This window comes from Equus asinus, chromosome 3, assembly GCF_041296235.1.
Source record: "Equus asinus isolate D_3611 breed Donkey chromosome 3, EquAss-T2T_v2, whole genome shotgun sequence".
Classification (NCBI taxonomy): domain Eukaryota; kingdom Metazoa; phylum Chordata; class Mammalia; order Perissodactyla; family Equidae; genus Equus; species Equus asinus.
The window spans coordinates 23,826,722-23,898,810 of NC_091792.1; the positions used below are offsets into that span (position 1 = coordinate 23,826,722).

The 72,089-nt window shown below is 35.6% G+C and overlaps 1 protein-coding gene across 3 annotated transcripts; it reads left to right on the top strand.

The window, feature by feature from the left end:
* The first annotated feature begins 635 nt into the window (after window positions 1–635).
* PCDH10 (protocadherin 10) lies at window positions 636–57,798 on the top strand. 3 transcript variants are annotated; one of them, XM_014847017.3, is made up of 5 exons: window positions 636–3,418; window positions 5,019–5,077; window positions 5,636–5,742; window positions 13,415–13,720; window positions 57,253–57,798. In XM_014847017.3, exons 1-5 carry the CDS (start codon window positions 788–790, stop codon window positions 57,321–57,323), a joined length of 3,174 nt encoding a protein of 1,057 aa, XP_014702503.1. In that variant the 5' UTR covers window positions 636–787; the 3' UTR covers window positions 57,324–57,798. The 3 variants fall into 3 exon arrangements, with proteins under 3 accessions (XP_014702503.1, XP_014702507.1, XP_014702504.1); XM_014847021.3 differs by lacking the exon at window positions 57,253–57,798 and adding an exon at window positions 39,889–40,485 and having other exon boundaries at window positions 655–3,418; XM_014847018.3 differs by lacking the exon at window positions 57,253–57,798 and adding an exon at window positions 20,400–20,675 and having other exon boundaries at window positions 655–3,418.
* The last annotated feature ends 14,291 nt before the right edge of the window (window positions 57,799–72,089 follow it).

Here is a 72,089-nt window from a genome sequence, read left to right on the forward strand (position 1 = left end):
GGAAGAGAGCTTAGAGGGAAAGAGGCTTGGGAAGAAAACAGCAGCAAAGAAACTGCTCATCACACTTACAGAGAGGCAAATGACCGCGGGGATGAGGACAGAGAGAGACAAGACTATGAAAGGCAAAAAATACAAATAGAGCGAAAGAGGAAAAAATGCCAAGAAGAACATCCATCCAGAGAAATGAAGAGAATGAAAGTTTTATGCTGCAGAGCCGTTCTATGCTTTTCCGGCACAAAATTTTCTCGCTGTTTTTAAGCCCTTTTGCATTTGCCAGCCGTTGACATTAAGAGGCATGTTCAGCGGTGCCAGCAGCATCTCCTCTTCCTTCTCCTCTTCCTCCTCATCTTCCTCCTCCTCCTCCTTCTTCTTTTCCTCCTCCTCCTTCTCCTCCCATCAGCAAGAAGACAAACCGAGGACAGTCTTGAAATATCGAAATTTCCTCCTTGGGATTTGCCAGCGCCGCGTTGCGCCAAGATTGTCGGAATAAAGGACGCTGACTATTGTATTATTATTTTATTAATTGGTCAGTGGGAAGATTACAGATGAGGAAAGGGGACGCCTGTCACCCTTCCTGTGCTAAGATTGAAAAATGAGGCTGAATTGGGGGAAGCCCTAAAATGAAGCAAAAGGAATAAGATTTTTAAGGACAGAAAGCCACAGGAGCCCCCCACACAGCGCACTTTTATTTGTATTTTTTTTTTTGAGATTTTTTTTTTTCGTGGTGGTGGGGGAGGTGATTGGGTGGCTGACTGGCTGCGGGAAGCTGCTTCCTTTCCCTTTGGAGATGATTGTGCTATTATTCTTTGCCTTGCTCTGGATGGTGGAAGGAGTCTTTTCCCAGCTTCACTACACGGTGCAGGAGGAGCAGGAACATGGCACTTTCGTGGGGAATATCGCTGAAGATCTGGGCTTGGACATTACAAAACTTTCAGCTCGCAGGTTTCAAACGGTGCCCAACTCGCGGACCCCTTACTTGGACCTCAACCTGGAAACCGGGGTGCTGTACGTGAACGAGAAGATCGACCGTGAGCAAATCTGCAAGCAGAGCCCCTCCTGCGTCCTGCACCTGGAGGTCTTCCTGGAGAACCCCCTGGAGCTGTTCCGGGTGGAGATCGAGGTGTTGGACATCAATGACAACCCCCCCTCCTTTCCGGAGCCGGACCTGACAGTGGAGATCTCTGAGAGCGCCACGCCAGGCACCCGCTTCCCCTTGGAGAGCGCATTCGACCCAGACGTGGGCACCAACTCCTTGCGCGACTACGAGATCACCCCCAACAGCTACTTCTCCCTGGACGTGCAGACCCAAGGGGATGGCAACCGATTCGCCGAGCTGGTGCTGGAGAAACCGCTGGACCGAGAGCAGCAAGCGGTGCACCGCTACGTGCTGACCGCGGTGGACGGGGGAGGAGGGGGAGGAGGAGGAGAAGGAGGGGGAGACGGCGCGGGAGGGGGCCTGCCCCCCCAGCAGCAGCGCACCGGCACGGCCCTACTCACCATCCGAGTGCTGGACTCTAACGACAATGTGCCCGCCTTCGACCAACCCGTCTACACTGTGTCCCTTCCAGAGAACTCACCGCCGGGCACGCTCGTGATCCAGCTCAACGCCACAGACCCAGATGAAGGCCAGAATGGCGAGGTAGTGTACTCCTTCAGCAGCCACATTTCGCCCCGAGCGCGGGAGCTCTTCGGACTCTCCCCGCGCACCGGCCGGCTGGAGGTGAGCGGCGAGCTGGACTATGAAGAGAGCCCGGTGTACCAAGTGTACGTACAAGCCAAGGACCTGGGCCCCAATGCCGTGCCCGCTCACTGCAAGGTGCTAGTGCGAGTGCTGGATGCTAACGACAACGCGCCGGAGATCAGCTTCAGCACCGTGAAGGAGGCGGTGAGCGAGGGCGCGGCGCCCGGCACAGTGGTGGCCCTGTTCAGCGTGACCGACCGAGACTCAGAGGAGAATGGGCAGGTGCAGTGTGAGCTGCTGGGGGATGTGCCATTCCGCCTCAAGTCTTCCTTCAAGAACTACTATACCATCGTGACCGAGGCCCCCCTGGACCGAGAGGCGGGGGACTCCTACACCTTGACCGTGGTGGCTCGGGACCGGGGCGAGCCGGCGCTCTCCACCAGTAAGTCGATCCAGGTGCAAGTGTCAGATGTGAACGACAACGCACCGCGGTTCAGCCAGCCGGTCTACGACGTGTATGTGACCGAGAACAACGTGCCCGGCGCCTACATCTACGCGGTGAGCGCCACGGACCGCGATGAGGGCGCCAACGCCCAGCTAGCCTACTCGATCCTCGAGTGCCAGATCCAGGGCATGAGCGTCTTCACTTACGTCTCCATCAACTCCGAAAACGGCTACTTGTACGCCCTGCGCTCCTTCGACTACGAGCAGCTCAAGGACTTCAGCTTTCAGGTGGAAGCCCGGGACGCCGGCAGCCCCCAGGCGCTGGCTGGCAACGCCACTGTCAACATCCTCATCGTGGATCAGAACGACAACGCCCCTGCCATCGTGGCGCCCCTCCCGGGGCGCAACGGGACTCCGGCTCGAGAGGTGCTGCCCCGCTCGGCGGAGCCGGGTTACCTGCTGACCCGCGTGGCCGCAGTGGACGCGGACGACGGCGAGAACGCCCGGCTCACCTACAGCATTGTACGGGGCAACGAAATGAACCTTTTCCGCATGGACTGGCGCACCGGGGAGCTCCGCACAGCGCGCCGGGTGCCAGCCAAGCGCGACCCCCAGCGGCCTTACGAGCTGGTGATCGAGGTGCGCGACCACGGGCAGCCGCCCCTGTCCTCCACCGCCACCCTGGTGGTGCAGCTGGTGGATGGCGCTGTCGAACCCCAGGGCGGGGGCGGGGGCGGGGGTGGGGGGTCAGGGGAGCACCAACGCCCCAGCCGCTCCGGCGGCGGGGAGACTTCGCTGGACCTCACCCTCATCCTCATCATCGCGCTGGGCTCCGTGTCCTTCATCTTCCTGCTGGCTATGATCGTGCTTGCCGTGCGTTGCCAAAAAGAGAAGAAGCTCAACATCTACACGTGTCTGGCCAGTGATTGCTGCCTCTGCTGCTGCTGCTGTGGCGGTGGAGGCTCGACCTGCTGCGGCCGCCAAGCCCGGGCACGCAAGAAGAAACTCAGCAAATCGGACATCATGCTGGTGCAAAGCTCCAACGTACCCAGTAACCCGGCCCAAGTGCCCGTGGAGGAGTCTGGGGGCTTTGGCTCCCACCACCACAACCAGAATTACTGCTACCAGGTCTGCCTGACCCCTGAGTCCGCCAAGACCGACCTGATGTTCCTTAAGCCCTGCAGCCCTTCGCGGAGTACGGACACTGAGCACAACCCCTGCGGGGCCATCGTCACCGGCTACACAGACCAGCAGCCCGACATTATCTCCAACGGAAGCATTTTGTCCAACGAGGTAAGGCTGAAGCGAAAGGACCACCATCTCTCATCTCCTCCATCCGAAAGCCTCCTCTAGCCCGGCCCTTGTATCTCTGGTGCACTGTGTATTTATTTTTAGGATATTAGCTTATTTGTATCTTTGTGGGGTCAGGAACGGGCGGTCACCCTATCCCACCCCTTCGTGTGTAACCTAAACTTCGTGTTGTCCCTGATTTTCCGAGCTCCACCCCTCCACGTCTATTTTCATTCCCTCCTCTTGGTGCTTTACCACCTTAGGCCTTCCTTCTTCCCTCTAGCATCTTTCCTTGAAAATTCTAATCCCCTCTCAGTCTTTTCCCTTCTCAGAAATCTCGGGGCAAAGGGGAATGTGCGCGGGCGGGGGTGGGGGGAGAGGGAAACGCGGTGGAGGGACTTTCTGGCACTGGCAAAGGTCTTTTTCTCTTTGCGTTTGTCCCAGGCGTTAATAAAGTTAATTCTGTTTGGCTTTGTTTATCGATGCTTTCAGTCGTGTGTAAAAGTAAGCTAATAGAGTGTTTAACTTTGCACAGTTGTCTAAACTCGAATGCATGTTTTAGTGAATGAGTTATCAGATCCTTGTCCTCTGAACTCGGGTTGAGAAAAGCCTTCAGTTCTGCTCTGGACAGCATTTACAGACGCTCTTGAAGCCGAACGCCCACACAATGTGAATTTGAATGAAGTTGCTTTGGCACAAACCCCTGTAAGAGTAAACTAACGAAAAGCTTAAACAATTGTTGTCTTAAATATATCTCTTAGCTATACTCACCTTCTTGCCACTGTTCTTGATAAATCACTGCTGTTGCCTTTCTTCAAAGAATTTGGCTTGTCAATTCCGATTTCTTTTTAAAAGATGGAGAAGTGGCAAAGTTGAAAGAAGGGAGGGAGGGGGAGAACAGAGTGGATTGATGTAAAAGAAAGTTTGGACCAGAAAAGGTGTGTGGATGGCGGAGGCTGGGAGGAGAATGCAGAGGGCTTTTGGAAGGGGAAAAGAACTGGGGAGGGAGGGAGGACTATGAACTCCTTTCTTGGCAGGTTATTTTATTTATTTGAGACTTAGATATTATTAATTGACTTTCATGAATATTTGTACAGCTCATTTGTATCTTAAGCACATTTTGAAAATAAACAACAAAATAATTCCATAAAATATACAAACTTTTTGCTTATTGAGCGTGCTCTTTTTCTTGTGTCAACCAGTATGCACCTAAACACTTTTTTAGGCCACTGAACAAAAGCCTGCAGAGGATAAACAGGTTGACTCTATTCGAGACAATAGTTTATGAGCCCTAACTATGAGGTCATTTGCATTCTCGCCTTTAGAAAAAAACCCACACATTTAAAATTGGCCTTTTATTTCTGCTGCTGCTGCTTCTTTTTTTTTTTTTTTTTTTACCTTTCCTGGAAGTCTAGATGGAAATGTCTCTGCATATCTCCCTGCCTTTGGCCAGCAATCACTAGGTAGAGGTCTTAGGACAGCTTCGAAATTCATAAAAATGTACACAATTACTTACGATAGAATTAGCTGCTAACATCAAAAGCAGAGTGTTAGTTAAACCCTTAGCGTTCAAATGCTCTTGATTTATTTATTTTTTTTCTAGACTAAACACCAACGAGCAGAGCTCAGCTATCTAGTTGACAGACCTCGCCGTGTTAACAGGTATGGACTGTTTTTTTTTCCCCCTAGCTTGGTGTATGAACAATTTACTACCTACTAAAAGTAGGAATTAGGTATATTATTCACTATTAAAATATGAAATGTATCAAGTATTTCCAATTAGGGCAGGACATAAAAACTGATTATGTTGGGTTTCCTAGACAACACATTAAAAAATATGAGTATATTTCATTTATATACAGCTTACTAAATGCATTTGAATATTTTATCAGTGTACACTCCTACACTGCTTCTCATAGCCTTTCTAACTATTCCAGGTGTATGTATACACCTGTTTTAGGAAAATGATATAAACATGTACTTAGGTCCAATAATAGAATAATGCCTAAACTTTACGTGCCTTAAGGGCTCAAACTGACTGCTAATGTTCAATTTTAAAGAGTTAGGCTTAAGTTTGTGAGAGCTAGCTGTATGCAGAAATAAAGCCAACGGAGACGTCTATGAATCTGCAGCACCATCGGTGACCATGTGGTGGCAGAAGAATGTTTTCTGTGTTTCCTTGCCTTTTTTATTCTAATATTCACATTTTTGTACTTCTAGTTCTGCATTCCAGGAAGCCGACATAGTAAGCTCTAAGGACAGTGGTCATGGGGACAGTGAACAGGGGGATAGTGATCATGATGCCACCAACCGCGGCCAGTCAGCTGGTAAGTATGAACAAAGGACAATCTAAGTGCTAGCTTTTATAGTGTTTTCTTTTTTTAAAAAATAAATCTAGAAAGGATGATTTGTAAGTTTAATGTTCGTAACTCTACAGAAAGATGGAGTCGTCCTATGCTGAACAATTGTATACTCAAAGAGGATTGTAAAAAGTAATGTTCCTTTGGAGAGTTAGAGTTAGAAATTCATTGTTGAATGTGTTAGAATGTGAAATATTTCTTCCTCATGTAATGTTCTTTAATGGGATTATATTGCATACAAAAAGCCGTAGATCTCTCACCTGGTCTAGTCTGCAATCTTCAGTCAATTAATGTATTATTAGACTTGTTTGTGGATGAGGTAACTGAAGATGAATGAAATTGATTGACCTGCACAAGGTCACAAGAGGTTAAGTGGAGGATTGGGTACTAGAATCCAAATTGCTTACTTTCCAGAGCAATGCATTTTGCACACCACTGAATATTGAATGAGAGAAGGAATAGTGATGAAAAGTCATGAATAGGTTGAAAGCAGGATTTCCAACACTAGGTTCTTAGGCTTCAGGACATTGATAAACATTTGAGAATGTATATTTTCTGAAGTGTAGTAGGTTTTCTCATATTTTCAACAAAGTCCATGACCTGTCAGAAGTTGAACTCTGTGTATATTTGTATGTGGGCTTAATGGTAATCAGTGATGGAGTTGCAATGCGATACATATTTTTTACTTTATTTTACTTTACTTGTTTCTACATAAATTTAAACTACATTTTATCGGATCTTGGTAACTCCAATTACTAATACTCAAAGAAAACACTTAAAAGAAATACGTGTTCCTTAAAATAATGAAAATAATTTCATAAAGTTTGGATTTCTTTCCACTTCATTTGCACTTTAACTATGAAGGATGCCTGTTGAAATTTTTTTTTTTTTTTACTTTTTCTTTTTCCATTCAGTTTTGTGTTTATCTGATACATAAGGAAATGGAAAGGCAAGTCCACTTTTGTGACTACTAAAAATGTCCATCAATGGACTGTCTCTGGGTTCAACTCTGTTCGCTTGAGATTTGAGCTTTATTTTGGTTAATGAGATAACCATAGAATGATAGGGTCCTCATTTCCAAAGTTATCTTGGTCCTGGAGAGCACCCAATCCTGAAGTCACTTAGTGGACCTTGGACAGTGCTGCGGCAGTGTGTCAAAGGGCAGGATACGCCCCATGGTCGCCTGGCAGCAGTGGCTGCTGCAAGCCACTCCCTTGGCTAATGTGTGCTGTGTCTGAGGCTGCCTTAGCCTTGGGAAACGCAGGCAGGAGGAGGGGAAAAAAGGCTGCTCAAGGGTCTCTTTATACTGCTGCAAGTCATTAATATGCAGACCTAATGAGACTTGAGAACTGCCAAGAATCCCCGGAGGTCCCTGCCCCTTGCGGGCCTTCACGCTAAGTGAACAGAGCATCTATTTAGTGTCTGGGAACCTGACAACAAACCAGATCTTGCCAGAAGTTTATATTTGAGTACAAAGTCCCTTTCATTTTTGGCCTATATATGGCATATGATTTATTGTTATCTTTAGAAAGCTGTACCTTTAGAATTGCTCATTCCTATTCTTTTCTCAGAGTTTCTAATTTAACAGTCAGCCTTTTAAAACTTTTAAAACAAAATGTTTAATATTTAAAAAGGAGTATCCACTGCGTGTTTCCTTGAATGCGTTTTATCCCTTTCCCACTCTCCCACTTCGTTTTCTTCTGTAGCACTCCAACCTCAATGAACATTTCAATTAGTTTAGTCCCTCAGACATAATGAGCCATAATAACCTAACAGAAGAAAGAGAAACGAATAAACATCTACAAAAAGTGCTAAATTTGGAAGATGGATGGGAATATATTCTCATCCATGCCCCTTCCCAGTAGCTATTTTATTTCACAGGCACTCAGTGTTGCCATTTTGGTAATGTTTCTTCCAAATTATTTGAGATGCCAATGCATTAAAAGGAAATTTAAAATGCTAAATTGTGTTTTGGAAAATACTTTTAAAAAGCAAGGCAATTTATACTTTTCTTTATCAAAATGGCAACTTTTTTTTCCCTCTAAGTTCTTAAACATGTAAAAGGATTACAGAGTTAACAATCTATTTGTGTAGTTCATTAGCAGTTATGGAGCAGCCACAACTACTGGGCACAATAATAGCTGTTTTAGAATTGCAGTAACACACTCATATTAAGAAGTGATCGCACCTTTGTGTGCTGAGTTGCGATCAGATTTAATGTGTCTAATTTTATTGCAAGAATTATTTTGAAGTGTTTCCTTTTTAAGTATAAAACCTTAAATGAAGAGAATTAAAATGCATTTACTTAATCACTTTTCCGGTCCATACTGATGTTGTGTACGGTAAACCTCACCCCAAGTAGCTAGAATATTTCCCCAAAGTTAAGTCCATTCCAGGTAAATGAGTACATCTGTTTTATTTCCGTGTATAGCCGGATCTTAATGATCTTCCAATTTTGCAATATTTAGGAACTATTATTCATAGCACATCTATTTCCAAGTTTAGGATATGAAAAAAATTTCACACTAATAAGCAAATCTTGCTCAGCTCAATTTTAGGGGGAAATTAGATTACGAAGGAAAAATAGCCCTGGAAAGATACAGGTTCTGAGTTCTCTTCTTTAGTTTGAACCTCATTCCCTCTTAGATGATATACACTGTTTCCTTTAGTGCCTCACCTGTTTAAAACTCCTAACTTTTTCTGTATTCCCACTTTCTTCTTCTATGTTAGCATTACTTTGTATGTATTTATTTAGATATGCCTTCTATTTATTCTTCTATGAATAGTTTTCTTTTTTGTTCTCCCCCCAACACACCCCCCCACTTGTTTTTCTCCCTTCTAAGCCATTTGCAGTCACCAATCTTGTTCATAGAAGGGCTTTAAACAGAGGCAGCTGCACAGAGCATCACATAAGCTTGTTCAGTTTTCCACTGCACCTGGCTCCATGTGTGAAATTCTTCGGCTTGACCACTGCTCCCGGGCACTTTCTTTCTATAGCCTTGTCAAGGTGCTTTCCGTTTTTTTCAGTGCACTATTGATGTATTGCTTAGATATGGCAGAAGTCCAAGGAGATGTGGTAAAGGCCTGCAAAAGCCATCACAAGAGGAAAAACTGATTAATCACAGCTTAAATAGCCAAAATAAAGTCAAAGTGGACTTAAAGGAAATATATTTTCAATTTTGTTTATTATACCCTTTGACTAAAAGATAAACTTTTGTTCTAATTTAGAATACTGGATACAACATTTTTCCTTGTATATTCTTAAACATTTTAATATTATTAGAGGTAGATCTAAGGGGATCTGTTTATTAGTAAGAAGTTTTTTTTCCATTTATTAAAGACATACAATGTACATACTAGCATTAACTATGAATCTATTTTTAATAATTGTAGCTTCTTAAAATATATATTGAAGAGCACCCTAATAAGCCATGATTCAGTTAATGTTACTTGTTATAGTTTACCTCAAAATTGTCAAATTTCTCTTCTTGTAAATTTTTCTTTCAGTTATAAAGGAACTTAGCTTCTCTAAATGTGTTTATTTCTTAATTAATTATTATGAGGTTTATACATGATGCATGGTCAAAGATTGGCTATAAATTAAAAAATAAAGTGATTTGCATTATCAGTATTTTCAAACAAGTAGATAAGGTATGTCATGAAATGTATTAAACCATTACACTACTACTGCAATATCAACAAGAGAATTCTTGTTTTATCATAAAATACAGATTTCCCTTTCCCAAGTCCAGCAAGAATTTAGATACTGGCAATTAGCTCTGGCTTTATGAATAAAGTGAATTTACACCATTGTTTGCAAAGGTTATTCAGGTTTCTGGTGAAAATCTGAGCTACAATTTGATAATGCAAAGAGATTTATAATTGGAAAAATGTGTAAGAAAATATTGGAGAAAAATGTATACATTTTGAAAAATGATAGATAGGGAGAAAATTTTGATGTGCATGTTTGATTTTTCTAAAAATCTTCCTGCAAAACATATTTTTCTAAAAGTTATAGCAATTTTTGTGGTTAGAGTTACTATCTCTTAGTTTTCCAGTGCTAAATGGTTAAAGGAAGACTGAAAATTTCCTCAAAAAACTGAGTGCTGATTTTCTTTAAAAGTAATTTATTATATTTTGAATAAAATAAACATTTTTTTGTGAAGGCTTGATGCATGAGAAATAAATGTACATGTAATTTTATATTATTACATTAGTCAGAAAAGAGCACAAATTGAATACAATTATATTTTTGAAATCACAATTTGTTCTCAGTGGTAATATCACTGCCTCTGACTATAAGGGACAAGTTACTTGCCAGTTAAAGAAGATGTATTTTAAAATTTGTGTAAATATATCTTTGCATAACAGCCAGTCTATCACGTCAGCTGTCATGCCTTGTGGAACAGATTATTTCTAAGAAGTGAAAAAAAATAAATAACTAGGAGAAGAAATTGCAAGTAAAATATATATGTTGAAATGTTTCTTAGAAATTTTACCAAAACTTCAAGACTGAAGTTTGGTCTGTATTTTCCTGCTATACAAATTTCGCAGGTTCTAAAGTAAGAGCATTTGAATTAGAAAAAAAAAGTCAGGTTAAACTTATTTTCTCTTGGGGCTTCAATTTGAGCCATTAAAAAATTCTAAGAGCAATGTAAAGGTATGCATTTTAATATGTCACATGTCCTATAATACCTGGCATTCCTATGCACCATGTAGTCATTTATCACAATAAAACCTAAATACACCTCTGCTTATTTGTTCATTAAAATAATATATTTTATGGGACTTGTGATAAGAGAAAATGATAAGATAATGTTAGTCTTTCAATGGCTTCCTAGGGTGAGGACCGATAACAAGAAAAATTTATTTGGTTCTCAAACTATATATCTAAAACACAAATTAAAAGTTCCATTTTCAACAAATGTTTCTGTTACTTATTTGAAATTTATTGAACTACTATTTATGTTATTTTTAAAAAATTTTGTTTCAATATCTGATATTTTCCTGATGAGAAATAGATACACTTGTTTTATCAGTAAAACTGGTGAAACATTCACATGCAATTTGTCCCACCTTGCCTGTCATTCTGGTTATATAAAACCATGTATTATTACTGTGGGAATTCCATTTTAAAAGAATTAGTTAATAAATTTATTAGGAACATTATTTACAACTTTTTTCCCATTAGGCAAGTAACATTGTTCTTCTAACAAAAAATTTTACCTTATTCCTCATTTTTCTTGTTAGGCCCATGATATATTTCTTGTACAGGTTCTCAACTCATGAGAACTTTATTACACTATCTAAATGAATTTTAAGTAGCTTCTAATGGTTAAAAGAAGCAGAAAACCATACACGTTGAAAGAAGAGAATGTGCACAATTGTGTATAAGTTACCCATAAAAACAAGTTCTACTAATAATACCTTCTAACATAATCAAACAACATCTCAATAATAATGTTGAGAGACTAGTTTAATAACATTTTTCTGTGTGAAATTACCATATTCAAAATTATAAGAGCACTTGGTACAGGTGCTCAAAAATGCGAAAGATTGTTAATGGTCTCATGTGGTATACTTAAAATGATATTTATCAGTCATGTGAAGAAAAATTGTATGAATTCCAATTTTTGCATTTGTACCCATCGTTCTCAGGATCCAATAATACAATTCTCTCTTAATATTTAAATAATTCCATCAACTTCACATTTAATATAACTTGAATTTATTTTTAAACTAAATAATTACTTATAATAATTTTGCTCTGAACAGTAGTTTCGTTTATCAAAAAAGCCTCTTTATCTCCACCACACTATAAACAGGGAGCATTTATAGTACAGTGTGTCAAAATACAAATCTCTCTGGTTCTATGGCTTTTACCTACCTGGTACAGCACGGTATCAGGGGCATTCTCCTTTCCTTCCTCTTCTCCTTTCTACATATCTCCTTGCAGAAATAAAATAAAGAATGGAGCTTCTCTGGTGTCTAGAGAAACACTGACATGTTTCACACGCCGTTCTTATTCTGGTTCCTTATCCGAGCTTCAGCTCACGTTTACGTTCCTCAACAGTTCACTCATCAGTAATTTATTTCCAGGCTTATGCATGACAATTATCAATGGAATGTTATAATCGAAGTCAGACTTGGCATTATACGTAGTTTAATTTAAAATAAAAAAGTTATTATAAAGTGAGATTAAGATATGATAAAAAGCTTGGTGTTATGTCTTTAAACACAATTTACAGAACTGACACTTAATTCTAAAATACATGTGGATAATCTAGAGAGTTAATAATTTTGAAAAATTATTTTCTTTATTTTATATAAACAGATGTTAAGATTTACACACAACAAGTAAATTAGGATGTGACAGAATACCGTCAGCAATTTAAAAACTAAAACTTGTTCAAGAGCTCCAATCACTCACGATATTTATGGAAGAAACAAATGGGTTCATTAAATACATATTACTCTGTTAGTTAAAAAAAATCCCTAGGCTTTCCAGACGAGGCAAGCATTGCAGTTTGTGTACAGATTAATTGTACTTTGGTTATTTCAAATTGATCCTATTTTAAAACATATTCAACAAATATGTTACTATGTTTAGAAAAACATTAAATGCGATTTTTGTTTATGTACTTATTTTTCTGCATAGTGCTATTTATCAAAATGAATATCAGATAGTATTCTGTAGTGCTCAGAAATTGTTATGCTTTCCCTAAGAAACTGAATAAGCTTTCTGGAGTAATAAATAGATAATATTTAATAGTCTTGTCAAACTATAGGAGACAATGAAACTTGAGATGTCATTTGAAATTTTGGCATTCTAGGATTAGGAAGCAACACTACTCTGTTGATTAGGACAAGTGTTTTCTGATATAGAACAAGTAATAAGGTATTTGTCAATAGTATCTACAGCTGATTCACATGTACTTGGTTACCTTGGTTTCACTAATTACAATCATTTGCTTTTGATTTGTCTAAGGTGGTAAATGATAAGTGATTTATAGTAAAATGGGCTACCAGAGTGTCATTGAGAAATACCTTTTAGAAAGCCGTTTTTAGGAACCTAAGAAAGCATACTCTTGGCCGCTCATGAAATCTTGTTTCATTCTTATTATACATTGGCTTATCAATATGTATGCCATATTTCTGTTGAATTTAACTTTCTGTCTCATGTCCAGATTTCATAATCTAAATATCATCATTAGTGCGTCACATATTTCTTCCATTTTTGTCCCTAAGAAAAAATTGTCAGGTGACATCATCTTTAGAGATTATGGATTATGAACGCTTTCTACTTGGGTTTTTTCTCTGTTAAGAACTTCACTAGAGATTTTTTAAAATATTCATTCTTTTTCTACTCACCATTTCCTAGTTATTTAAATAATTTAGAGCCAACATTTTTTTCCCAATACTTTGAGTAGTTAAGAAACATCTATCTCAGAGGCCTCTGCTGAAAGTCTTACCCTTTACAAAAGAATACAGACAGATTTTTGGTTCCTGTCAGGTTAAGACAAGAAAGATATGATACCTTCACCCATTATTCTTTATACTGCCTGTAATCCTTCACTTCTAAGCAGCTGGTGATGTTGGTGAAGCCTACATCGGTAGTTTCTCTTTTTTCTGCTTACAGGTATGGATCTCTTCTCCAACTGCACCGAGGAATGTAAAGCACTGGGCCACTCAGATCGGTGCTGGATGCCTTCTTTTGTCCCTTCTGATGGACGCCAGGCTGCCGATTATCGCAGCAATCTGCATGTTCCTGGCATGGACTCGGTTCCAGACACTGAGGTGTTTGAAACTCCAGAAGCCCAGCCTGGGGCGGAGCGGTCCTTCTCCACCTTCGGCAAAGAGAAGGCCCTTCACAGCACCCTGGAGAGGAAGGAGCTGGATGGACTGCTGTCTAATACACGAGCGCCTTACAAACCACCATATTTGAGTAAGTATTACATAAAAGCCTGTATCAAAGTGTTATCTTTGAGGGAATAAAGTTCAACACGCCATTCTTCTTAGTGAAAACAGAGTTCAGATTGTTTTCAAAAACAAGGGTAAAAGTGACTCTTGGGTACAGACAGCACTTTACTATGGAAAAATAAATATGCTTAACAGGAGGACGGGTTGTTAGGATGTGGTTGTTGACAACAATCAAACATAACTTTTGATGTTGTTGAAAACATTTTTCAAATGCTCTTCGTATTTCCTTTGATTATTGCTTTCTGGCTTATTTGATTTCCATGTGTTTTGAAGGGCTTAATAAGGTGGGAAAACATCTTTACACACTTGAGTCACTGAGAGATCTCATTTTCTTATCAATACCAACATTGTCACCTAATCATCCTTTTACCACAGTGACATTAAACACATTAGGCTAAATTTAGAAATCAATGCAGCCATCACTTTGGCCATTCAGCATGATTTAGTGATATGTTGGTATGGAGTCAAGTCTTTGATCAGAATTGGAGGAACTACCTGATGGAAACGTATCAATACAGCAATATCCTTCATTTACTTAAAATGATAGTTCTTCTAATATTGAGACATTGATCATTACACTCAGCTCTTGCAATATTAGGACCATATTCTCTAAATGGATTATTTTATACAACCACTGTGAAAAATAAAAATGCTTTGAGATCCTGCAGAATACTTCCTTTGAGGATCTTGGTAATGAAATTATCCCATTTATTATCTGCTACATAGGAACCTTTTCCTTTTAGTTAATGGATAAATACCACTGACAATTCAATATTTTAGTCAAACCACATAAACTAATATTTAATAAGGATAAAAATTATAACAACTCAATCAAAAGATGACTTTTATCTTATATAGCAAATCCAGTGTACATGATGTTTTCTTACTTTCATCTTCTAGTGCAAAAAAAATTGTGGAACCACAAGATAGAAACAAAAATGAGACAGATTGCAAATGTATCATTTCTTTTATGATTTATGAAATGGGAACAAAAGAGAAAAATAAAGAGAGGAAAAAACTAGAAGAACATATATTTTAGTCCTTTTGAATGTAAATGTGAAGGCATGGGTTGAATGCATTGAGGCCATAACTTCTACTCTAGGCATTGATAATAAGAGTAGACAAGTGTCATAAGATTAAAGGAGTGGATGAACCGTTGCTTACATACATTGTGATGGCAATAATGATCATAATGTTTTATAAAGGATTGTGTTCAGCTTTTCAAATTATTTAGAAATACCATTACCCCAGCATGATATAGTATTGTAGCATTTCAGAACCAAATAATTGTGCTTCTCTATAAATTATTGATATTTGTTTTGCTTTATTTTTTAAAGTTTTATAACATACAAGAAGAGTACACATGCTTAAGGAAAGGAAAGTATTGAAATGTCTAACATAATAACTAAGATGTAATTTGGATGCTAAATCCTAAAGGTTAACTTACACCTCTACACACACTAGTGATTTAAAGTAGCCTAAACTCAAATTTTAATAAATGAGGACTATGATGCAGTCCTTGTCCTTCAAACTGAATTCTGGATTTTTAGTCTTATTTGTCATCAAAAACCAACCTTTTTCAAATTTTAAACAGTATGTTCTCACTATTGTTTCCCTTAAGTAAAAATATACTTTGTAGAGATACATTATCAATAATTTCAAGGCAAAAATTCAAAAAGCATATTACTCAGAGTAATTCAAATATGTATTTCAAAATAAATATAAATATCTTCTATTAGAATATATTAACTAGTAAGGCTACATTAAAATAGTGAAAAAATCAATTCTCCCTCTTTTTCTCTTAGTGAATACTAATCTTGATGAAATTTTCACTTACATTTAGAACTGAAATTTTAAACATCTACAAATGTCTTGTCTCCACTGACTAATTTTTAATCTTAAAGTCACAGTAACAATTTTTATTAGTAAACATATTAATGCTGCAGATATTTTAATGCAAATTTCTCGACGTCTTAAGAATCAAGTGTTTTTATTTAAAAAGCTGATTTTAGGGATTATGAAATATGTTAGCAGTTATGTGTGTTGCTAGAAATCAAAGAATGCATCTATGATTTTACCAAGAAAATTGATTCGTATGCATATTATCCAGATATGTACTAGAATAAATTGGTTTTTAAATATTCTGTTTTAGCCAGTTCACACTGCTCAAAATTTAGGGTTTGGGATGAAGTGTGACTTGCATGAAAAATAAGCAGAAATATAGCTATTTTTTTGTTTTTACTTATACTCTCCTTAGTTCTTCATATAACTTAAATCATGCGTGAATTTTTTAAGTTTCTAGTGTTTGATATCATCTTAGACACACAATTATCTTTAAAATTATGGCTTTGATTTAATAGGCATGGGCAATTGTATGGTTAATCTAATAGTACAAACTATAATCCAAATCTGCTCGTGACTATTTTGCCCCAAATTTGCATGGTAATAGTTGTTAATACTTGTATCATTTATTATCAGGAATGGAAATAGTCTCATCTTATAAATTGAAAAGCACGTCCCTTATGTAATTAAAGAAGATAAAAATTGACACTAATTACTTGCTTTTAATCAGAATGCTTAAATAATTATTGAGGTAGCAGTTTTTCTTTTGCTAAACTTGCGTTTAGTTTTTTAGTGAACATAATGTACATTTGCTGTTAAGAAAAGTAGCTGTATATTTAGTTACTTTTGTAAAGCTTTAAACAAGCTTAATGAGGCTACCACTGTCATTTATAAAGTGACAGAGAAATGGTGATATGCTTAATAAAACAAATGAGATCGTTGTCTAGACCCAAGAACTTTGCATTTCTATACCTCTGATTGCTAAAGTTAAATTGCAAGAAACCAACTCTTACACAAAAGTACCTGTATGCACATGTTAAAAAAATGTACTTTGTGTTTTTCAAAAAATGCCTAAATGCAGTCATATTTCCTTTTTTTAATATATAAGAAAAGATCCATGAAGAGTCTACATGATGCATTTAATGAAATGGAACTTATTTTTTTAATCAGAAGTAATTTTGAACACATCTATTAAGGCTTGCCTCATTAGTCATGAGCACTTCATGAACATATTTTCTCTTATTTTTGTTATAATGTTCTAGTTTGCTAATTCTCTGATAAAGACCAAAGGGATGCACTGACAGATTGAGGAAATAAATTTAAATATGTAGAATGCGATTGTATATTCAAAACACAGTGTTCAGGTTTATCTTAAAATGTTAATGAATTTTAGCTTAGTTTTACCTTTAATTTTTTCAAGTAATAAAAAATACTAAAATATCATTTTAACTTTTAATAAAAATTCATTACTTTTTTCAACACATTAAAATGAAACAAAAAAGTATTCTCTGGAGTTTGAAAAGAATGTTGCATTTTTATCATGAAAAATTCAAGAATTTGTTTAGCATTATAGACATCTTATTTAAAATAACTTAGTCTTTCAAAAGACACAATAAGTTATACATAAAACAGTCTGGTTAGTCTCAGCAAATAAAGAATATAAAAATAATTTAAGTTCAAGAGTATAATTGATAAAGGCAATGTTGTTAATATTATTTAGAAAGTCCAATAGTTAAAACAATATTTTTAATGTTATTTTTGTAATGTCACTTATGATTTTGGCTTCACATTTTGGATATCATCCTTTAAGATTTTTGTCAGTAAACAAGCATATCTTTTAGTTCAAATCAGCCTAAACAATATAGTACTAAAGGTATAAGGATTTGTTATTTGAAAAGTTATTGATTTCTTGTCAACAAACGTAATCATTCCCTAAGAATTGAAGATAATCATACGATAAATAATCAATGAAATTTCATCTAAAGTATAGTTTCTTTCATTTGTATCACAAAATATACTTTCTTTCCTTTGTTTAAAAGGTCCTGCAATTGGGGCTCGCCTCATGGCCGAGTGGTTAAAGTTTTGCATGCTTTGCTTTGGTGGCCCAGGTGCCCGAATTCAGATCCCAGGCACAGATCCACTCCACTCATCAGCCATACTGTGGAGGCGTCCCACATACAAAAATAATAGAGGAATATTGGCACAGTTAGATCATACAATAATAAATTCTATTGAATAAAGTGAAATAAACTACACTGACAATGCTTTTTAAATCCTAAATCCGTGACATTTTCTAGAATCATAAGACTGTAGGGTACCATCTATTGAAAAGTGTCACAGGTCCATCCTGCCTTTGTATCATACAACAGTTAGCCTAGTCCATATATGCCAAAAAATCACTCTAGCTGTCTTCTGACCTAACTTTATTTTTGCCTATTTTTGAGTTCTGTTGAAATTTCAACCTAACTCACCCATATCATGACATAAGAAAAGATGTCAGAACTTGGAAACATTACATTTAAGATATTGCTGACACTTCACCTGGACATCTTTTCAGTAAACTTCATTTTGGGAAGATTCGTTTGAGCATCTATCTTGCTTCTGTGGAGCACTTCAAGTTTTTAGTTGGTTGAAATTGTAAAGCATGTTTGGTTTAGTCACTTCTCTTCCAATTCCAGAACAAATATAGAATTCAAAATAAAACGACTTTTGCTATGGTACTCATTACCCTCATATCACATATCCCTGCGGAGTGTTTTCTCTGCGATTTGTATATTCCTCTAATGTCACAAACATAGCATCACTTTATCAAATACTAAAGTCCACAAGTAAGTATTTTTATACATAGCCTTTGAACATTTCTGTCTCTCAGGTCCATAGAGCACTAAATGAATGAACATCTTTTTCATGATTTTTTTCTTTTCTAGTCAATATGTTAATTTCTGCTTGCTTATTCTCCAAAGTGTGCTCCTTTTTTTATAATATCTTATTTCTGAGATTTTTGTTTTCTCACTCTTCTTTATAAGAATACATCTAGGTTTGTGAACCTAACTAAATTTCTCACTTTTTTAGTTTATCTCTTTGTGACAAACCTCTGGTCTTTCTATTTTTTCACACCAGTCTTTCTATTTTTCCATTAAATTCTTTTATCCAAACACTAAGAATTGATATCTCATAATCAAAATAGTTGACTCACCTCAACTCTGTGAACAGGAAACAAATGATAACTCAGAATCAGAAAAAAACTCAATCCCATTTCATTTTCTCTCTATATCGACTGATAGAATTTAATGTTCACTGAATTTTATGATATTTTACTTCTTTGAAAAATGGTAACCTATTCACAATTCCTGTCAGTACTCCAGTTGACCGATGCAGCAGCGGACTGGAACTTCCCTATAACTCTAAATAAATGAGATATTCTACCATCTCGTTTCTTCTACTTTACTTGCTGAGTGATGGTCGACTTCAACTAATATGATTTAAAGTGAAAGCTATAAAAATCCTTCTAAGGTGGAGATGTGAAACAGAAGAGTTCATTTTATATCTATACATCTGGCAATTTCTGTAGGCAATTTATTTTTTACTTATTCACAGATTAGTGCTTCTCTTTGACTTATCACGTCATTTAAAATTTGTGCCTTTGGTTGCATCGGAACTAGTTAATATCCAGTACTCTTTTGGCATATTTAGACTCATTACCCAGCAATGTATATTATCAATGGTAAATAATTATGTGATGAAAAATGAATGAATGGATGAAGCAGAGTTTTTAAAGTACCCAAGTTTTTCTTAATGCCATCACTATACTTTCATTTAAACACAGCTCTGCACACACAGTTTTTGATATCTCTAGACAAACTTTCTTCTTTTCTTCCAATTATTTTGTGGGGCGGGATGAGGAAGATTGGCCCTGAGCCAGCATCTGTTGCCAATCTTCCTCTTTTTGCTTGAGGAAGATTGTTGCTGAGCTAACATCTGTTCGAATCTTTCTTTATTTCATGTGGGATGCCGCCAAAGCGTGGCTTGATGAGAGGTGCTAGGTCCACACCTGGGATCCGAACCCAGGAACCCCTGACCACGGAAGTGGAGCATGTGCAGTTAACCACTATGCCACCAGGCAGGCCCTATTCTTCCAAGATTTATAAATTGTTTTAAATTAGTTTTATTTCTCTCTAGCTAGTACCTACAAGTTTTTAGGAGAGGACGTAGATTTTGAATTAATTCCAAATATTGAAATGCTTCTAACCTAGTTGTTCTGTAAAATATGATGGAGTTCTTCAATACTTTGAGATTTTAAACTTCTCTTGACTTATTCTAAGAATTTATTTTATATCCTAAGGAGGAGTTAAATTTGTTTCATATTTCTTAACTCTTTTAGAACTTTAATTACTCCCCTTTCTTACTTGGTCTGCGAGATAATCATTCTTTTACATATTTTATCTACTAGCAGCTTTCATACTTTAGCTCTCATCTTCTTTTTTTTTTATGAAGCTATAAATATATATTTTCTTTTGGTATAGTCAGTTATTTTTCTTATTTAATTCCCATTTAGGAGTCATTTTATTGCATGTTATTAATTACATGTTTGAGTTCATAGATATATAATTAAATAAAATGTATATTTAAGAGTATATAGAGACGACACCTGATAGAAGTAATTTGTCTTTGTTCAACATTTTCCACTCCTTAGTATGTGAGTCCTCATCTATTATTTAAAGTAGTTTATTTTGTGCATACTTTGCATTTTATTGAGTTAACAGCATATTAATATTATTTCTATACCTCACTTTATATTACAGATCATTTCCATCCTCTTTCTTATTTTGTACACTGGAAATAAATCCATATAAGCATTTGTCCATCATGTGGGCCTAACGAAGGAAGATTGTCAATTAAGATATAAATAGAATTATTCAATGAAAAGAAATATCTACTTGGGAATTTTTTCTTGCCTCATCAAACTGAAGATTTATGGGTTGAAATTTACATTCACTAAGTTATAAAGTATTGTAAATAAGTCTAGAATATATAAATTCAATTGCTTATAAATATCATTAAACATTATTTAATACTCAATGTGCCAGACTTTTTTTGGTGAGTCTGCGTCCTCTGAAATCTTTTTAATAGGAATTAGACAGCATCACTTAGACAATATAGTTTGAAAACTGTTTTGGACTGTGAGGTTCATTGTTCAAGATTAAATAGTACTACTGAATCAAGACTAAACTCAGCATAATGTGAATCAATTTACTGTTTCCCAAAGTACAATAAAAATCTTGGAAGTTTTATATTGAAGTCCAATAAGACTCCCTAATTATCGCATTAGTGGTTCCTAATCACCTACATCATTTGGATGGGGAGAGTGTAGAAGATTTGACAAAATTGAACCCCAGAAATTACATATAAGAAGACACGGATAAAAACAAATTTCAAGGTAGAAATTTTGCAGATAAAAATCAGTGTTTTATTTCTGATTCTAAATTGATACATTATGTGACATTATATTCATACATTATGCTTAGGCACATATCCATATTCTTCTCCCAGAGATACATTTCTTTTAACTGTAAGGATTCAAAAGATTATATATGAAATTTATTTTAATAAAATTTCTACAATCTGTACAATAGAGTGTTATTTAAATTAACAATGATAGCTTTTAAGTCATTGAGTTCAACAAGTAAGTATAAATATATTTTCTGTGTTTTATCTTTATTATTCCGTTTTATGGAACATTGGGCATATATACACCCCATATAAATGTATTATATTTTGTTTAATTTAATTTTCAATTAAATTTGTCAACTACCAGAGAAAGAAGAGACAGTGATTATGTTTAAGAGTAAAGTTATTTAATGACTGGCTACTTCATTCTCAGAAGCTGTTAACATGACAACATGGTGCTTTTTGAGAAAGAAGATAAGTGATACAATCAATTTTAGTCTGTTCCTTTATTTTTTAAGGTACCGGTTGTACTTTTTGAAGACCAATTCACATTGCATAATGTAATGAAATTAACCATGACACTCTAGAGGAAATAGAAGTCTTTATTATGAGGAAGACATTGTTTTTACTGCTTATAAAAATGTAATCAGTAGGACATTTTTCCTCTTTTAATGTTGGCATCAGCCAGAATTCTATGCTAGATTCCAATATTACCTGTGTTGGATATTTAATTGTATATATTATGCATTCTATAAAATCGATTTTAGTTTGTCATCAAGTGTTCTAAGTTTTATATATATCTGCCAATAACTATATTTCAGCTGAAAATTGGACAATTACTGCATTATTCCATATAAAGAATATATGCAAATATTTTTGTCAAAATTTTCAAATAAGTGTATTAAAAAAGAAAAAAGACCTGAGCCTAAAAGTAATAAGTAATACATAAAATTGATATCAAATGTATATTTCCTGGGTTAAATTCTGAATCTCTCTGGATAAAGAAATAGCCAGGGTAGAGAAGTTCTCTCATACCTAACTAAACATTTAGTTGGCTTTTGTGTCCAAGTACAACACATGGTAGAAACTTCTGAGTCAACAAGCACAGCAGTACAGCAGTAGATCAAGTGTATATAATAGGTTGTCTTGATGATGTACACCTGATGACGTATGCAAGATAGAATATTTCACATTTAGGTTTAATTGAAATGGTGGTAGAAATAGGTCCTTGGATGTGAGAGTTAATGTGATAGTTTGACAGTTGCTGTCATTTTATTCTTAGCAAATGTTTAGAAAACCTGGAGGCTAACCTATAAAATTAGTATAAAATTCTTGCACCATTTTTTTTCACCATATTAGTAAACCTAATCACTAATTAGCTAGTCACTAATATTGTGGACTTAAGGTTTATATGCCATAGAATTACTCATCAGACGATTGCATTGCAGGTCATGAAATCCGGATCTGTTTTTGTAGATAGGTTTTGATTCCTGACTTAGTTTTTTTGATAAGAACAGTGGAAATAGAGAACAATATTATGTAGAACCCGTAGAGTTCTACTAAACTATATTTTTAAACGTTTATTAAATGGTGGATAAATTCAGGCATATGCAAAAACAGAAAGAATAGTGCACTAAACTCTCCGTGTTCTTTGGCCTATTCTTGGCCAAATTTGTTCCATCCAAATGCCAACACATGCCGTCTGCTCAGATTTTTAAAGCAAATCCAGAGATCCTACTGTTTAATCCATTAATGTTTCAGGATATGTTTATTAAAGATAAAGTAAGTATATTTTGGAGCCTGCCTGGTGGTGTAGTGGTTAAGTTCATGTGCTCTGCTTTGATGGCCTGGGGTTTGCAGGTTCAGATCCTGGGTGCAGACCTATACACCACTTATCTAGCCATACTGTGGCAGCATCCCACATACAAAATAGAGGAAGACTGGCAGAGATGTTAGCTCAGCAACAACTTCCTCAAGCAAAAAGAGAAAGACTGGCAACAGATGTTAGCTCAGGGCAAATCTTCCTCACCACAAAAGAAGAAAGAAAGAAAGGAAGGAAGGAAGGAAGGAAGGAAGAAAGATGAAGCATATTTTTTAACATAATCACAAGAATGGTGTTTCTCCTAAAAGAATTTCCCTATCATTTATTGTCTAGTTATTGTTCAAATTTCCATAATTTTCTCATAAATATTATTTACAATTCATTTGATTCATGATTAATTGAGGTTTATAGATAGCAACCCATTTTTATTTTTTATTTTTAAACTTTTTACTAAAGTATAATATGCATATAGAAAAATACAAAAATCACAAATGCACATCTCAAGAGGTTTTCACAAAATAGACACACCTGTGTAATTAGTGATGACAACATTAACTAGGCACTGTGTCCAGTAGCCAAAACATCACCAGTATCTCAAAAAGTTCAGGATTCTGTTTCCTTCCAGTTGTTACTACCCCAGGGATTACCACTGTGCTGGCCTCTAACCAAAGATCAATTTTTCCAGGTTTTAAATTTATATAATTTGAATAAATGAAATAGTATAAAATGTTTGGGTTTCACTAAAATATAATAGCCAGCTATTCTCTTTGATAATATAGGGAAGGCAATCAGCACAGCCTACAATATACCAGTGCATAAGCTAAAAAGACAATTTAGTTAGATGTGTTCTCCTTGGATATGATTTCTCTTACTATCTTTGGAGTTCTCATCATGTCTAGTCTTTCAAAATGCCTGATACTTGTCTTTATATCTTTCTTATTGATTGAAACATAATATTCTATTAATTTAGTGGTGTTTCATAGGAAAAATGTTTAAATGAATTGATTTGAATACTAGATTATAACAAGAGAGTAGAAAAAATTGACCTGTCTGCATTTCACACTTCCCTGAGGCTAGATTAGAGGATTGTGGCCAATTGGACACTATCATACTTAAAGGAGACTCTGAGTAAATTTTAGAGGTTAACATTTTGGAAAATAGCATATCTTAGGAGAGTTTTAAAGGATTGAGGGGCTGTGAATTGAGAAGAAAGGGGAGAGGTGACATAACAAATGTTAAGTGTTTAAACAAATACTACACAGATAAGATAGCAATCAGTTAATCTTTCTTTATTGAGAGCAGAAAAGAGAAAATGGATCTATATTGCATCCTGGGAGATTTAAATTACACACTATGGGAAATATCCTGACCCTGACATTGGTATTTGCTCCTGAAACACTTTACCTAGAAAGCTTTACAAACTGCAGACGTATGCATATGCCAACTGTGATTTGGGGAAATAGCACTTTCTATCCCCATGATGCACTGCCTACAGAATGCCTTTCCCAACACTGGGGCTGGTAAGGAGTGAAGAGGATGAGGCTCAGTGTTACTGGAGAGTCAAGGAAAAGCAATTGAGAAAGCCTGGGTTTTTATCTGTTTCTTTCACTTCCTTTTTTTATGTGGATGACATCTTAGCTCTCTTACTTTTGAATTTTGAAATCACAGTTTTAGAAGAAAATTTGGGGAGATGTGTAGATTGCAGAAGCTGAGTATGAAAATGTCTAATATATTTTATATGTATGTTCAGTAAATAACACAATTGTGTCTATTAAAAGTATACTTCATACTTTAAGGTTTAAGACTTCATATAATATATAGTTATAATTTATAAAAGGAAGACAGATGACTATAGATTTTAAATATCTTATCTTGTCAAATATTGAATCCTTCCTTTACTAAGTTGGCTTGTTTCTTATATAATAAGAGTTTTCCACTTTTGGTATGATATTATCTTCTGCTGAATTTTAAGGAAATTCCTTGGTGTCAGTTACTGTGAAATGGCTTATAATCATATAAAAACGAGACATCTATTATTAATGATTCAAGGTCAAGTTGCCTACTCCCCTTAAATCTAATAGTAATACATGGCTTCTTAGTTATTTTAGAAGATATGATAAACAGGCTGTATATAATCATTATATTTTGGGTAGATATTTTGGAAAGTAAATTAAAATGTAGTGTTAGCTTGGTAATGTGGAAGCATGAATTAATCACACAAAAAATAAAATGAAAGGGAAAAATATCAAATGGGGAATTGTAAGTTAGCTAAACATTAATGTTAAATTTAATAATAGTAGTAGCTACTTCTGAGTGCTTGTTTCATAGGCATGAGAACGTGAAATAAGACAAAACAAGGCACCAATTTCATATATACACAACCAATGTTACAAGGTGATAGTTATTCTCATCAATCAAAGGTCATGAAATAAGCCCTAAGAATCTCAGGCTATAGAAAAGTAACTTTAGAATTAGCTATATGAATATTTTATAATTATATAAATATACTTAATCATATATAGGCAAAGGGGTTGTTTAATATTAGAAAAGTCTTTTGTTGATTGAAGTGAATTCTAACTCCTATGCACTTGAATTAAGCTAAAGATTTGGGAAATCTATATTTTTTAATTATGTCATGAAATGGTGTAAAGATAATTATTTCTCAAATTATAACAACAAAATATTGACTCATTGAAACTACTGGGAAAGGTAGTTTTTCAAAAATTCAGGCTTACACTAGAATTATTTTTAGGAAATACTTGACATTGAATAATGTAATTTTCATCTCTCACAATTAAAATTGAGCTTGAGATCTAGAAACAATCCTTGAGAACTTAAATTGCTTGCTTTGCAGGAAGTCTTCGTAGAAATTATGTTTTCATAATGCTTATAAAAGTGTGCTAATATATCTAATATGGGGGAATACTGCCTTCCTTTTAAATGAAAATATTTAACGTAGTTTGCAAATGGCATACTACATTGCTTTGAAGTTAATTTTAAATCTATGTCCTTTTTAAAATCTTTCAAAGTTTTTCACATTTCCATTCCTTTCTAATTTCAGAGAGATGTCAATAGGTCTTATTATTTGTAATACTGTTATTTATTGTAAAGCAGTGCCATGGCAGTTTAGAACCATAACAACGTTTTTAAGTAGCTGCTTTAGGCAATTCTTCCCAACCTACTGACAAAAGCAGTGTGACCCACATTCATGAAAACTTACTGAAAAGCCCTTAAAAGCTTCCAGGCACAGAGGTCTTCAGGTTTGTTGGCTCCTGAACTCAATTATATAAATGTTCTCAAGGCCTGCTCTATAGGAAAATGATTATGGCTTATGAGCTCCTCACCGACTGATGTGAAAATAAGATCAATATCTTAATTTAAAACATGAATGTAGTAACTGAATCAACTGAAATACCTCTGAGTGATATCTAGGGGGAAAAATAGAAATACTTTGAGAACTCTGGTTGAGGACGTAAAGGGCATCAGATCAACGTCAGTGTTAGTGATCACACAGAGAGCCTCATGCACCCTCATTTCGTATAAGGCTACTCTGCCTCCTGCACAGATCAACATATTCAGATCAGGTCATCTCAATGTCACCCGCTCTGGGCCCTCCTAGAAACACAGAAAAGCCTTTTAAATTATTGATACCCACCCCCAATACGTCATGCAAACCAACAACCCTCCTTTGAGACAATTTTGAAGAAAGTTAATAAACCAACCTCAGACAGATTACAGGACCAGGGAAAAGTGTTCAACTTCTTTTACAGTGTACGTGAAGCACAACTTGCTCACCCAGTTGGATTGTGGCGTCTTTAGTAAACACTTGAAAAATACTCTAGTTTTATTGTTTTCGGGATAGATTTTTCTAAGCATCGCTAATTTTATCCATTTAGAGTTTATGATAAATTGGAACTTTGAATTTCAGAAGATATCATTTTCTAACTTTACTCTCAAAGTATGCATGCACTTCCTTTGGACTCATAGCTTGCCGTGGAATTATGAGAGTGGGTCTTTTTTTTTTCTTTGGTTTATAACATTACATAAATTTCAAGTGTACGTCATTATATTTTGACTTCTGCGTAGACTAAATCATGTTCACCACCCAAAGTCTAATTACCATCTGTCACCGTACACATGTGTCCTTTTACCCCTGTTGCCCTCCCCCACATAGATATAAAGACTGGGTCTTTATACCCATCCTCACATCAGAGAAGTGATGTGGCGTACTTGAGAGCTCCGGTTACGCGACCAATCTGCCAGGGTTCGTATATAGATCCAGCCAGTTACTGACTTCGTAACCTCTGTAATTTCTTTAACCTTCCTATAACTCATTTTCCTCATCTGTGCCATAGATCCTCAAAAGCTCATTATGGAGATTAAATTATTTAACGTAGTTAAAACAGTGAGTGCCTGGCCCAAAGGAAGCACTCATTAAGTGTTCAAGGCAACCATATATTCAGTTAAAATTGGAACAATGACATCAGCCTGAGTATGGAGAAAATTAAAATTCCGGGCTTAAATAGAACTAATTATGCTTTCTTTTACTTCCAGAGAAAAATCAGACTCCAAATGTTCTTTTCGCGATATATCACTATTTTACATCTGCAGTCTCTATTCTTTCACATAATACATATCTTTTAAATATACAGTATCCCTTTTTTCCCTTTCTTTTGTGAAACCAATGGAATGGATAGAATAGAACTAAAGGTATAATGCCTAGCAAAAACTAAGTTATATTTGTTTTCTGATGTTAGTCACAAAGCATGATTATAACTTTTAAAATTTCACATTCTCATGATTTTATTTAACTTGTGCGTTTATAAGGAGTAGAGATACTTGATTAGGTACAACAAGCAGTAAAAATAATCTGACAAAGAATACTCTTTTGAAACAATAGATTTTTGTTTCAGTATGGGAAGCAGCATATTATATTTGGTGATTGGAGGAAAATAAAGAATTTATATTTGTTTAGGCCAGATTTTTTAAAAAGTGATACAAATCAATGTCCGTATCCCATTTGACTTAATCTACATTTTGACAATTGTGCTGGCCCATAGGGTGAATTCTGGCCTTAGACAGGATAGTGTAACTGTTCTTATAGCCCTGTGTGAGAGACACAGAGGCCCTAATATCATCACACAAAATAAACGAAAACTGTTTGTCAGTGTGGAAAATTGGGTCTTTCTATAAGATATACCAAAGATATCTATGTCTGCTATAAATCAGTATTTGAGTACACAGAAGCCCAAAGATTTTCTTGCCTCCTTTTTCTTCACTAAAATCCTCTTATCTGATAAACCTGATTCTCTCAGTCAGCCTTATATTTATATTTTTGTACCTTTGGCTTTCAGAGTCAGACAGAACTAGCAAATGATGTCACAAGCCCATTTGAGAAATGCCCCCAAACTGCTCAAACTTTACTTTCTTTTTATGGTTTATTCATTGGGCTCGCTGTGTCATTATCATGACTTTATGATTCTGTGTGTTTTCTGTCTTCTGCCTTCCACATCACTTTTTCCTGAATAACAATAGACAATAGTCCAAACCACTAGGTTCCAGTGCCCAAATTGCATTTCAATATCATATACTCTTATTTCTCTGTATGCGCATGTCTCATTTGAAAGCAAAAATTTCTCATTTTTTATAAAATGGTGAAATCTATTCTATTTAATACTGCTGTTTCCCAACTATGGAAGAAATGAAATTTTAAAACAGATTTAATTGGCTTTTCGTTTATCATATCTGTGAATGAAATTGCAACGTCAACAGCAATTAAGCATTTTCTCTCTTCTCAGACTGCACTGTTCTTCAATGATTCCACCTTGTTTTTAGTTTCTTCTCTCATTAACAGATGAAGGAGATGTTTAGTTGATTAGAATAAAATGTCTTTGGCTATTTTTGGAAAGATTCGTTAGAGGGTAATCAAGGAAGGATTCAGAGAACTCTGCTTTGGGGCCAATATTGGAGCACCGTCTGCATGATTTTAGCTGACAGAGAAAAATGGCCTTCTAGGAGTCCAGAATTGCATGAACAAAAGTGCAGAATTAGCAAATAAATATGAAGAAGTGAATATTCTAGGTTGCCAAATCTATAAGATAAATCCAGGGGAAATAGTGGAAGTTAAACTTTGAAAGTAATGTTTTGGATCAATTAAGACATGTTTTGAATGATAATACCAATAGTGATAGTAGCTAACAATTGTTAAGAATTTATGAGCCTGCCACTACTCTAAGAACTTTGCAGGTATTTTTCCCTTTAAATCTTACAATAACCAAATGAAACAAGCATTCTTGCTGTCTCCGTTTTACAGATTATAAAATTAAGAAAAAGGGATGTCCAGTAACTTGCCCATGGTCTCATGGCTGATGAAAGAGAGCCAGGCTTTCTATTTGAGACCATCTGATTCTAGAGTAAGTGTTGGTAACCAGTTCCCTACTTGAATCTCAGGCTTAAGAAACCGGACACTATTCAGAAAGAAGTCAGTAAGGAGTTTTTGTCCGGCGTGGGGTTTTTGGTTTTGTTTTACTAGCAGATTGTCAAGTTTTGTGGCCACAAGGGCCTGGTGGAGAATGAAAATGACGGGATTACTATTAGAAAAATTTTGAAAAAAAATTTATAGTATTAGAATCCTAAAAGTAGCAATGAAAGGTAAAGAAAGTAGTTATCAAGGATGGTTCTCAAGTCTTGAGACTGGATGATTGGGAGGAGATTGCATCCTCAATACTGCTAGCACTACTGTTAATAATAATAAACCTCATGAGCTGGAGGGAGTCGATTTTGATTAGAAAATTGATAACCAATTAGGAACACCCTCAAAGTCTGTTTCGGTAAAAAGGAAATAGTTAGATGAAAAGTTATGTCTGATGTGTATATCAAAAATGCAGGATTTTTTACACTCTCACAATTAATAATTGAATTATTCAAATTAATTGTGAGACAGTGTAAAAAACAAGTGTAGTTCCATTTTTTAAATTTAATTTTTGGAAGTGAAAAGTAGATCCCAGGAAAGATGATAACTGAAAATACTAGAAGATTGAGATATAGCAGGGGTTACTTTTGGATAGGAAAGATTTGATCAAACGTATGCGACCTTTAATCACTTAAAATACGTTATTTTAAACGCCGTAATTAAAATCATCCCTGTGTCTTTACTCCTTCTGTGAATTGCAGACCAGATGGTCCTAGGGTGAAATATACTTGTGAGTCTCTCTATGATAGAAAAAATCTAGAAGCAATATTTTATTAAAAAAAATTCAGTCTCAGTTATAAAGTGAATTTACTATTAGTCTGTAATCATTATCTGTCTTATTTTTTTCCTTGTTAAAATTTGTGGAAAAAATGTCCCCTGCTTTTTTATAGGTTCCTAGCTTTTATTGCTGCTAATGTTACCTGAGACTTGAGATGGTGGGATAGCATCACTTCTTCGAGCAGCTCATTCCACCACGTTTTTTCTTTCACAATTACCCTTAGAATTGACTTATCAGCCACAAAGCACCCAGGCAGTCATTTTGACCTCAAAACGTTTTGTGACATTTGGATGATTTAGGGTGATGGAATGCAAACTCTTTCCAGATATGTAAAGTATAAACCCTGGAACCTCAACTGGGCTCTGTGAGGAGACACGTGGCTCCTTTCTTCTGTGTTCCCCCATCACAGTCTTTTCTGGCTAGCTCACCAAATTTAATGAAGATGTCTCTACTTTTCCAACTGGCTTCTACTGTCAAATAATTATTTATTTATATTTATAGACATTTGACTTCCATATTTTTTAAATTTTTTAAAAATTTTGAGAAGCTCTCTGTTGCAGTCACAAGAAAGTTCACATTTTTTGTGAGGAAGATTAGCCCTAAGCTAACATCTGTGCCAATCTTCCTCTACTTTGTGTATGGGATGCTGCCGCAGCATGGCTGATGAGTGGAGCAGGTCTGCATCTGGGATCCGAACGGGCAAACCCTGGGCCTCTGAAGCAGAACGTGTGTAACTTTAACCATTTGGCCACAGAACCAATCCCTACGTTCACATTTTTACCAGCTATAAAAATTTTTTGTATTTAAACCCTGCCTACATTTTTTTCTTTGTGTCATTCAGTGCTTGTCAGTTTCTTGATCCACCAGTTTTCCCAGGTCCTTGTACTTTGACATATTCCATTTTCCCTCTGGAATGCTCCCTCATCTACAGAACCACTCCTCACCACATCTGCTTGGCCTTCTCTTACTCGTCAATCGATTCAACTCATTTTACATTTAGTGAGAAGCTTTCCCAGACAAAGAGATATAGACATTCTTCTTGTAACTTCTTATAGATTTTTATACATGATTACTCTTTTTAAAACATCTTGTAAAACAATTGTTTGCCTATTGGACTCTTAAATCTTTTAGAAGAATCCATGTGTATTCATTTTAGAGTCTCAAGACCCAGAACTTTGTCTGGAGCAAAGTAAACACCCATAAATGCTTAAAGACAACATCAATGAATCAGTAAATGAAACATCCTGAAACCAAGGAAGCACATGCATTTTCGTTTTTGGTTATCTAGGTATCTTCTCGACTTATGTAAATTGATATACTGAATGCCAAAACAAATAACTCCACAAAATCTTTCCATTTCCGCTCCTAACATGTTCTCCCCAGGATTTCGTCATCTTTCAACCTTTTGTGCTTTTCACGTCCTTTTTATTCTAGCCTTAACTATACTAGTTCTTTTATTCTCTTTTCTGATTGACCACTTTCTCTTTTGTTTTCTCCTTACACCTCATGTTTCATCATCACCAACTGCTAATTTTACTAATCTATTTCTTTTCATTTGTCTGTCACATATAATTTACAAACACATACGTAAACATTAAGTAAATATAAGATAATCTTAAACCTGAACATAAAGGAGGATCCATTGTAGATATATGATTAGGGGCAGGAGGTTGTTAATGATACACGATAATACACTAGAGGCAATTTATCTGACTTTCCTTTACGGTTCTGGGGTTTTCGTGTAACAGTGTTTAATTCTGTGGTATTTTTACTCATCATCATTATTGAATAAGTTATTTTCAGATTTTTTTCTTAGATATTGTGTGTCTTTTTATGGCATTGTGGCAACTACTGTGTATCACCGATGCTTTTCTTAATAATGATACAAAATTTTGATTTTTTTTTGCAAGAGCTTATGAAGTATGTAGATAGGTTTGTACATTTGTTATATTTTAATAATGATATAGATATTTTACATATAAATATACATTGCCAATACTGTTTAACCAGCATCTTTTACTGGCCCAAACAAAGGTTATTTAATATTAGAAATTTTGGGGATTTATTGTGATACTTCTCATAAACAGTAATGTACAATATACTTTTATTTTTACTTACTTTACTATGTGATTAAATATTTGCAGTAATTAAGATGAACCCTAATCAAACCCAAAGTCTAAAGTAAATATGAATTTATATTTTAGTACATATGAATTTATGTTTTAGATAACTGAATTTTATTTATTTATCTCCTTGTGAATTCTGACATCTTAATTTTAAATCATTTCAGATGGAAATATGTGTAAAATTTGTCACATGAACTACAGAGTTACGAAATAATTAGAAAATGTGGTGCAAAATTTTCCTAGAAAACCCAGTGTAACATTGGCCTTGGTGGTAACTAGTGGCATCTGCGGTATCATGAAGCAGATGCCTTGAGGACAGGGTTGCCGAGTTTAACAAACAAAATAGTTCACACTCAAATATTGCATGGGGCGTATGTATACTAACAAATTATCCATCGTTGATCCGAAATTCAAATGTAACTGGGCCCCAGGTATATTATCTGGCAGCCCTGCTCAAGGGATTATTGAATGCTACGGCCTTGGTGTTCCTAACCTGCTTTAGTCTGGGGGTGTTTTTCTGGAAACAGAAAAACAGTGGTCAGCTTCCAGTTTTCAATATGTTAGCATTTTAACTCCCCTCTAAGCCTGCAATTCTTGTTTTTCATGTGCTGTGTGATTTGACATAGAAGCAACGGAGTTGTGTGAGGGGAAATCAGATCAAGTAGCTTAAATAAACAGCCTTACTTTCACACACAGTTTCTAAGTCGCATGTGTTGTGTGTGTCTTTTTTTGAACATAAACTTGTATAAATTATGTTATAAGTATTTTATTTACAAACCCAGCAAATTTTCCACTTATATTCATGGCTTAAATATCGAAGGCTTTAATTAAATTATTTTGAAATCTTATCCCTGTTTAAGTAGGCTGTTAGTGGTTAATGAATTAGATATGTGGCTATATATTTGTCAAATGAAGTTCTTATGTATTCATTCTTAAGTTTTTCTCATCTTTTGTTGCTGGAATTTATGCTTGGTTTTCATATAAATGGTGAAGTTGTGTACATCGCTGGTAGTTGGTCCAATATTGTAATGCAATGATATTGTTTGTTGCAAATAGGTCCATACACGCATAACAACCCTATACTTATAGGAATAACCAATTCCATCCAAGCATTTTCCACCTTCTGCTTTGAAAATTAATGCTAATTTCAACCTTACAGGGAAGTAACTAATTTAATCTCCTTATAATGTTGTTTTGAAGGAAACTACTTGAAATATGAGTATCTAAATGTCAGTAAATATTATCAGCTTCATAATTCTCAAAGAAAACAAAAGAGAATCATTTATTCTTTAAAGGAACATATGGATATCTTGTTAAAGTTTCAGACACACGAAATAAGAGTATTTGTCTATCAAATTAAAGTATCCTTTATCATTATTAAAGTAAGATATAACTGAGTGGATTGTCTTCAAAAGAAATTTCAAGAGTACTTCTTTATTGCCAGTGTACAGAATGTGATTTTCAAATAGTTCTGGAACAAATCACAGTTTCTATATTTTAGTGGATTAGTATAAAGAATTCCAGAAAAAATTTTACTCTTATAAACATGGAAAGCAATATATGTTAGGATTCCATTCCCTAAATATATGCCAATGTAAAGTCAGAGCATTTGAAAAATAATTCAGTCTCCAAACTTGATTTTAAGACACCAATGAAGCAAGGAGGTTTGTTTACCAGAGGGAGCTTAGTATAATGGCCAAATTTGTTAAGCTTCCAAGGCGTAATTGTCGACATTTCTAGATAAATTTGGAATAATCCCCCTAATATATAAAATTCTATGTAAGCACATTGTCATAGTAGGGTTTTTTTTACAAGTATTTTAATTTAAAATTTTAGTGTTTCTGGTGTTTAAAAAAAGATATTTAAAAATACTGAAAATTCTTGTGTCTAGATAGAAAAGTTATACATGATTACTGTGTGTTTTTAGATATCTTGCTGAAATCAATTCAGAAGATGGTAATAATCCAAGTATATTCTCTGATGAAGGGATCTAATGATACACTATCAGTGGTTTTTGTCATTGAGTTCAAAGCACTATTAATTAATACAATTAATTAGTGATAAAGATGTTTAAACTGAACAAAATTGCATTACTATAATTACATCTACCCTGTTATAAATGTTAGTGGTATTTGGCATGATTACACTAACCCACAAAATAGATATTTCCTGGGGACCAGTTGTAAATGTACTGTCGCCTTTGTAGATGGTGGTTCTAAATTACACATACACACAAGCATGCGCAGGTATATAGAAATTTCTAAAAGCCTATGGATCCTCTATCTAGAAGGAACCCACGATGTTTCAGGAGACTTACTTTCTCATATAAAGCTACGTGAGTATATTGGTGTACTGTCACACTTGTGGACTGTACTTGTGGACAAGTAGAAGCCCGTGTTTTCACGGCTAAGTCTTTTACTTAATAATAAAATTTAGTTTAAAAATAAACACTGAGCAGTACTAAATTCTGAAATTTTCACTGTTAGTAAATTCAGGGCTTTGCACAGTACATCAACTCTACTTGATCTCTAGGGTACCTTCCAGCTTATCCAGTAAATTCCTTCTTTGTACACACCATTCTTAATGAGAAAATGAGGCCCAATTCATTTTTAATCCACAGCCTAAAATCAGTATAGTCTCTATCACAGGAAAAATATAGCAGTATTGGTAGCATTAGATTCTTAGGCGACAGGGTGACAATTTAAGGGTGACAGAGTTGCTAGAGCTAGAATTTCTATGGAGAGAATGTTATGCTCAACACGCTTCTCTCCTCACTTAGAAATGATCCATTTTCCTCAATCACTGATGCACATTTCTATTCCACAAAACTACACTCGCTGGTTTATCTCTTTAAAAACCCATAGATTTAACTTTAAATTTAATAAACATTTATTAACTGCAAATTATGTTGTAAGCATTGCATACACGTATAGACTAAACTAAAAACAAACACGTGGCTTTAACATATTTCTTACATGAATGGTCTGAAGGATTGTTTGAGTCATTTATTTCACAGAGTTTCCTTTCTAAAAGATTAATCAAGTTTATATATGGGAACCACCTCCTCTAAATGAACTCTTGTTTTCTAGATATATTCTGTAATTCCTTGTCTCTGTCAAGCTAGAATAAAAAGGCATCCTGTTTGATGAAAGATAAAAGGATATTTAGCATGAGGATGGTGTGAATATTGTGAAATAAATATAGGAACTCAAGTTTATGCTGCACTAAGCTATTATTATTGGACAGAAAAACAATATCTATTATACTAACAGAAGGCTTTCAGTCTTTATATAATTTATAATAACATATAGGAGGTAATCAGTTTTTCACTTTATATATATATATGTTTTTTAATTTAGAATCTTTTTTGTAATTTTTTGTGAGGAGGAAATCAATTACAATGTGAACAATGTACAGCTATATTTTTAAAAATGAAAGCAGGCCAGCCCCAGTGGCCTAGGGGTTGGGTTCAGCGCACTCCACTTTGGCGGCCTGGATTCAGTTCCCTGGTGTGGATCTACAGCAGTTGTCTATCATTGACTTGCTGTGATGGCGGCTCACATGCAAAATAGAGGAAGATTGGCAACAGATATCAGCTCAGGGCAAATCTTTCTCAGCACAAAATAAATAAATAAAAGCAAATATAAGCATGTTCAAGTGAGAAGATAAAAGACAAGTCAAGCAGTGACCAACCTTTAATAGTTAACACTGCTGTGCTCATTTCTGGACTTTGGGGTTAAACAGAAAAAGAAAATTCTTTAGAGAGATTTTCAAAGAGAATCCTCAAAAATGGTTCAAGAATAAGACAGAGGAAAGTTAAAAGAACTGATTATTCAACTAGACAGATCTCTAATGGAGGCTTGCTTTTAAACGATCTTTCCGTTTATAACATGCTTTTACACGAGGAACAGAGAACAGGTGCCTCTGACTTCTACAAGGGGTAATGGGCTTAAACTCTTGTGTGCTAGATCCTCTTGATATATAGAGAAGCGCCCTGACTGTGAGCTCATTAAACATCGGAATGCGCTCCGGAGTAGGTTACTGATCTCAGCCTCTGGAAGTTTTTCACTGCATTGGCGTCTCAGTCATCAGGGATGTTTGAAGGCTGTTCTCTCTTGCAGTCGCAGAAGTAGATTAGATCACCTCACAAGCTTGATTTATTGCTTTAGCTTCTGTGGTTGATACTCTCATAAAGTATAAAGGATGTTTTGCTTTCTGCTATGCAAGTATAAGAATGTGAGTATTCAAATTATTAAATTGTCATTTTAGTATATTATACAAAATTGTTTTTCTCCAGGCTATTATTATACTATTATACATGGTGTAAATAAGAGATCAGTACTGATATTTTTGTAGTTATTTTTGCCAAACACATGTTTGCAGTCATTCTTCTTAAGTCATTAATCAGAATTTTTAAATGTCCCAAGTTTAAAATCATACTTTACAAATTATCAAAGGCAATAACAAGATTCCACAACACAATGAAAAGTATGCATCACGAAACTTTCACTAAAAATTATAAATATGCTAAATATATACATACATATATATGTTAAATATATGCATACATATACATATATATACTAGATTATAAGAAGATAGATATTTGAATATCTCTTTTCCATTAAGAATGATTTTTCATCTGCAGTTCAGACAGTAAGACAATGTCTTAAACGTAACATTTCTGTGACTCACTATGAAGAATAAATGCAGTGAATGAAAAAATAGAGGTTAAAAGGAATACTAACAGTCCTTTTCCTATTACATTTGATTAGATACAAAACAAAATCTTTCATCCATTTCAAGTGACCCATTTCCTACTACGTATATTGATGAATAGTGAGGGAAAGAAATGCTTTTGTGAAATGAAAAGAAAAAGCAGAAACTCTTGAAGCATGCTTTGATAATTCCAAAACATATATAGAATATATCAGAGAGCATAGAGATCCGATGAATTTGACCCATTCTTCTAGCCTGAAATGCTTCAGCAAATGCCTAGCCATAATAGTTAATACTGAACAAGAACTGTCCTTGGCACTGACTCTAAAATGTAATAAGATTGATTTTTTTAAAATAATATTTGTGTGCTACTTGTCCAACATTAACCCATACAGCCCCCAAAGAATAATGATTATTCAGTAGTCAAACTCGCTTCCTAAAAGCCTTGGAAAAAAATGTATGTGAACTAAAACCTTAGTAATATAATATTTCATTTTTTTGTTTGTCTTGCAGTACTTTACATTTGGGAAATTAGCTTCTGAAATGGAGGACGTCTTCCCTCCCCATTCTCATTTAGTTGACCTTCAACCTCATCTCTTATACTTGTCCTATTCAGATTTGAAATCTTGAATTAGCAAATAAGTAGGAGGAGGTAAATTTAACAAAAGGCAGTTGTATTTTCCAGACAACTACTGGAATAAGAGCACTTTAAGTAAAAGCAACACACATGTAACCCAGTAATTAAAATATGCCTTTTAACCTTATGTTTATATTGAAGATATTGAGTATATTGTGCTAAATATCTGTGTTCTTATAACCATGAACCATTTTAATAACACAAGTTCTTTTTGTATTTTGACTAAATCAGATGAACGCAGAATACCCATGCTAATAGCTTTTTCCATAAGTAACCTTTTAACCTAATTAGAAATATTTTACTGATTTAAACGTGTTAGCTTGACTAATTTCTGCATTTATACAAAGATGTAGCTTTTCATTTTTTTCACATAATGAATTAGCTTGTAAGTTGAGTATAGGTCACTCCTGAGTTTGTTTTGTCCTTGAACTACTAGAATAATGTTTCCTATAAATCAGTATTTTCTGATTTATACTATTTAAAGAAAAAAACTTAAACCTGTAAATAACATCTCCAACTTATTTCAAAAAAAGCAATATTATTTGTAGGGTGATCATATTTCCTGGTTGTCCAGGAAAGCACAAGATTATGTCTTGTGAAATTATTAATATTGTTCCCTTTGACTCACACAATTGCTCATTCTGGACAATAACTTATTTGGTGATATAATTATTTGTTCCAATTCATTTTATTAAACCCAAATTTCTATGGTGGCTGACTATTCTAATGTACTGAAGAATTTTAAATTCTCATTGGTATACACAAAATATATTTGAATCATTTATACTCAAGTTTATCACGAAACAGGGAATTTGAATTCAAGGGCATAGGAAAATTGGTTTTGAATCTTTTAAAAGAACAAAGTTTCTATTTGCTTATAGAATATTCTCTGTGCCGTTTTGACCAGGTAAGTTATAACAGCTACCACATAGTCCCGTGTTGTAGCTAACTTATCTTATAATTCATGATATTATATGATATGATAAAATAAAATGTGTTTTGATTGCTTTCAGTGCTGGTTACTACACAGGACCTGTATATATTCATTTTCACTTTAATTTCTGTCAATGATGATGCTTCACTTTTACCATTTTAATTGATGTGTGACTGCTAAAAAGTGAACTAATAAAGAAATGCTTGATAGCCTAGTGAGAAACTGAGTTTGTGAGGAAAAACAAATGAGAGGATCTGGGAAAATAAATTAGGAAAAATATATAACTAGATAATCTTTTTGAAATGAGTGAAAATACCATAAGAGAGGAAATGAACTGATCAGCATGTTCTTATATTTAAAAAAAGCAACAATTCACCAGACTGAAACAAGTCAGTTATGCTATTCAGTATAGTTTTTCATTTTTAATGAGATATACATATACAAACAATTGTGATTTTTATCACAATTGAACTATCTTGATTTTCAGCACAATTTTATTGTATGTTTATTATATGCCAGATACTGATTTAGGGGCTGCAGTTTCTGTTCTCTTTGTGCTCATGGTCAAATAATACAAAGATTATGGATGGGTGCAAAGAAATATCCTGTATCACTATAAATAAATAAAATACTTAGAATCATAAAATCTCAATTATTAAATCTGAGCATTCTGCTTCATAATTCAATACATTTTATAAGACTGGAACAAATTCAATAAGACCTTTTTCTCCCCTTAGCCTTTACTCTCTTTATGAGAAAGCCGATTCCTTTGGAGGGATACATTTACTTAAAAAAAACAATTTGTAGGCCATAAAAAGATCTGGTTTTTATACAATTTAAGAAATGAGATAAACCTAAAAGATATGAATCATCCTTTAAGTTTTTAACTATGTAAACACTTCCTGGTACAGTTTTCTGTACCAGATTTAATATATGTAATTTAGAGTTTATTAAATTAAATATATAATGTTTTCATTGATATTCTAAAGACCTTTCTAAAAATGTGAAGGCCACGTATGTTTTCTATCCTCTGATCTTGTGTAAATTACAAAGTAGAGATTTTTTTGTTGATAATTTAAAAAGTTAGTTTCCACATAATTCGTGGTTGGTATATAAAGTATACATTTCCGATTTGAGACAGATTTGTACAAATGTCAAAATTGTCATTTTCAGAAAGCCAAACAACAGAACGTCTATTGAAACCAAGGTCATGCTGAAATATTTTGACACTAGATAGGTCTGGAATGGGGATACAACTTGTTTCCATTGTATTTGCTTCTTTTACATTAATGTGCGATTCTAAACACCAAAAGTCAGGCTCTTTTTCTTAGAGTATTTTTTTTTCTTTTTCACAGCACGGAAAAGGATATGCTAGTCAATTCTACAGGATTTACCTGAAGCAGCATGATTTGCACAAAGTCGACCAACAAAAGCATCAACTTTTCAACTTCATTATCTTGGCCATCCAGTTAGTTGTGTGTAACTGAGTGTTAGATTGCTGGCGGAGTCATCATGGCCAATTATAGGACCTAATTGCTCTCAGCAGGCCTGAGAAATGAGTTGAAATGTGCAGAACTGTAGAAACTTTAGGCAACTGATTTTGCCTCTCCGATCAGTGTGTGCCTGTTTACAGCACTATATATCTTTCTCTCTCCAAATGTCACTGAGCCCTCTAGATGTTTATATTCACCACGAGAAGCCAGTCATAAGATAAAGGAAATTTGTGCATTATAAATGCAATATCACTGTTTTAAACTTGACTGTTTTATATTATTTTTGTGTGATCAAGTGTTCCCCAAACTATTCCGACTTTACAAGAGAGATTGTGATTATGTTCTTTTCACCCGTGGGTTATAAAAATGTTGTATTCTGAAGACCCACAAAATATCAAAGACATTCTGTAGTTTATACACCGTGTGGCAAAGTGTTTACTGTACTATTTCAAAGCTTCTAAATAAATATAAAATATATATATTATATTATATAATTTTCCTAAAATGTGGTACAACTCAGTTGGTTTTTAAATGGATTCATACAGTCCACATCATACAATAAAGTAAAAGGTAATTCAGGGTCCCAAAGATAAACTAAGGAGAAAATAATCATTAATAGTTTCCTTCCAGTTTGCATATCTCATTCAACCCTGTTTTTCCTTGTTTAAAAGAAAATGAAGCTACAAAAGCTACAAAATTTTGTCAATAACTCATACTGAATTTTCAATGCCAAAGATCTAGCTGTCGATGTTATCAGAGGAGCACTGAACATGTACTATGAAGATATCTAACAATCTACATTATTTCGATTCTATTTCTATGGCTTTGAATTTAGAATCATTTAAAGCTTTTATAAAGAATCTATGAATTCACCTGTATTTGTTGTTAGAAAAAAGCAAACACTGGGTGTCTGTACATTTCGTGGTGTAAAATATGTAATGGAAGATTACTATTTTAAGAAGTCTTCAATCATATAACTCACACAGAATTTTATTTTACATCGTTTGCATAGTTTTGTGACTTCTAATAACACATGCATATAAAATCTATTTATAACTCTATATGAATATATAGAGATATACAAATATCTGAACTGGTAAACAATAACTATAAGATATAACGGATCTCTAAATTTAACACAAATCAAATAAATTTGAAGATAGAAACATGGTACATTCCTGTTTCGGTATTACATTATGTGTGAAAATTTTATAGTTTAAATGTAGTCAGTGTTTATCAATGAGAAAATTCTTCATGAGTCAGCCTTGGAAGGTGAAGCTTGCCTTTTAATTTATGCCAATAAGGTTAATTATTAAATTCAATGAGATGCATTTTCCTTTAATTTACATATTTTCCGTTTTTTTCCTACTGGTGTTTATTGCTTCTTGAAACAATTAAGAGAGGGAAAAATCAGAAAATGTGAGATCATCTTTTAAGCAAAAAACGGAATTGTCACAACTCCCCTGTAAAAAAGCCTCAACGTTACGTCTAAACGTTTGCTTAATCCAAATTACAGATCGATTTTAAAATATTTCCCTTAATTTTTTACTGATCTTATGTCCAATGATAGTTTGAACTTTGTTCTCTGATTAAAGAACAGATTAAAGCTTAACACATAAATGTTTTTGGCCTAATTTTACATCACTTAAATGGGAATATTTTCCCTAGATTTAACATTAAAATGCTTACATACATTCATAGGTTTTTGATGTGTATATTTGAGTGATATCTTGATATCACTTACTGTTTTCAAATTAGACATCAATATCACAGTCTCAGTCTATTTGTATATCACAATAATGTGCGTAATGTTCCAGTCTTTTGGGGACCCTTTAAAATACATGAAGCTGACCCACCATATATGACAAGAAAAAGCACATACATTCACTAAGTGCAACAGTAAAATTTTCTCAAACTTTCAGCATTACTACTTTAATATTTTGAATGATAGACTGTTTTAGTAAGGAAGTGTTCCTACATAATTTAATGGGAGAAAAGTCTGTTTGTTGTAATTGCTTTTTAAACAGGAAAATGATTTTCTTGTTGAATCACTCTGCTTTAATTAAAACCTTCCATTCACCATTTTAAAATTATGGGGAAAACACATCCATCTGCCCCATTATGTGCATTGAAAATAAGGTCATACTCACTTCATATACTATAGCCACAGTAATTCATTTGACTTAAATAAAGTTTCTTTAATTAATGTTTTATATCACTGTATATAATCTCCCTTGAACCAACTTCTTATAACACATATTTGTGTGTTAGTTTTTTAAAATATATCATAGTAACCAGTTATACTAATTATATAGTTATACTAGTTCTCGAATTTTATCAGCAATCTTCAAAAACAAAAAACAACAAAACTTTTATCTAATTTGAAGGATCTAATTTTATGTTATCATTTTCCAATAAGATTATTTAAACATGAAATACTAAATGGTTAGATTATTAATCAAGTATCTATTGCATCCAGAATAAATCAGAAGTTACAATAGAGTAAGACTATGATTTTAGTAAATTGACTAATGTGTTATCTACCAATGAGGGAGACTACAAAATAGAAGAATGAAACCAACCAATAACAAAAGTTTCCAAATAAATGTTTATTAGATTGGTATGCAAAGGAATTTTAGAATAGGTTTTCTATTTAATCTAGTCATCCTAATATCCAACATTCCATTATTTTATACATATCAGAGAAGAATAATACCTAAATTAGTAGACAGTATTTCATCAATAAATTATTTCAGAAAAGAATAATCATGACATTTACGCCTTATTAACATGGTTAGTTTTAGAGTAAGAAAATGTCAAAATATTTTCCTGTGGAAATAGTGTCTTAATGTTTCAAAGGTATGTCAAATGACAATTTTTAGAAAGATTTCATCCACATGTAAAATTCTAAGTTTTAACTTGTGAACATAATTTTGTGAAATCATTTTACATCAAGTATTTAAATATCACATCAGAATTACTTTACAGATATAATGATGTTTGTGTTATTATGTGTGTCATCTTTCTTGGGAAATATGTATATTTTATTTTATGAAGATATTAAATGCAATGCCTTTATCAAACATTGCAAATTAAGTACTATATAGAGATTTAAATATTTTAATTACTCTTTCTCTTGTCTCATTTCTTAATAGTGTTATAAATTGCTGTCAGATCTTTCTTAATGTAGAAACCCTCCTGCTTCTTCAATAAGAGGAGGGAAAAAAATCCTCACAGTCCTCTTCATAAATTTTAATAACTGTGCATTAATTGTACCATTTTACCTTCCAAAACTTACATACTGGAGTAAAGTTCATCTTTAAGATAATTACTCAGAATGTTGCAAATGTTAAGCAGGATAAAGAAAATTATTCACATTACTAACTGATAATAGCACTGTTACTTGTCATTACCTGTGGTATTTTTTCTCCCCCTTATATTTCTATGTGTGCTTTTAATACCCAAGGAACTAAAAAAAACCTAAAACATTGGTATACTTGATAATTTTTCTGAAAATCTTATATTTTTCATATTGTAATTTCTTGGGTTCTTTATCTTTTTCAACTCTAATTTTGTAGTGGTAAAGGCTTTGCACTTAACATCCTTTTTATGTTCCTTTTTAACAAGGAAAAACAGAAAATGACAAAATTCCATATTTTTTATGCCTCGAAGTAGTAAAATTATTTTATATATTGTTAACCCTTCAAGGACCATCCCTCTGCTAGGTCAAACAAAATCCTTATACCTTAATTTGTGAAACTACTGTTGAGTAGAGTATTTTTTTTCTTCTAAAACTTGGCATAGGTTTTAGATTATAGCATTCTACGGGAATGCTGGTAGGTGGGTGCCGCCAGAGTATTGCAGGCAATAATATGACTACAATTCTAATATCCTTAGTGTGCATGCATGTATTTCTAACCACTGTTATTTTTTAAGTATTTGTAAAATTAGAAAAATGGTTTTTATTTCTTGAAAACTTGTCACATGCTTAGTTTGAAGTTTTACACTCCAGACGTTTTTGAGTTGCGTGAAAATATTGCATTAACGATGCAAAAAAAATTACATTTTCATGAGACTCAAAAGTTTCTGAATGATAGAACTCAGACTTCCAATACATCCATACATCCTTAAGCTGAAAGAAAGCAGGAATTTCAGCTCTAAATACATTTTCGAGACAGTTATCTGTGAGTGAAAACAGGGTATTATAACAAAAGATGAGTTTAAATCTTAACTATAGTGTTTGTTACTGTGAATGCTATAATAATACATAAGTAAAATGAGTGTAAATGTAATATATTATTTTATACTGCTGTATACATATGAAATAAATAAAACTAGGATACATATTATGCCATTCTTCCATGCATGGATCTTCCACTGACGCCTGTGGGAGCTTTGAATAAAATCAGTAGCAAAATATGGCCCTAAGTTTAAAAACAACTAATGCTGATCTAGTAATTTTAGTCTTAATATAACAAGTCTAAGGGAACATTTGTTCAAAAATGAGTCTCATTTGAAGCAACATATGCTAAGTTTAAAGGATTTTACTATATCTATAGTTGTAAAAGTAGGCATTTAGTTCCATATGATTCTCATGATACCCACAATGAATATTTTGAATATATATTTTTCCACCTGATGTTATATTTTCTTTTCAACTCTTTTGATTTGTAGTAATACCAAGGGCCCACAAGGATTAATGCAGAGGTTGTACATAAGATATGAGTGCCTTCAAGCAATAAAAGAAAAAACATTTTATCTAAAATTTTGCAAACAAATTATTTCATATTGAAAGTCGATGGAAACATAACAAAAAAAATTCATATGGGTATCATTTTCCAAGGAGAAAATATAAATTAAAGTATAAATTTTTTTAATGTAGAAATAATCTGAATGAATCTTATACAAATTTACATTCTGAAACAGCCAAAAAGTTACAGAAGAAATGTTGTGTTTCTTAATATCGTATGTGGTTTGTATAACTGATTTTCTTGAGTTCAAACTATACCTGTCTGGTCAGAGGTTCATTTTTTGAGGCAACCAGAAAGAGCACTAGGTATTTGTCTTGCTTGAAACGTATAATAAAGCCAAGCCTATCGTGGGAAAGAATTGAATAAAATATACAGGAATGATAGATCTCCATGAAATGTTAACAGCTATATTTTCAAGTTGCTTGGGTTCCCCAGCAGACCTGTACCTCCTATTTCTTACTTTTGCCCTTTCAGGGAATCATATCATGGACTCTTCTACTTAACAAAGGTTATGAATTTTCATGGGTAAAATTAAACTGTATTAGATTACAAAAATATATTAAGGCCCGACAATGAGGGGATATAAGAATGCGTGGTAATATCTGCCTTCAGGAAAATTCTAGTTTACTTTGGGAATCAAAGAAATTATGGCAAAATGTTAAATAATCGAATGATCAAATAATTAAGTCGTCAAAATTGGTGATCAAAATCTGACAGTGGGTGCTGAGAGCAAATCAACATATTAAGAGGATAACATAAAAACAAAAATAAGCAAATAGAATAGGAAAAACATAGAATAGAAAAGTATCAACACACATCATTCATAGTAAAAGCAAATAGTTCTTTGTGAAACGTGTTTTCAGATACATGAGTGAAATAGGTCACAATGTGAGATATATTTCTGACTGTGAATCATTGCCCCGAATGTTTGAAAAGCACTGTACCAGATGATCTCTATTTCAAATTTAAACTTATTTCATGCTGTGGAAAGACAGTGAAGATCTTTCTGAAAAGTTAGTTCACATCTGAATCTTAGTCTTTACCTTTGTAAAATATGGAGAAGTACAGTTAGTTGTAGAATTTTTGTGAGAATTAAGTGAACTGATGTATGTGAAATGCATAGCACAATGCTAAAACACAGTAAGTGATATATTTTATTATTAATATTATTTTCCATTACTTTACCACTATTCTTGGTTTCCAAAATATGGAATACAGTCTACAAATGGAAATAATTCTTTTCTCAAAATTCCACACTGCTTTAAAGTTGTCTTTAAGAAGTGCTAATTTCAAACCCTGAAGATGAAAATAGACTTGACCTTGGTATCCACTTGTCAGCTCAAGCCACCTTTGCCTCTCTATTAGAGGTACGGAGTCCAGGAAATAAAACTCACAGCTGAGTTCCAGTCATCTCCCTCATCTCTTTTGCAAATCTCAAATTGTCCTTTATCCCTACTCTTGAAAAATATACATGTATGATTGCACTAGGAAATATTTACCTGATCTTTTTCCTTGACCTCAATGTGCTTTCTGAATATCTTTCTATTCCCATGCAAATAAATATTTGTTGAATTACTGCATATTTGATAGAATCATATTTTTCACATAGATTTCTTATACTATAAAAAGGAATTTGAGCAGAATTCAGTAGCTGCTTGATAGAATTGGATATTCTTTTAACAGTTCTATCTGCCAACTTTTTTTGTGTGTGAGGAAGATTGTCCCTGATCTGACCTCTGTGCCAATCTTCCTCTACTTTGTACGTGGGATGCTGCTACAGCATGACTTGATGAGCAGTTTGCAGGTCCGTACCTGGGATCCAAACCCCCAAACCCACAAACCCATGAACCCCAGGCCACCAAAGCAGAGCGTGTGAACTTAACCACTATGCCACTGAGCCAGCCCCTAATTGAGGACTTCTTGAAATTGTCTTTTCTTAGCTTGGCAGGCACTATTCTCTAGAGCTGTCCTTTGGCTGTTCAAGTTTTTTTTTAATTTGTCTTTTGTTTTTAATCAATTGAAAGTTTTATTTCCTTGACGTGAAAACTAAATTTAGATTTATCAGCTAAAATAAGGCAGTTCATATTAATCTGTGACCAAGTTACATGTTTCTAAGGAAGCATTTATATTTTAAAGGAAATGTATTAATCCACGTAAAAACTTCTATTGGGATTATTGTGTAGATGAAGGTACTTTTTGTTTTATTTCCTCTTAGGGACTTTTCTGAGAGCAGTTGATAATCACTGGGCAACTTCTCAACCAATCTGCCTAGAAGTAAGAAACATTCAATTAACATTGCCATCACTTAACCTGGAACACAATCTCTACCCCCTCATCATCCCCATTCCCCTTATGAGTGCCAGTGATTCTTCTTTCAATCATGACAACTGGAAAAAAACAATTATTGACATGGTGAATTGCATAAACCTGAAATTCTGAGTTTTATTCTAAAAGTGTGAGAATTCTTTTATTCTTAGTTGTGTTTCTTAATTAATAACAGAGGGAATGGGCAATGTCAAAGTTTTCTGGTAATATATTTCTCTCAAAATTGATCTCTGTGTGTGTATGATGGGGAGAGGTATTAATAAATAAAAGAGAGACTCATATGAAGGAATACACTAAGAGAAAGAACCATCTTATAGGTAAATACATTCTATGCCCTTCTGTTAATTAGTGTTTAGAATATCAAAATGCCTGGTGGAAGATAATAATGTTTGATCATCAGCAAGCTAGCTTGGGCTTTTCCACACTCGGGCGATCAGTGATCAACTTCTTTTGACATTGTGTGAAAACCACCCTTACTTATTACTGGGCTAGACAGACCACAAAGAGACAACACAATGGCTATAATAAAATATACCAAGTAAAGCTGAATTAGAGAGAGAAAGTGAGAAATGAGAGAGAGAATACAATTATCTTCCTTCATTCTCCAATATGTTTTAAGAGACTGAAAAGCAGTTTTAATTTTTGAAGTCCATGTAGTTGTCTACATACATAAGTTAAAACAATGAGAAAAGTAATGAAAATTAATGTCACTTGGGTAATTCTACTTAAAATCCGACAAAGAATGAAGTAAAGTGATACAGTATGCCCTAAGAAGGAGTAAAAAACAGAAAAGAGATAAAAATTTTATTTAAAAATATAGTAATACCAAACTCTCTCACTGTGATACCTTTGTAGATGCTCCCTTTGTTTCAGTTGTTTCTGTGACAAAGATGTATGGATTCACATGCCAGTGTTTGCAAATATTACTCAGCCTAAAGGTGTCTCAATGATCCTAAGATAATGCACTTGCAAGTGCATTCAGCAAATATTTTTGAAAAAGTCATAACACCTTGATGCTGTTTAACCTGTATTCATCAGCCATCATCGAACCTCTATTAGCAATTAATCTTATTTTCTATGTTTTTTTTTTAAGTGGACCCCATAGAATAATAGAATTTTAGTGCAAAACAGGGCCTTGAAAATATTCTGGTCCTTATCCTACCTATGAAGAAAATGAGACAAATATAGAGCAACCTATGGAAGAACCTAACCATAATCCAACAAACTCATTTACCCAAACCCTTTCTCTTGCTTCTGAATTCTCAATCTGGGTCAGGATATGTTTCTAGTCTCTGTGTCTTATTTTAACTTGAAATCCAAAGAGTAACTATATTTAAAAATATACAAATAAGCCACAGCATCTAGAGCTTCACTTTATACTTTAAAATTTCAGTGCTCTCCCTATGCCACATGCTCATCTGTAAGGATGATTCTCATGTATAAGGCACTATGAAATTTGGCCTAAAGACAGTTCTGACTGTCCTTTTATGATTTATATTTAGGATAAAGTGTTGTTTTAATATATGCATTTTTATTCCTCTTTACCAACATGTTATGTTGGCAGTGAATAAGCAAAACTAGAGTCAAGTAAATATAAGTACTTCTCCTGGATAAATCATATTTAACAAGCTGCTGCTTCACCAAGAATAGGCTTGACTTGTGTCTGGCCCGGTGGTGCAGCAGTTAAGTGCCCACGTTCTGCTTCAGTGGCCCAGGGTTCGCCGGTTCGGATCCCGGGTGCAGACATGGCACCACTTGGCAAGCCATACTGTGGTAGGCATCCCACATATAACGTAGAGGAAGACAGGCACAGATGTTAGCTCAGGGCCAGTCTTCCTCAGCAAAAAGAGGAGGATTGGCAGCAGATGTTAGCTCAGGGCTAATCTTCCTCCAAAAAAAAAAAAAGAGTAGAGTTGACTAACCTGACTTTACAAAATCATCATCATCCCACCTAATAAATTCAGCCAATTTAGCTCAACTTACTTTAACTAATTTAGTTAAATACTGAAAGAAAAATAAGAAGGTAGGTAAAGGATTGTTTTAATCATCAACTATTCAACTATTCACCCTGTTGGTGAGGGAGACACTTCTACCCTAGGGTTGTGGCGTGGAGAACACGCAACTTCTGACCCCAGACAGACAGATGAAGTTGACAGTTCATTAGTCACATAGTCTCACAGCCTGGGAGAGAAGGACACGACACAAAACACAGGGCCACACTGAGGCTACACTCAGAGAGAAAATCAAGGACAAGGAGAAGCAGGCTCCTTTGGTATCAAGAGGAGGCTTTCTCCTGGTTCCTACTGGAGGATGTGATTGGTTTATTTGAATTGGATGGGTTGGCAAGAAAATGAAAGCTCACTACTTAAGGAGGAACTGTGACTGGTCCTCCTGATAAGGGTGGGGGATTGTGTTTACGGGAGGAGAACAAGGAGGGTGATGTTAGGCCATGTGAGGCACTGCTGGTTATGCCAGGTGTCAAGGCAGCACATAACATTGGGCCTTAATTTTAGTTCTTATCCCATAATTGACTCCTTGATGCCTTAACATCAACTGTTACCGTGGTGGTGAACTGAGATTTCTAGGGAGAAGAAGTGCCTCTCTAGGTTGTGAAGTAGGCACTTGACCAGGAGGAAGAGGGCCACATAGTGAGGTGGTCTTCATAAACATGAACTTTAGAGCTGTTCCCTCTACAGCCACTAAAGTAAACTGAGGAACCTGTGTGGCATTAGTATAGGGAGTGCGTGTCTGCAGCGGATGTGAATTTAGGCTAATCCATACCTGTGGCAATAGCAGGAGGTCCATTTACTCTCTTTGGAGTTTTTTAAGGGGGTAGTTACATGTTATGCCTCTCAATTAAACTGGTTGCCTGGGGTCTAGAGGAGACATGGAAGTTGCATTGAATGCCTTCTCCAAGAGCCCAACATTGTCTATTTTGAGAAGTGAAATGAAAGCCTTGGTCACTATCAATAATATCTGGAATTCCAAAGGGGTTAAGAAGTGTTCTGGTGAGGCCTTGAATTGAGGCCTTAGTGCATGCAGTGACATCAGGGACATCTGTTACCTTCATTTATATTTTATGTCTCTGTGAGGCGAAAGATTCCCAGAGACCTTTACCTCAAAGGGGGCAACTCTTAGACAATACACCAAGAGTTTATAAAAATGTACAGATGGGGCCGTTTTCTAGCCAGGGTGTCTGGTGCTAAGAGGCCTGCCTGATGCGTGGCCAACTGTGCTGACCCTTAGGTCCTGTCATTTATCAGGGACATCCTGGATAAAGAATAAAAAGCAGCAACATCCCACTGAGTTCCATCATATATAATGGTGGCACTATGATCCATGAAGTGTATAAACTCCCATTAATGTTCACTCAGTTGCTCCCAAGGGGCTCTCCAGGTTGCCAAGGGGTCTGAGAGAGGGTTGACCTTCTCTAGCACAGTGGCATCTGTCAAGAGACTGAGGAGAGGTGAGGCTACAACCCTCCTACAGATGGGATATGTCAGAGGGTCCAAGTCTGGCTCCAGCCTGTAGAAAGGAGTCCTTGGTAACTGTGCAGAACTTGTGGAGTGCTGCTTCCATGACACAAGGCACAATGACCAGCTTGGTATAGTGAATAGATACTCAGCGTCTGTCAGAGACTGTTTTCAGAAGAGCTCAGTATGTGGTCAAAAATGACCGCTCTAATGGTATATGGTACAAGGCCAAGGAGGGCAGTTTCCTGTTTCAGAAATCCATGGATATATATGGCCATCATTGTTGGCCATATGAGAGACCCCAGGAGGGAGCCAGGAGAAGAGGTTGCTAAAGTCTCTACAGTGAAGGAAACTCTGAGAAGGATCAGTTACTGTTTCTTGACAGTGTTAGGAATGAAGCAGCCATCAGTTTACCAAAGAAGTTTCAGGAATTTAACAGAAGCAGCAGGGTCTTGCACTATGCATGGAGCAATGGCCCATTCTCTTTTTGAGAACAGCTTTGTGAGAATTTGTATGCCCTTACTGCATGTGTTTAATGAATCTCCTCAGAGGAGGACGTCTACAATATAGCGTCACGTCTGTGCTCCTGGAGAAGGATGTATGCAATTAGGATCTTAGTTGCAAAGACTGTGTGTGATAGGAAAGCTGCTGAGGAACTCAAAGGTAGCCTGACAAAGGCATGTTGAGTCACTTTGGTGGTGAAGGCAAACTGTGACCGAGTGGCTGTTGAAATAGGCATTGAACAGAACACACTGGACAAATCTATAATAGCTAAATATGTACCAGTTGTTGGTTGGATTGAATCAGTGAGTGAAGAAATATTGGATATTGGATATGGAAGATCTGACTGGATTGGACCACAGCGGTAAGGGTGTGGTCACCCACTATGACATACCATCCATTCCTGCTGAATTTAGGAACAGACCAAATTGCACTGTTAAATGGAGAAGCAGTGGAGATAACCATCCCTTCACTCATTAGGTCTTACATAATAAGTCTTAATTCTTGACAGTCCTGTTTTAATTTACAGTGGGACATATTAACTATTTTAACTTGGGGTGGGGTCTGTAGGGTCCTATCCATCAAGCCAATTGTAGTGTCAAAGACTTAATTTAATTTTAATATATTATTCATTGTGTCAGAGTGTTCATGCCCACTACAGAATTGTACTAAAAGTAAGGCAATGGGTGCTACAATCACGGGAGATTTAGGAAAGGCTGGCGGTTAAGGTGAAGCATTCCTATTTGTCCTCTATTTTATATCAGTAACTCTTCTAAGGTTATAAGGGGTACCATCTTTAAATTTAGTGGGATGCCCATGTATGATTGTCATTTGAATCCTACTACTCATTAAATCCATAAAGGTTTACCATTTGGTACATCAGTAGACGTTAGTTAATTCAAAATCTATGTTATAGAGGCACAAAATCCAGTCAGTCTTCTTATCTTTTTGTTACATATATTCTTTTAGTAAATTTTGGGTTTCCAATTGGCCCAAATTGTGTAACTTTATTTCCATTTTTTGTTTCCTCTCTCTGTATCCAAGATTCTTTCCTTCCTCCCTACCCTCCTTCCTCTCCTTTTTCTTTCTCTTTGTCCCTGGATACATTTGGTGGTGGTGGCTTCCTTTCTACCCTGCTTTTATTTATAATTTTTTTACTCCTGAAAGCCTCAAATCAGTATCACCAGTGTTGTGGCCTCCCCCGAGGCAATGGGTGCGTTATAGGACTTAAGGATTCCCTTTGCTTTGCCATAGAGGTGCCAGGGGTGCTTTTTCCTATCATCTGGAGAATAAAGATCTTTGTGGCAAGAGAAAAACAGGCATCAGAGTGGCACTGTGGAAGTGTTCTTGGCTGAAAACCCAGAGGTCAGTTGTTTGAAATCAGCCTTTTCTATAGCCCTATGGGCTTCCTCATTTTTTTTTTTTCTTTTTTTTCTGTTCCTCAGAATATTTTGGATTTATAGTCATGTAAAGTAGTCATGGCTTTCAATTTCTGCCTCCATCTGATCATCTTTCTGGATAGTTGAGGGGAAGCAGTTTGGGAGCCCAGCAGCCCACCTGTAGACAGCTATCTTCTTTTCCAGGGAGTGTCAGGCAATGTCCCCGAGGTCAGAATCCACCTCCAGTAAGGTCACTTTGTCTACAGTGCTGGTTGGGCAATCAAGCTGAGTAATCAGAAGATTAGCCCTTGGCCTGCTGGTAACTAGCAGCACTAAGAAAAGCCCAGACACATTGACTAGGGGCTTTTCATTGAAAGAGCAGTTGCATTACCTCCTTCATTGTTTTCGGAGGCGCTGATACCCTATGCTCCTTCCCCTTCTCATTATTATTTTTTTTCATCAGTTCATGGTCCACAGTTGCCACAGATATCCACCTTGATACCCTCAGGAGTAAGAAGAATACAGTACAGCAGCAAGAGGAAACAGTAGCACAGGAAATGGACAAGGTAGCTACTTCTGCCTGAATGACATTTTTTAGGTGACTTGGGTGCCATGCTTAATTCTCTGTAGGGTGGTAATTTCCTTTATTTCCATAAACCCCACAGTGAGCATCCTTGGGCTCCTCCTGAGGGTGTGCGGGCACAAATAATGTCCATATGGCTGTCCCAAGCAGTTAGTAGTATTTACCAAGTTAGATGCAGTGACCAGAGAGCTCTAGCTTATCCTTGGTAAATAAAACTCAAGCACTAATGGGCCAGGTAAAGTGCTGTGCTGCCATGGCTTTTACAGGCAGGAGTCCCAGAGACGCCCGCCAAATATAGACTGAATCTGACAGAACATCATGCTGAGGTATAGTCAACTAACAACAATTCTCCTCTGGGGGACAGGAGCATTTTACGGTGGGAAGAGAAGGCAACACATGAGAATGACAACAGTGTCCAACAGGCCAGAGTGCAAGTCCAGAAGAGACCAACAGCAGTTTATTCATCACATATATTCACAGCCCGGGGAGGGAGGGGTGGGAAAGATACTGCATCCCTGTGCCACACACAAGGATTGCACTTGGGTACAGCATGGGTAATCAGGGGCTGTAGGAGGCAGGCTTTGTAATGAAAAGAAGGTGGAGTGTCCCTGGTTCTGGTGGGATGATGTGATTGGCTTGTTTGAATAATTCTACAGACTAGTAGGGAATTGACACCCACTACTCGGGATGAACAGGACTAGCACCTGGTGGCCTGAAAAGCAGGTTGTCTGGCTAGGGGATCTCATCTTCGGGAGCACAGTGGAGAGGTGAACTTGAAGTTAGGCTATTTTTTTTTTTTTGAGGAAGATTGGCCCTGAGTTAACATCATCTGCCACTAATCCTCCTCTCTCTCTCTTTTTTTTTTTTGGCTGAGGAAGACTGGTCCTGAGCCAACATCCATGACCATCTTCCTCTACTTTATGTGAGGGAGGCCTGTCACAGCATGGCTTGACAAGCAGTGCATAGGTCTGCACCAGGATCCGAACCAGTGAACCCAAGGCTGCCAAAATGGAATGTGCGAACCTAATCACTGCACCACCAGGCTCGCCCCTGAAGTTAGGCTATTTGAAGCCTTCCTGGTTTTGCTGGACGTTCGAAGCAGCACATACATTGGGTTTTAGTTTTAGCCATACCAGGAGAGTGAGCAGTAAGCTGTGTGAGAGGACCCAAATCTCTGAGAAACCTTGAAGAATTTAGGACTTGAATTTAGGTCAGGCTTGATTCAAGCCAAATGTGTCAGATGGAAAGTTTAGATTCTTCGAACGGGTTTCTACATTGCCTTCCAAAGTAGACCATTTCGTAAATAAACTTTTCATCAATACAGTTCCCCAAACGCCTCGGGAGACTTAATGGGAGGGTCTTTTTGTTATCAAGTTCCGAAATTTCATTTTATCATATGCCTTGGTATGGGTTTATTTTCCTACATATTGCAAGTTCTTTGTGAGCTCTTTCAATCTTTAAACCCAAGCCTCTCAGTTTTTGGAAATTTTCTTGAATGATTACTTTCAATATTTCTTCCCTTATTTTCTTCGTCTTTTCTGATCCCTTATTATTTGGATGTTGAACCTCCTCTGCTGACCAACCAATTTTCTTCACTTTTTCTTCCCTATTTTCTCTTCCTCTTTTTTTTATTTTTGGTGAGGAAGATTGGCCCTGAGCTAACATCTGTTGCCAATCTTCCTCTTTTTTTTTTCCCTCCTGAAAGCCCCAATACATGGTTGTATATCCTTAGTTGCAAGTCATTCTAGTTCTTCTATGTGGGATGCTGTCTCAGCATGGCTCGGTAAGCGGTGTGTAAGTCTGCACCCAGGATCCAAACTGGTGAACCCCAGGCCACTAAAATGGTGTATGTGAACCCAACCACTCAACCATGGGGCCGGCCCATTTCTGTTTTTTAAATCTACTTTGTAGGAGATTTTCATCTGTTTATCTTCCAAACTTCTATTGAACATTTTATTTTATCATTTTATTATTATTTTGAATCTAAGAGTTCTTTTTGTTTTCTCAATATTCCTCTTTTAAAGTACTTTGAACTCTTCCCACGTATGCAGTATTCTCTCTTATTCTTCTGAAGATATTGATGATAGTTTATATTACATTTTATTTCCCTGCAGTGTCTCTTTCCAGGGATTATGGCAGAGATTTTTTGCAAATGTCTTGTGATACTTGGCTGTCTGCTTGTAATTAAGAACACTACTCTACAAGCTGAAGAGGGACTCTACTTATGTGGAGGGCTTTTGGAGTATGTTTATCTATAGAGTGACACGGCTGGACCAATTAATTGAGGAACCCCCAATGTCAATACGTTAGGTACATTTTTCTTCTCATGCTAATTAGATACCAAGAGAAATATTTTCAAGTCTTCTGCCTAGAAGTCTAAATCTGAACATTTGCATTCTGAAAGCTAATTGGGGAAAGATGGCTGGGAGACTGAAGATTCTAAGTTTTCTTGGTATGATGATTTCACGTTAAACCGTGCTGCTGTCTTCCCATCTAGACACCAGTTCCAGCCTCCTTGGAGGATAAATCTGTCTTCTAACCAGAGAGGACAATTGATCACCCACATGTACACAGTCGATGAGGGCAGCTTGGAACTCTAATTGCTTCTTGATGACATTTTTTATCCTTCTTTTTATTTTTATATTCACTCCCACTTCAGAACTATCTTATTCCATCAGTTCCTGAGGCTTCATATTAACTTCCAGCTAAAGACCAAATATTTTCAAAACTAAGTCGGTTACAACTTATTAATCTACTTCCAAACTTTCAAAGTGTTGGGCACTATTGTTTTCTCACTTGTTCATACCTTTTATTTGTTCTTGTAGATTTTTTCTATACAATTTTCTTTTTGTGTAGTGAAGTTTTAGGACAAGTTAAGGTTGGCGCATGAATTCACCTCCTCTCTCTCTTTAACTGGAAGCTTGAAAATGAGCTTTGGACATAAGGAACAAAGTCTTCTAAGTATAACAGAGAATATCATGAAGAAATCTGCTCTCAGTTTGTTGAGAATTTGTGGGATTCTTGCTAGTATATTTTTGTTGTTGTTAGGGCTGTATAGAAAGCACTAATGTTTGACATCTAGTCTCATTTGAGAATTAATAATTCAAATGCATAATAGAAATAATCCATTTCTCCCATTACATATCAATAAGTGAAATCACAAAATACAATATGCAATTCCAATTTCCCCAATGGGACTATTAGAATAATTTAGTTTTCATAGTTTGTAACAACTTTATCGTTATCTTGAGATCTAATAGAATTTTAGATGATGTTAAAATCAAATATGTGATATGCATTGTTATATTTGATGTAGATTAGAATTGTGATTATTTATTATTTATGTCTTTAAGGTTATAATTATGTATGAAAATACAATTTAAAACTTGATAGAGCTTTTCTCTCATTACATTGGTTTATTCACTATTTCACTCTACTTTGAATAGTGCTTGAAATTAGTGTCCAAATAGTATCAGGCAACTTGCAAGCTTCAGTACTTGAGGTCAATTTAATTACACTGTGCATGACAGAAACTAGGCCATTTGGGTATTGCTTTTGCCACTAGCAATTGACACCTGAGTGTTAATGAGCTGGTAATTAGGAGCCGGCACGTACAGACACATTTTACTGTTTGGGACTAGGATAACCATATGCTATATGGGTGCTAAGTATTTTGTTAGCTCCAGAATTTACACAATTATGTTTGCGAGATTTTTTTTAATCTTAATCTTTCCATGTTAAAAAAAAGATAAAAATAGTTACTTTAAAGATTTAAGTAACCGTACTCATCGTTTTCAAGTTATGAAACTTTTTAAAACTAGCACGATTATATTTAGAGAGAAAACATTTGGAAAAATAAAACTGGTGAATTTGTGTAGTAGCAATTATTTTCAGTTTAAAACCACATTTACAGGACTTGTATTTGAAAAGTCTTTGGTAATATGAAAAAGAACCAAAAACAACTTAACAAGAATGTATGTATGTGGAGTAGGCAGCCTCTAGGACGGACCATTATGATTTCCACCTCCTAGTATTCACCCCCTAGAGTAATCCCCTTTTCTTGAAGGTAGATGGGATATAGTAACCCATCTCTAAGATATGGAATGTGGTATAAGTGGAGGGATGTCACTTCTGACGTTGGGGTATTAAAGGGTGTGATTTCAATCTTGGGGCCTTTTTGCACACTCTCTCATTCTCGTTTGGATTTCTTTCAGAGATGTTGTGGAGGCAGCTGTGTGGCGAGACCCATGTGGCAAGAGATGGAGGCCTGTCAACAACCACGTGAGTGAGCTTGGAAGCAGACGCCCTCCCGCAAGTTGCATCTTCAAAGGTGACCACAGCTCTTGCCAACAGCTTGACTGCCATCTCAAGAGAGCCAACCTTAGCCAGAGGCACCCAGTTAAACTGCGCTAAGAGTTTCGAACCATACAAATCTTGAGATAATAAATGTTTGCGATTTTAAGTGGCTATGTTTTGGAGTATATTATGATGCAGGAATAAATAACTAATACACTATGGAAGTGAGAATCCTGTTGTCTGCTACAGCAATGCAAAGTATTGATTTTTTCTCATGGGATGTGACCATTTTCACAAACAATTTGTATGATATATGTGTACTATTTTTTTGTTTTCCGCTCCAATTTTCAATTCTCCTTTCCTGCTCTTCTCCTCTCTACCTCACAAAAAAGTCCCCACCATTTTCTAGATTAATCTTCTATTGGCTTAAAAACAATAAAACTGTTCTCATCAGATGAAAAATGTATTAACTTTTGTGAATTTTAGTTGTGGGAATTACTTCTAATTTTCTTCTTTGAAAGAGTTGGCTTTTCCATCGAACCCTCTGTAGGACATATAGGCTTTTATATGCAGATTTGTATAATTACGCTTTGAAATAGCTTTGAATTCCCTGTAGCTTAAACTGAGAACATGAAAGGCCAAATGTTATATCGAACTGAAGGATATGAAAGTGCACCTACATCAATCCAAAATGAGATATAGAAATGAACAGCTCTTTACAGTGATGTCAGTTTTGACAGATTATTGAAGGATCTTTGTAGCTGCCTAGACTGCCTTGGGTAGCGTAAAAACTCTGCCTGGGGATAGCCTTATCAGTTTGTATTTTTTATTCTTTCCATACCAAAAGGTGAGTAGATGTTAAGTGAAACAAGAGGAATACTCTCTGACAAAAGCTTTAACTCTTTTCCCTAAAGATGATACCTGGCCCCAAATGGAAAACACGGTGTGATCCAATGATGGAATCATCTACCCAATCTGTCACCCTAGAGATGGCAGCCTAGATGAGGAGGCTACACTTAGGAGTCGTTAGAAAACCCACCTGGCAATCTTCACCTCCAGAGAGATCCCAGTGACAGACAAGGACCTCGTCTGCACAGAAGGGGACTTTGTTGTGCCAGTGACAGTCATGTCAAGAGGATTTAAAGTGCTCACATTCTTTCTTATCACCAACAGAAAGATAAAAGGAACACAGTAGATTTTTGGATGTTAGAAACCTTGAAATCAATACTATGTTTATTTAACAACAGATTCTAAAAAAACCTAACTTCATGTTGAAAGAGTATATACTGTTAACTTTTAATATCCTGACTGCTTTGGGCCAAGTAAAAGCACCTCTCAGATTTGTTCTTTTGTATCAGTCATGAATAAAGAATTTTTTTCTACTTAAAGAGCATATCCTCCCCTGAAATTATAATCCAACCTAAAGATTAGAATATCCATCTCATCTGGGTTTGTTAGTAAAGAGAAATACATTTTAAAACTGAAGACAAAAATGCCCTTAATCCTGGGGCCGGCCTGGTGGCGCAGTGGTTAAGTGCGCACGTTCCGCTTCAGCAGCCAGGGGTTCGCCACTTTGGATCCCGGGTGCGGACATGGCACCGCTTGGCAAGCCATGCTGTGGTAGGCGTCCCACATATAAAGCAGAGGAAGATGGGCATGGATATTAGCTCAGGGCCAGTCTTCCTCAAAAAAGAAAAAACAAATGCCCTTAATCCCGTTGTTTCTAGAATATGTAGATATTAAGTACAATTGAAATCAGAACAAGAGAGGGGTAAAACTCTTTGAACAAAATATACACTTTGAAACTAACACAGATTCAAGCAGAATTGAGCGGGTGATGAATTCAATCTAGATTAGGAAATTTTACCGTGTTTAGCACTTTTCAAAGTTTACCACTTACTAATCTACAAAATATATATGGATGGAAACGATGATAACTCAAGCATTAGTTGAGAAAAAAAATAACTGTTAATTATCTCTGACACTACAAATTTTTTTAAAAAATACCAACATGCCACTTTTCTGAAAAAGTTGACATGAATTTGAAAAAATTCAAAGGCTTAAACATATAACTTAATATATATTACCACTCTCCATTAACTTTGATACTGGGAAATATATAGACAATGTGTAATGGACAGCATGATGACTGAAATTATTCCAAACTGCATTCTCTTCTAGCTCTATTACTAAAAATAGCATGACCTTGGTAAAGTTCTGCAGTTAATTTAGAGACGAATCAGTTCCCACATCTAAATTAGGGTCATGAATTGAATTTTAGTTGGGAATGATGTTAGACAAAACAATCTCCTTTATGTAGGTTGAATATGTTATGATCTGAGGGACATACTCATTCCATAAATTCTCGTGGAACTCCCTGTTCGCTGGAAGTTCTGGGTAGGAATAAAAAAGCAAACCAAAAAAACTTCGAATACTCTTACCGACCTACCAAAATAGTTCTAGCTAATAGTAGCTTCTAAGTTATACTGGCAAGTATTAAAAGTCATCTTTTCTTGATAAAGGTGATAAAAGAGCATGTCTACCATGAATTTTTTTTTTTTGAGGAAGATTAGCCCTGAGATAACTGCTGCCAATCCTCCTCTTTTAGCTGAGGAAGACTGGCCCTGAGCTAACATCCATGCCTATCTTCCCCTACTTTATATGTGGGGCACCTGCCACAGCATGGCTTGCCAAGTGGTGCCATGTCCACACCCGGGATCCGAACCGGCGAACCCTGGGCCACTGAAGCAGAATGTGCCGGCCCCTACCATGAATTTTTATACAACTCCAAATTGTGACACAAGCCAAGATAGGCATGTAGGACTCACCTGAAAATCAAAACTGAGACAGTTCTAAAGTTATAGTGAAAGCCAATATTTATTGAGTGTTCCATCTGTGACAAGTACTGTGCTAGTATCATGACACTTATATGAGAAAGATGCTATTTTTAACCTATTTACAGATGATTAACGGATGAGAAGCATGTACACTTGATTATTTCCTAATTATAACACTAGTGAGTGTCGGAGCTGGGAGATAATTTTTGACTTATGGACCTCTGCTGTTAGCTACCTTAAATAACATGGAAAGAAGATAAAATAAAATGAAGCAATTAAGCAAATAATGTTTCATTAGAAATGTCCAACACAGATATATAGTATATTGAACTTTAAAGGGGAATCATTTTTAGATACATAAATTCCTTTCACATTTAAGCCACATTGCCATGTGGTTTACACAAAGCTTACAGGTCAAGTATTAGAAATGATAAAAACACTCTAAGATTTAACTTGTAGGTTATCTGCTTTTCTCTACATCTCCAGACCACACTAGTATATCTCACAGTATACTGAGTATGTGTGTGTGTTTGTGTGTCTGTGTGTGTATAAAATGAGGTAGGAACTGGATGCTCACGATATTGGAAATGAATAAAATAGTATAGAAGAGAGTACAGTAGACGATGTTGGAGTAGGATGGGATTTAGAGAACTCCTTGTCTAAAATTTTCCAAAGCGTGTCACATGAACCCTTAGTTTCCCTTGACTGAAAGTGGGGGGAAAGGGAGCAGTATAGGAATTTTCATTTTCAAATGGACGTTGCAGGCTTCATGAATTTCTGAAAGATTTCCAATTCACCTTAGCATGGTAAAAGTCTCTCAGGAGTCCTTCCATAAAAAATACTGTTCAATGCTTTCTAACCTAGTATCCTAACAACTCCCCATGGAAATCTTTTTTCTACAAAATTATTGTACCAAAATGAGAGTTTTGAGGCACGTGCTTTGGGAAATCTTGATTTACCATTTCACGTATTTTGCAGAAGAGGAAAATCAGGACTTAGGGAGCATCACTTAAAGTCCTGTAGCAAACTAGTGGTTGAATTGGCTCTGAAGTACATCAACGAGGTTCATTTTACAGACATATCAAACACAGGTTATGGAATTAGATGGCCTGGGTTAAAATCCCTATTCTAATACTTTAAATCTGTGTGACTTTTTAAAAATCATTTAACCAAATTGTGCCTCAGTTTTCTTATTTGTAGTGTGTAGTAATTTAATTGTCCCTACTGGATTGTTGGCACATACCATGCTTCAATTTATATAAAATTTGTATTATTAAATGTGACGATGCTATAAGTGTAAGATATAATGTTTATTATTTTCAATTGTAGTATGTTATATATGTTTAGATGGATTATGAAAGAAGTGAAAGGATCATTACAAGGCATTTTGAGCTACAGGTTCTATGTACTTCTTTTTTCCCAAAGTTTGCAAACACAGCTTTAAGATCTCATTTATATACTGCTAGAAAATAAGAAACAACTCTGTGGAGACTTTACCTTAAGAAGAGAAAAATTGGGGCACTATGTAAAAGAATGGGACGTCCGACACATGAGAAATTATTCAAACGGTGATTGGGCTTGGAAATCTGTCTATGTGGGTTCTAAGCCTTGCCAAATCACTCCATACTGACTGTTGGAGGATTAAATAAGTCCCTCTGTAAATTGTAACTTTTAATAATGTGCTAAAAAACATATTTCTTGGTTCTCATCCCCATACTCATAGCAATGATTTATCTTCTAGAAGGCAAAATTATTGAGACCATTTATCATGGACTTAATAATGTCAGTGATTTTTGTATTTCCTACTTGAAGACTTTCTTGGAGAAGACAGTTGAAGAGAAGGCGATGGATTATTAAATCTACATGAAAGTAACACAAACGGTTTATCAGTTTAAGAAGTCTTAAGAGTAGAAGGAAACCCACAATGACCGTTATTGTAAGAACGTCAAAGACCTTAAAAACCCGTTTTTAACATATAGGTTTATTTCTGTCCAGAAAATATTGCTTATCTTCCCCTGTCCCCCTTCTCCTCTTCACATCAGATGAAAGACAGTACAGAGCTGATATCAATTAGGAACGCTTTACTGTGATTGAGTGCCATATTTGGGGTTTATCCAACCATGCCTTGTATACTCATATGAGAGGAACTTTAGCTAAATATTCTACTTGTAACAATATTGATTCTTTTACAAAATTCTCTTCTAGTATCAACATAAACAATTTAAACCACTTGTGGAATAAATGGTCTTTATGTGGTAGCCAGGAAACCTGGGAGTACATTCATAATATTATGTCTATAAAAAACAAATGCCATGTTCTAAAATTCGTCTTACAAATTACTCTTTAATAAAGGAATTATTTGTAAGTTGGAGACTATCAAATAATGTTTTTCAACCATATCTTTTGAATAGCACCAATGAAAATAAACTTAAATGCTTTTTATTTCTCTTTCTGTATATATGAATAAAGCACTTTTTATTGATTTGAGTGTTCTAGAAAACTTTTCCAGGGAGTAATTTCTTTTACATAGAAATACAATGAATATAGGTACAAATTTATTTTTTATTTCACACTTCATTATGTTTTAACTCTCCTGATTTACAAGATCAGAAAGTAAAATTCAAAAAAAGTTTTACAGAATTGTGTTTAGGATACGTACACCGAAATATTATATACACACAGCGTATATGTTTAGTGTGCGTGTGTACACACACATATAAATACAAACACAGGTACGTTCTGTACACGTACATATCCATAGTGTCTATGTGTATAGATATGTATATAAAATTTAATAAACATTTCACCTAATGATCTGAAAGCAAACTATCATCCTTCAGAAATGATGTGAAAAATAATACTCATTGTTTAAAAGCAATTATTAATAATTGATTTACATGTAATCAAGGCCAATAAGGAACTTTTTAAGACACTGATAAATTGTATTCATTACTTATTCTTAATTAAAAAGTGAGAAAGCACAGCTTCATGGAGAGAGAGGAATTAATGTAAGCTTTGGAAGAAATGATAATTTTTTTCCCCTTTTCTGACAAGAAGCCTTCTAACATGATTTACCTGATTAATATTTGAAAAGTATAATCGTCAGTAATAACAGATCATGTAACTACTTTTTCAAGTTTGTACATTTCAAACATAGTAAGTATGCATACATCCCCAATTCAAGAACCAAAGTATATGAAAACTAACATAAAATTAAATTTAAAAAACCTTAGTTCTAAGAAATGGTTTTCAGTAAATTTGATAATCTGACAACGTCTTTTATAGTTTAACATTCTTCAACTCAGCTATCACGTATACTAAACATTCCAGTACAATCTCATTTCGTACTATTTTCCCTTCCTTTCCTTTCCAATGTTAAATCATTACTACTTTCCTCAAGCCTGAAATCCAGGCCTGTCCTACCAACACCTTTCAGTGGATGATCTTGCTTCCCAGTTGAGAGAAATAATTTAGGCGTCAGAAAAGATCTTATAACTTCTAAGAGACTTATAATCTCAACATTATATGCACCCACCTTTACATCTTAAAAGGGAAACTTTTTGCCACTGTTTGTATAAGTTAGGACTTTTGTGTTTTCTTTTCTTTTTATTTCTAAGTAACTCTACAGCCCATTGCTAATCTTTTTTTTTTCTTTCTTTCTTTTTCAGGGAAGGATTGCCCTGAGCTAATATCTGTTGCCAATCCTCCTCTTTTTTTTTTTTTTTCTTCTCCCCAAAGACCCAGTACATGGTCGCATATCATAGTTGTAAGTCCGCTGCCACAGCATGGCAACTGACAGATGGGTAGTGAGGTTCTGCAGCTGGGAAACCAACCTGGGTGGTGGAGGTGAGAGCATGGAACTTTAGCCACTAGACTATCAGGGCTGGCTCAAACTGGCTGGCTCAGTACTTTTGTCATTGTAAGCGACAGGACCTCAACTGGCTTAAGAGAAAAGGACTACTTTGGCTCAGGTAACTGAAAGGTCTATGCATGGGTGTATTTAAGGATACAAATGAGACATCTTAAATTCCAAGGTTGATCTATTCACCAATGCTTTTAATCCCTTCTCTTCTTGCTTGCTTCCTTAGACAACTTGCTCCATCAATTGTCTCCTCCTTTTCTTCTTCCCCTCCACTGTTTTGTCCCTCGGTATACAAACATGTTCAAACTGTCCTAACTTAAAAACACATCCTTCCGCAATGTCTGGATTCATTTATACATGTAGTTTCTCACTTTGCCTCCATGTATGCTCACTCAACCACTTAGATGTCCCTTCACCTCTAATCCTCATGTTTCTCAGGCAAACTCTTCAAACTCAATATACTTGAAAATTAAAGCCTCACCTTGGACCCTACGGAACTTGTCCTGGAAGCTGCTGGCTTACCTCTGCCACTGCAGTGATCCAGGTTCCCTCTAGAGCTAGCGCTATTCCAAATTCCACCTCTGAGTATCCTTGGCTTCCAACTCTTCTGTCTACACTCTAGGAGCCTTCTGGCTTCACTTCCAACTCAAATGAGCCAAGTCCTCCTTGTACTGAAGGCATCATTTGCATGAACATGAAACTACTACTTGAACATAATATAATATCCTTAATCTTAGAAGATAGACCCACTTGTATGGGGGAGCGTGTTGTGGTAGAAGGATAAACAAGATCTTTGGATATGTTCCCACTGTTTCAAATATTGGCATTCCGCTTTTATCTATTTTGTATCTAGGATACCAAATAAAATTTTAAAAAATTTTCACTGCCAAAAAATATTTGAATTCCACTGCTTTACTAAATACAATATAAACAACTTCAGTTTGTATACTGACCAATGAATTCAACCTTGCTTTTTCCTAAGTTTGCCTCACGTTTTTCAGTCTAGGAACCTTGAATTGTATTTCCCGCTAATTGAGCAGCTCTCTCTCAACTTCTCTACCCCTTGCATTTGGAACTCATTTCGTGTGGAACATCCTCAGTCACTCTTTTGCCTGGAGAACTGCTATTCATCTTTCACTCCTCAATGGCTCAAATGCTAATTTTTCTGTCGCATCTTTGACTTCTTTAGATAAACATCTACGCCTCTTTTTCTTGACCCTCTCCTACTTCTCCTAGAAGTGACTTGAAAATGAATCAAAGAAGAACTTCGCCTTCACAGTGTTTATAATCTGGACACATCTGGGAATCATGTACAAAATGCTTAAAAATGGGAAAGGCAATGTATAAGTATTGTCTAAGATACGCTTAAGAGGTAAGAGATTCTGGAGTGAATCTAAATAGAGTTTATTGGAAAAAACTTCTTTACAGAAATTAGTCTAAGTAGAGATTACGGAAGACAAATGAAACTGAATTATGTATGAGTAGATTATTATAATTTATCAGTAATAATCTGTAGGCTCTTTATAAATGTGGTGGTGGAGACCACTCTATTTTGTTGATGTGATAATGCTTATATATTAAAGCAATATGTTGACAAAATGAACAATTTAATACAACACCCATAAAGAAATTTTAAATTGCTGCGAAAAATTTTTTGCTGAATATATCAGTTACCATCTTATCTATATAATTGTCATCAAAATATAGCCTAAACATTTTTTATTTTGGTGAGGAAGATTGTCCCTGAGCTAACATCTGTGTGAATGTTCCTCTATTTTTTGAATGTGGGATGCCATCACAGCATTGCTTGATGAGCGACGTGTAGGTCAATGCCCGGGATTCAAACCTGCAAACCCCAGGCCGTTGAAGCGGAGCATGAGCACTTAACCACTATAGCGCTGGGCCAGCCCCCAAGCCTAAACTTTTTAAAACATTAAAATAGAAGGCATTTTGAGGGGTTTTTTACCTCCTTGTTAATCTGAATTACTTCGGAAGGATGTTTTTATTTCCAGAGTTTAGCTTTACAGCAATATCATCAACATCAGGAAATACAAAGAACTCATTTTTTTCATCCCAGGAGTCTAGCACCATGCCCAGTATTTAGCATACTTTAAATAAGTATAAGTTGAAAGGCTTTTTGAGTGAAGCTGCTCAACTCAAGCCGATGTTTTACATCAGTCTGAGAAGTAGTGTAATTATCTTCCCTGGAATGTTGTGAAAGCAGAGACAAATTGACTTGGGAATAGAAGGGGTATCTGGATAACTTTCCAACTCTTTGTAATTGTATCTCCCTAGTGTGACTTCATCACCTTTAACCAAATAATGTGAGTTCTTTGAATAACTGACATATCCTATGGAGAAAATTGTATATACATATAGTAGTTTTCAAAAATGTTCACTATTTTTTATTTTTATGTTATATTTTAATGTTTAAAAGAAGCAAAATATATAAAATATTTGCCTTTTTTTGAGGAAGGTTAGCCCTGAACTAACTACTGCCAGTCCTCCTCTTTTTGCTGAGGAAGCCTGGCCCTGAGCTAACATCCATGCCCATCTTCCTCTATTTTCTATGTGGGACGCCTACCACAGCATGGCGTGCCAAGCGGTGCCATGTCCGCACCCGGGATCCTAACTGGCGAACCCCGGGCCTCCGAGAAGCAGAACGGCGAACTTAACTGCTGTGCCACCGGGCCGGCCCCTGTCTTTTTTTTTGCTATGGAATCTATATTATCAACTTAGATGTATCTTATTTTCTTTGGCATTTCTCCAATTCTTAGTACAATACCATTTTTTCTAAGCACAAATATTTACCTTAATAACAAAGAGAATATTGGCTTCAAGCAGGAAATTCCTATAGGACGTTTTTTTCCTTTAAGATAGAGGAGAAACGTGGATAGACACAGCAGCTTTAGTTGTAGAAGCAGAAGGGGCAGTAAATCCCCACTGCGTTTGGTTGATAAATATTATAACTGGGAAATGCAAATAGTGGCAACATCTCTGGAATGCCATAGTAAAAACAATATTCCACACTAAAAGTGCTTTCCGTTATTCACTCATTGAGATTTTTTTAGACAAATCTGTACTCAACATTTGGCTTTGCCATTTTCTATCTTCGTAACTGAATAATCTGCGTCTCAGAGTGCTCAGGGTAAATTTAGGTTTGTACTGCCTTTCCCTGGGCATTGTCATATGGACAAACTATAAAGTGATAATAATGGGTAGAGTTTTTGTTGTTGCTATGGTGCTGATGATGACAAGGATGGTGATTTTTTTTTTTTTTTAATTTTTGCTTTTGAGGAAGATCAGCCCTGAGCTAACATCTGCTGCCAATCCTCCTCTTTTTGCTGAGGAAGACTAGCCCTGAGCTAATATCCATGTCCTTCTTCCTCTACTTTATAAATGGGATGCCTACCACAGCATGGCTTGATGAGCGGTGCCATGTCCGCACCCGGGATCCAAACTGGTGGACCCCAGGCTGCCAAAGCAGAACGTGCGCACTTAACGGCTGCACCACAGGGCTGGCCCCAAGGATGGTGATTTTTAAGTGAGCCAGCATACTATCCCTGAGCCAAGACCACGGGATACAGTGATGAGTAAGATAGTTCTGGCAGTTCAGAACCTCATATTCTAATATCCCTATAATGCACAATTTTTCCATAATTGTGAAAAATACTGTGATGCAAACTGACTAAGACTGAATTGTCTTCATCTGGTCTGAAGATTTCACTTTCTCCTTATATCATATGCAAGAGAATAACATCCTTTTTGCCTTGAAATCAATACTGAGATAAGAAAGCTTGGAGTACGTCCGAAGAGCTGTTGTATTCCTTCATTCATTCATCAAGTATATCTGATGTTTCAGACTCTGCTTAAAAGCTAGTGATCATAAATGAGTTTTATGTAGTCTCTGAACTATAACTGAGGCAGAATGGCATCAGAATCTTCAGCCATGAAGTTAGGAATAAGGTCAACATCCCCAGATTAAAGTAAATTGCAATTGACAATAAGGAGAAATTGTAAAAGATAGCTAGAAGTATCTTAAAACTTCCAGGAATTTACATTGCTTTTAACTTTTAACTTAATATGCTCAAAAGTATATTTCATCTACAATCACTTAGCTGTAGCTTATACAGCACACATTTCTGAGGGTTCCTCAATAATCGTGATACTCACTCACTTTTGTTGAACATTGACTATATCCCATTCACTGTGTTAAACAATCTACATTACATTTAATTCTAACAACACACATTATTGGTCAAAGTTCCATTAGAAAGAAAAAAATTCCCTCTAGCTACTTTAAGCAGGAAGGAATTTATTACAGATTATTAAATGTCTGACATAATCCTAAGTGGGGTTAAGGAAAGAGAGATCTTTTACTGAGATTGTAGAAATCCCTTTCAAAGCTATGCTGCAGGACCAAGTTTCCAAGGGAACGACTGTTTGGCTGTGATCAGAAGGTGTGTCAACACTTCCACTGTCATAGTCAGGACACCACCATGGTCAGGAAGCCACCGCTACTTTGGGAAGAGGAAAACCTTTGGTAAGCAAAAAGCTCTCTAAACCATTGACTTCTATATAAACAAACTAACACAACCTTTTGTGTTTACAGTACACATCGAAGCCTATGGACACGAAAGAAGAACCTCTCCTCTGTATAGTGAAAGATCAGTGTTCGTTAACTATTATTTCCTAAAAACTGCGGAATACATGTTTCTTAAACCTATCCTCTGGTTTGAGGTTTGCTGCGAGCTCTATAGTACACAAATCATCCTTTGAGTTCGAAATCAAGTCTAAAATGGAAGACAATCTGAGTAGCTTAATGAAGTTTTATCAAATTATGTAGGCAACAAATGCTGACAATTTTTCCATCAAAGAAAGTTAAGCATCAGTGGTCATTGATCTACATACATAAAATGCTAAAAACAAAAAACCCTCTGATAATGATAAATTCATTGATCTCTTTAATAGTTAACTGTGGTCTTTCAGAAACAGATTTTTTTTGACACTGTATTTCTCTTTTATGTATTTGCATTTTTCAGGCAACTTAAACCATCGATGTCATTTGACTCACATACTTTAAACAGTACAACTTTGATATCTTTCATCATTTGCTATGAAAATGTTCTGGGCAACCTAATGAATTGTAGACCAAATTATGTGTTCAACAAGGAAGCTTGATGAAGTCTTTTATGCAAATCTGCTCCTGATACTATGTTTGTCCTTTCAGATCCACCAGATTTCTTTAAATTTTCAGACATTGTATCAGACTACACATCCTTGGCAAACAAACATGGAACATGACAGAAAATATACTACAAGCCTAACTTAAGTGACATCACTTGTAATAAGTACAAAGATTTGGAAGAGAAATGGAGTGGCCACATTCAGATTAATAACTTGGTCTCCTTTCAAAGTAATATTTTTTACTTAGTGGGCATTGTTAGAAATTTACTAAAGATTTGTGTAGAGGAAAGAGAGTAGAATGTTTATATTACATAGTATAGCTGATTTCTTGCAAAAACCCCCACTAAATATCTCACTTTTATATATCTCTCTATTCTGTCTTCCAGCCTCTGGGTCTCTGTTTACTCCTGTCCTCCAGGGTTAAGTGTGCTCTGTGTGGGTGTCCCTTTCCTAAATCTTCATAATGAGGATGCAGATTTAGTTCATGATCTTCTGTGTTGTTGTAATTAACTCTCTGTAGTAGATTTCAGGATGGCAGGGTCTTCTTTTATTGCAACTTATTTTGCTTGTTAAAATTGTAAGAAAGTTTCAAAAGTTTAAGGTTGGCACTCAGAAATTATGAGTTGTATAATACACAGCTTTAGAATTCTATCCGTTTATGTTGTACAAGTAAAAACTGAAATAAATAGAGTCAACTGGATATTCGCATATGTATATATACACACACGCATTCCCACATGACATCATACGCAGAAGTCAGTTATTGATTATTTGCATGTTTTAGAAGAAAATATTGCACAGTATCTTTGTGACTTTGAAGTAGATAAGTTTTCTTAAACAGAGTTAATGATAAGTGAAAATAATAATTTAGACTGTTAAAAATAAGAATAACTGCCTTCACAAGACACTGTAGAGTATGGAAAAGCAACCCACAGAAGGGAGAAGATTTCACAACACATGTTTCCCAATAAAGGACTTTTATCTAAAATAAACAAATAAATCTTACAAATTAATAGTATAAAGACATAGAACCAGTGGAAATATGGGAAAAAGATTTCAACAGACACTTAACAAAAGAAGACACCCAAATAACAAATATCAGTAAACGTGGAAAGTTGCTAAACTGCATTGGTCATCAGATAAATGCAAATTGAGACCACAGTGAGATACGCCACATACTCACTATAATGGCTCAAAAGAAAAACAGACAATACACGTTTGGGGGCAGGATGCGGAGCAGCAGGAATTCTCATGCAGCTTGATAAAATGGGTTATATCTACCCAAGAACATATGACTATTTTAAGACCCAACCATTCCAAACAAGTGTTTACATGAGTTCAGCAAAAGATATGTTTGAGACTATTTCTAGAAACTCTATTTGTAGTAAACACACATACATATAAACACACAAACAGAAAACAAACAAAAACTGAAAAGAAAACTTCCAACCAAATAGATAACCCTCATAAAACAAACAGGCAAACAAACAACAAAATAAAACTACTCAAATGGCTAGCAAAAGGAGATGCATCAATGCATTGCAGTTATAGGCATTCAAGGAACGATTACATAGCAGTAAGAATGAATCCTCTACAGTTACATATAATAATATGAATGAATCTCACAAACATAATGTTGAGCCAACAAAAGCGGATACAAAAGAGTACACACTGTATAACCCTGTTTTTATAGAGAACAAAAAGAGGCAAAATAATACACAGTCTGAAAGAGGAGAAGAAAGGATTCCAGGGTGCTGGCCTAACTCCATTTCTTAATCTGGGTGCTAATTATTCAGATGTGCTAAATTTGTGAGCAACTCTGTCTTATGACATGCGCAATTTTCTATATGCAGTTCATACTTCAGCAAAGAACTTAAGGAAACTGTAACAACACAATTATTCAATAGGCATACAGAAATAAGAAGGCCTTTTTCAGAAATGTTGGAGAATTTTGTTGTGGGAATAAACGGTACCTGATGCACGAATAAGGAGTAGCCAAGAGAATTCAAAAAACCCATGACAAAGCCGAATCATCATTTGTGCAGGAAATACCATGTAACGTGGAGGTATAAATTCAGCTGTTACCATGCAACTCTAAGTTAGAAGTATCCCTCATTAAATAGAGGGATATTTTCTCTCATATGGGGAGAATGATGTCTGCCACTGCTGCCAACTCAATAACATTCACTACTAGTTGTCACTTCAGATTTTTAAAATGCCTGGAAATAGTAAGTTAAGAATGGATGGACAGGCTGTTCCTGATGGAGTTATTTGCACTGACAAGTTGTGTTCTGTTTATTTTTCACTAGGTAGTCATATTCAGTTGTGCTGTCGATTTAACTTGTGTCGTAGCTATAATATGCTCCAGAACGTGTGTGTGCCAGAAGCAGTGCATTTTCTGATTTCCTAAATTCAATTGTATTTGGCTGTACTATCACACTTACCAGAGTGGAGAGATGTCCAACTAATGTGGACCCATCCTCTCTTCCTGCTGTTCTTTTGACAAAAACAGAAAGCTGTGTATGTATACTCATATCGGCAGAAAAAAATTTACATGTAACAGAAATTTTTCTATTGCTCTAAGAGTGCAAATGATCTTAATTACTAAATGCAGCATGCATTTGGAATTTATTTTCTACTTTGATATATTAATGGTATTTAAAATATTTTCTCACCAGATGCTTACCTCTCCTTTTAGTTGTATTCTGAAGAGATACTCTTTTCTGATTTTCTTAGCCCTTTCACTCTAACTCCTCCATCTCATGTTTTTTTTCTCCTCTCTCATTCAGTGTTAGGTTTCCCCAAATTTCCCTCCTGGATGTTCTTTTTGTCTCATTCTCCATGCTCTGTCTGAAAGATATCTATCCAC

Excerpts from the sequence above, each read along its gene's own strand:
- PCDH10 (XM_014847017.3), top strand. The coding sequence starts at position 788 with ATGATTGTGCTATTATTCTTTGCCTTGCTCTGGATGGTGGAAGGAGTC. Across the intron at positions 5,743-13,414 it reads CAACCGCGGCCAGTCAGCTG|GTATGGATCTCTTCTCCAAC; the intron begins GTAAGTATGAAC and ends TTCTGCTTACAG. Across the intron at positions 13,721-57,252 it reads TTACAAACCACCATATTTGA|AGATGTTGTGGAGGCAGCTG; the intron begins GTAAGTATTACA and ends GATTTCTTTCAG.